Source organism: Nelumbo lutea, chromosome 1 (assembly GCF_056320005.1).
Source record: "Nelumbo lutea isolate HS-2025 chromosome 1, American lotus-T2T, whole genome shotgun sequence".
NCBI classification, from domain to species: domain Eukaryota; kingdom Viridiplantae; phylum Streptophyta; class Magnoliopsida; order Proteales; family Nelumbonaceae; genus Nelumbo; species Nelumbo lutea.
In genome coordinates, this window is record NC_142684.1 from 218,636,005 (window position 1) to 218,708,093 (window position 72,089).

The 72,089-nt window shown below is 38.7% G+C and overlaps 4 protein-coding genes and 1 pseudogene across 9 annotated transcripts in view; 2 read left to right on the forward strand and 3 right to left on the reverse strand.

The window, feature by feature from the left end:
* Positions 1-5,965: 5,965 nt before the first annotated feature.
* Positions 5,966-7,371, forward strand: LOC148881081 (DUF538 family protein (Protein of unknown function, DUF538)). The gene is given in 3 exon segments (XM_088968194.1): positions 5,966-6,853; positions 6,856-7,072; positions 7,075-7,371. Coding segments are annotated over 3 exon segments (507 nt in total). The 5' UTR covers positions 5,966-6,757; the 3' UTR covers positions 7,269-7,371.
* A 1,265-nt stretch (positions 7,372-8,636) lies between these two features.
* Positions 8,637-15,267, reverse strand: LOC148881082 (sulfite exporter TauE/SafE family protein 3-like). 3 transcript variants are annotated; one of them, XM_088963343.1, is made up of 6 exons: positions 13,989-15,267; positions 12,733-12,887; positions 10,528-10,589; positions 10,345-10,431; positions 10,176-10,226; positions 8,637-9,478 (listed from the first exon to the last, which is right to left on the reverse strand). In XM_088963343.1, exons 2-6 carry the CDS (start codon positions 12,749-12,751, stop codon positions 9,434-9,436), a joined length of 264 nt encoding a protein of 87 aa, XP_088819469.1. In that variant the 5' UTR covers positions 12,752-12,887; positions 13,989-15,267; the 3' UTR covers positions 8,637-9,433. The 3 variants fall into 3 exon arrangements, with proteins under 3 accessions (XP_088819469.1, XP_088819470.1, XP_088819471.1); XM_088963344.1 differs by having other exon boundaries at positions 13,963-15,187; XM_088963345.1 differs by lacking the exons at positions 12,733-12,887; positions 13,989-15,267 and adding an exon at positions 12,019-12,099.
* A 4,370-nt stretch (positions 15,268-19,637) lies between these two features.
* On the reverse strand, positions 19,638-36,704 carry LOC148881083 (glycerophosphodiester phosphodiesterase GDPD1, chloroplastic-like; annotated as a pseudogene). Its single transcript, XR_016104739.1, has 6 exons — positions 36,385-36,704; positions 31,554-31,673; positions 29,667-30,540; positions 21,174-21,488; positions 20,791-20,947; positions 19,638-20,520 (listed from the first exon to the last, which is right to left on the reverse strand). The product of XR_016104739.1 is annotated as a glycerophosphodiester phosphodiesterase GDPD1, chloroplastic-like (transcript).
* Positions 36,705-36,840: 136 nt separating this feature from the next.
* LOC148881084 (putative 6-phosphogluconolactonase 4, chloroplastic) lies at positions 36,841-38,864 on the reverse strand. The gene is made up of 3 exons (XM_088963342.1): positions 37,843-38,864; positions 37,590-37,725; positions 36,841-37,501 (listed from the first exon to the last, which is right to left on the reverse strand). The coding sequence occupies exons 1-3, from the start codon at positions 38,205-38,207 to the stop codon at positions 37,037-37,039; spliced, it is 966 nt and encodes a 321-aa protein (XP_088819468.1). The 5' UTR covers positions 38,208-38,864; the 3' UTR covers positions 36,841-37,036.
* A 17,735-nt stretch (positions 38,865-56,599) lies between these two features.
* LOC148881085 (esterase/lipase/thioesterase family protein) overlaps positions 56,600-72,089 on the forward strand; it is a 17,482-nt gene continuing 1,992 nt past the window's right edge. The window contains exons 1-7 of one of the 3 annotated variants that reach the window (XM_088963346.1): positions 56,600-57,343; positions 57,484-57,612; positions 58,215-58,346; positions 59,062-59,204; positions 59,310-59,407; positions 59,487-59,581; positions 71,719-71,772. In XM_088963346.1, the coding sequence (XP_088819472.1) occupies positions 56,900-57,343; positions 57,484-57,612; positions 58,215-58,346; positions 59,062-59,204; positions 59,310-59,407; positions 59,487-59,581; positions 71,719-71,772 (1,095 nt within the window). In that variant the 5' untranslated portion in view covers positions 56,600-56,899. The remainder of the gene's footprint in view (positions 57,344-57,483; positions 57,613-58,214; positions 58,347-59,061; positions 59,205-59,309; positions 59,408-59,486; positions 59,582-71,718; positions 71,773-72,089) is intronic. The other 2 variants (XM_088963348.1, XM_088963347.1) reach the window with 2 other exon arrangements.

Below are 72,089 nucleotides of genomic sequence, written 5' to 3' on the forward strand. Positions count from 1 at the left end.
ACAAATGACACCAATTGTTGCAACCAAGGATGGGGCCAAGGGAAACAAGGTAAATCTTCTTCTTTAGCCGAGGCCAATGTGTCCAACCTGAGAGTAAGAGAGTACATCAGAGGCCCCATGTGTTATCCCAGGGGCGGAGACTCCAACGATCAAGTTAGTCAAACGCTTTAGAGGGGTTGGACCAGGCTTGAGACGAGGTCATTCAAGAGCAAGAGAGCTAGAGAGCAAGAGTTTGCAAGATGGCCTTACCTAGATAGGGGCACCCCTATTTATACTTGACCTTGCCTTGGGAGTAGTTGGAGGTGGTTAGCACTGGGTGGCCAGGATTGCATCCAGCCGATGACACATGGTGCCATCCTAGGCCTTGCCACATGCGCTTATATCACCAATTTAGTTATTTATATTATTTTAAATGAAGAATAGTTTAAAATAGTTTCAGAATTAAAAAAAAAAAATCATAATTGAAGCAAATAAAGATGCAAATTAATTTGAGCATGACCAATAAAATTGGAAGATATCTTAATCGAATGGTGGGCTAATTTTTGAAACCAAACCAGAGTTATTAGTTTTTGAAAAACTGGTAACCAAAACCGAACCGAAGTCGATCGGTTAACCGATTGATTGTTTTTTTATTATAGAAAAATACATAAGTATATAATAAAATACTAAAAATATATATAAATATTATATTTTAAATAATAAATAATATATTATATATTATATATATTTATATATAATACATATTTATTAATTTATAAATATATATATATACCGGTCAGCTTGATTAACAACCAATTTTTTATTTTGATTAACCAAAATCGAATCAATACGTTCGATTTTTCTTAAATATTGAACCGAAACCAAATTGACTGATTTAATTAACTAAAATTTCGATTTGATTTCGATCGATTCGGTTTTTCGATTTTTTTTCTCTCCCGTAATTAGAACGATTTATAGAAGCCAAGATAGAGGAGATTTATGTATGTAATTAGTGATAAATTGACACACGCCAAACAAAAATGGAGAGAGAGAAATTAACGTCCCTGCCGACTATTCGTACAAAATTGAAAATCGAGACAGATCCGGCCCCAAAACCGCCGTCCAAAGGGCGAATGTCTCTCCATCCCTATCTCCTCTTTGCTTTATCTTAAATATTTCCTCCTTTGCCTTGGACACTTGGAAAAAGGGTAAATGCATGTCTTACTTTTTTACGCGAAACACGCATTTGAGTCAACTAAATGAGATGGGGCGGGTGAAAAAGGGTAAATGCATGTACATGATGATGATGCACATCAATGAAATTTATATATAATAATTAGGAATGGGCCGACCTGGCCTTTGTATATATGTCAATAAAAATACATTTAGTTCAAGTCGAAGCTCGGCCTGACCATTAAGCATAGGTCTTGAGTTTGAACCCGGCTCTCATATCAAGTCTAAATCCCAAGCTCGAGTTTGAGTTTAGTTATAACTTTTTTTATTTTTTATTTAATAAAAAATGTTTTATTATATTAAAATTCTTCAAAATTCAAAAATAATAAATATCTCACTATTACTTAAAAAAAAGAAAAAGAATAAAGAAAAATATTGTATATTATTTTTATTATTTAATATATAGTCTCAAATCAGGTTTGAGATCGAACTCGGACTGAGCTATTTTGAAAAAATTCAAAATTAGCTTAAAAAAAAATTAGGCCCAATACTTTAGACCCGATCCCAAACCTGCAGGCCTAAAATTATGACCAAGTCTTATTTATAACAGATCGGGCCCCAGTCCATTGGACCATCCGGTCAACGAACAAGTCTGCATGGATAATAGGAGAGACGCTGCACCTTTTCCGTCTTGTCGTCTTGTTTAACATCTTTCTGTAGGTTTCCTTATTTACATTTCTCATGCTCTTAAACTTGTCCATCTTTTATATACCTATAAGGCTATAATTAGTTAATTATCATTACACTTCCAGATTATCTGAAAAAAAGCCAAAACTCATCATGCTACAAAAATCGCAATAAAACAGTATGGCTGATTAAGTAATAAGTGTAGGACAGAAATGATATTTGGAAGGAGGAAATTGTGGCGGGGTATATATATATATATATATATATATATATATATAATTCTTTAGTCAGTACTTTATAACATTTAAAACTTAATAGGATTTAAAATATGATTAACCATTAAATTAGAGGAGCGGCCCCTCGAAGAATTGTAACATTGTTATTTGCTAATGGTTTTTTAATAAGAAACTTGTAATTATAAGTATTCAAATTTTGAAATTCATATAAAGATTTAAAAGAGATCATCATGTGCTTGTTTTTAAATATTGATTTAGAAAAGCATTTTATATAAAAGAACACGATCATACAGTGATAGTTTTGAGTTTTACTTCATAGTTGTCCTTTGTTTCACATTGAGAATTCTTAGTTGACCTGGATGATAGGACCATTTGGCCCAGGAACCGTCCAGGCAACTGGTTCTGTTTTATTCCAAACCTGGTCCCTGACCAAAAATTGTTGAATCAATCAACGACCAGTTGACCCGAGTGGTCGAACTGTCAAGCCGTTCAACGGTTTTTGGCCTTTTTTATTTTTAATTATTTTTAATTTTTGTTGTTAGAACAGGCCATTCGTTCGAACCAGACGGTCGTAGGAAGGGTGGACATTGCAATCCAAAATCTTGAAAGATAAATCCAAAGTGACCTTAAACACAAAAAAAAATGGCGGTAAATCCACCAAGCTAGAAAAACCAAGGAAAAAAATCAGAAAATCGAGTCTAAAGTTTCACTTTGAGATGGATCTAAACATGCATGCAATCAAAGAAAGAAACAAAGCAGATTGTCTTGTAAGAAAAAAAAACATTGCACAAGAAAATCCAAAGAAAAAACAAAAGGGAAAAAATAAAATAGTGATAAACCGTAGACCATTTTGGAGGATCTTGAAGAAGAAGACCAAATACCAAAAAAAAAACAGAAAATGAAAAAAAAGGAACATATCGTACACACTCAAATAAAGGCCACATTAGAAAAACCTTTGAATAATAAAAATCCAAAAGCATAAAAAACCATGGTTTTCGGACCACCGTTGACCCGGACAGACGAACATTTCGGCCCAGGAACCGTCCAGGCAACTGGTTCCGTTTTACCCCAATCCCGGTCCCTGGCCTAAACCATTGAATTGGTCAATGACCCATTGACCCGGGCGGGCAAACCGTCGACCCGTTGACCCATTCAATGTTTTTTGGCCATTTTTTATTTTTTTAATTGAGAACTATCCAGGCAACCAATTTTGTTTTATCCCAATCCCGATCCCTAGCCAAAAATCATTGAATCGGTCAATGACCCATTAACCCAAGCAGTCAACCATCAACCTGTTCACCCGTTCAATGGTTTTTGGCCATTTTTTTATTTTTGTTGTCAAAACAGGCTGTCCGTTTGAACCGAACAGACGAACCACCATTTTTTTATTTTTTTAATTGGGAACCGTCAAGGAAACCAGTTTTATTTTACCCCAATCCCAGTCCTTGGCCAAAAACCGTTGAATCAATCAACAACCCATTGACCCGTTTAATGGCTTTTGGCCTCTTTTTTTTTTTATTTTGTCATATGACTTATACGCTCGAATGACATAACGCGTATGATATTGCTTAATGGACCTCACTCAATTTTTTGCCTGTAATTTTTGTTGCTAGAACAAGCCGTCTGTTCAAATTGGATAATCAAACCGTCGACCCAAGAGAGGTGATCGGAGTGTTCGAATTGCTTTACCCAGGGCAGTCACTTCGATGCTTAAGTTAGTGAGCTAAGTTTGTAAGCTTGAAAGTGTGAGAGCTAGAGTGCTTAGAGAGCTAAATTGCGCATGTACCTCTTCTAAGAAAGGGGATGCCTTTATATAGGTAAGATACCATGAGGCTCACGAAGCACATCCAAGGTGGGTGGGGTAGTTTTATGCCTAGACGTGGATTCCACGTAAGCAAGTAATGTTTATCCAATTGGGCCTAAAGCGAGCAGGGTGATAACTAGTTCTTCCGACGTGGCATCGTGATCTCAAGAAAGTCGAAGGTGATAGTCCGCTTAAGGAGGAGGTCGCCCAACACGTCACGTAGATCACTAACTGAAGTCGGGTTAGGTCAACATAGGCAGATCTCCCCTTACGCCAACCTAATGTCTTGCCAGGTTGTTTGCAATTCAACCTACCGAAGTGATGCTGAAGTCATCAAAGCAATCGCGAGTAATTCACAATCTGCACCCCATAATGCCCACAACACATCTCCACCTTGTATTGGGAATATCTCCCGATAACAAGTATGATAAATGATCCCGAGGTCATTGTGGGGCGCCCCCTTGTGAGATGCAGATATAAACCCAGTTGCAAAATGTCCGAAGTACTCCCGAGGTTTGCCTAGATAATGCTGAGATATCGGATGGCTGCTACGAAATACCACGTGTAATTACGGGAGGACTACATCGCCCCTCATCACAACTTAAAAAGAAAATTGTTATAAATTCTTCGAACTGTTGTAAATTCTAAGTGCAAAGTTATACAAGAGAAGAAGAAACATAGCTTTGGGTTTTAAATTATTACAACAAAACCAAAAGAATATTAGGCAAGGTGGTCTAAAAATTACTTGAATGTATATATGAAGCTAATAATAAAAATAAAAAGAGAAAAGGACAAGAGGCTAAGAAAGGGAGGGAAGATAAGTAGGTAAGAGTGAGAGAAATGGATTTCATTTGGCCCACAGGTAACATGAATCTATTACATATGCATATATTATCAATTCTCATATTTGAAAAGTTGGAATGCCGTGAGAACTGTGAAGCCATAACAAATTAAAATTATTTATTTATTATTGTTTAGGGTGGTTTCGTTTGGGTTAACGTCAGAATGAGAGAAAAAGCAAGTTGACCTTGCGAGTTGGGACAAGATAAAAAGGATGGCTTGAGAGATTGGGGTTTGGTAGGAGTAGGAACCGCGTCAGAGTAGCGAGGTTAGTAATTATACGACTAGGAAGTGGGCAAAACTGACAGACGCTCGAGATATCTCGGGGCAAGATACTTTTTCTTTTTTTCTTTTCTTTTTTTTGTTTAAGTCGGAGTACATACTATATGCCCTTGTTTTGCTTGGCACATTACCTTATTATATATGCATTAATTACTTTTTCTCTTATTTTTTCTTTCTTTCTAAATAAAAAAAAAAAAAACAAACTTTTCCGTCAGGCCATCAGCAATTTTGTTTGCAAATGATGAGAGATTGCGCAATTGACTGTTAGACTGTTAGTGTTAAACCTCTTTCTATGAGGGCCAAAATTGGTATCTGCTCTTCATACAGTGCGCCTCACAACAATTTCACAGTCACATACTATCACGGGAACATCTCTCTTAAATAATAATATATAAATATGGAAGATGTTTTTAATTAATGCACATGCACAATGTGATGTGCTTGTTAGGTCCGTGTGAGGCGTTATGTATTAGGAACGGATCCAATCCCCCCTTTTGGCATGTCTGATATTGAGATCGGCTTCCATCAGGACAGAGATCAAATCAATCTCCTACAAGATTATCTTCCATAATGGCCTACAGTACATTTCCACCACGGAAATATTGCCCAATGATAATATCATCATTTCTGATATATCATCAGAAGATGTTCCCAATACATGGCAGGGATGTATTGTAAAACATTGTGGGGAGACTGATTTGACAAACTTGTGTCCATCCATCTCCCAATAAAATAAATTACATACGCAATTAGATATTATTAATGCAATATTGTAAAACACCCCTTGATTTGTTTGTATTTTGCATCCCAAATATCTAATAGTATATTAGGTAATTCCAAATATCCAAGATTTTAACAACTGGCATTGGGATTTGGTGTTCCTATATGTAACTTTTATATACACGTGTTCATACTGTCATCATAAGCCTCAACTCAAGCTCAAATTTAGGTCAGCAGGCAGGTACTCAGGTTCAAGTTCAGTTTGGTAATTAAGGTGCTGCCAATGCCATGCCTGAATCAGGCTTTAGTCCTTCTCCCTTCTCCGTTTAGAGAGATGTTCCTTCTTCGGTCATACGCTTTGGTAATTAATAATCAAAACTGAAAATCTATGGTCAGGAAAAGAAGCCACGTACATTGACATTGGTGCACTTTTGGTTATCTTCAGCCTTGCTAAAAACGAGACCGGATCTTCAGCCTTACTAAGAAATTTCCACTTCCACCCGTAGGCCGTAGTATATCAGAGAACCATAATCCAGCAATGGATGAGTCCCACCTAACAGATGAGAGAGCTTAAACTGTAAACCTCCCTGATCACGGATGTTTCTTTAATTAAGCATCTGGTTGCGTTGTTTGTTAAGGCCATGCATTTCAATGATCTCTTTCTTCTTTCTACGTACCTTGATTAACATGATCAGTTGAATAGATTATAGATAGATGAGATGCATTTTTTGTTTTTTTATTTATTATAATAAGATATAGATGGATCGTAGATGAGATACATTAAGGATCCACCATGTATGATGTATCGACCTCGACCGGACCGTTCGTTAGGTAATAGGTAAACCACCACCTTAACTTGCTTGGAACTTTGAAAATTGGAACCGTTGTGGTTCAACTTCCTGCTACCAAGTTACCAAACTTCCAAACCGATCGATCTCCTTCGATTCCTTTTCCTCCCTCTCCCACCCTTCAAATATTATTTATATTTGAACCCCTCACCCATTAAGGCCGAAGCTTTCAGAAATAAAGAAAAGAGATGGATCTGAAGATGGCTAGCGACATCATCAAATCGAAGGAGGAGAAACGTGCAGGTGCCGAAATTGTGTATTCAGCCTGCTATCGCCATTCCATCGAGAGCTTCTGGAAGAGCTGGGCTTTCCCCTTCAACATCTCCAAAAGTGTGGAAGAGTCCAAGAGACGGGTTTCGTGTGGATGAAACAGAAGGCTCCCTATGAGCACTTCTTTGTGGGAACCAACACCTGTGTCAAATATGCCACCGAAGTGACTGGTTATATAGAAAAGTTCAAGATGAAGAAGATGACTGGCATCAAGAGCAAACAGATGTTTCTGTGGGTCCCATCACGGAGATGAGCATCGAGGAACCAACGAGCCAGAAGATATATTTCAAGACGTCTGTGGGGATCGGCAAGTCCTTTCCATTCACCGCATTTATGACTGAAGAAGAGAAGCATAAGTACCTCCGATCCAGGAAGCCATTGCCTGAAAATTACCCTAATACTTATTACTCTTCATACAATCTTCCATAGGTGCGTGGGTCATGGATTATCACAGATTACATCATTTTCCATCCTCCTAGTTGTTATTGTGTTTTCAATTTATTATAAACATTTTGTTTCAAATGTTTCTCAAGTAGGCCTTATCTAATAATCATCGGTCAATATTCTTTCCCTCAAATTCGAATCTATCACGTTAACAACTGGGGTCCTGATTCATCAGTTTTACCCACCATCGAAATTATGATGGTATTTGGTTGGATTGCCGTTTATCTAAAACGCAACACCAACTCAGCACCACATAGCCTGGGTGTTTTCCTCCATGAATTTTGAATTAAATATTGTTTAACTAAACTGTTTATGGGAGAAAGACCCCAACACTTCGCATTTTTATGCTATTCCGTTTGTGTGGCACCTTGATGTTAAAAAACGTTTTTCAACCACTTTTTAAGGAAGATGTGGTATAAAACGTTTATTTAATAAACGCCAATGAAACTTATCAATCGCTGTATTGATTGTAGATTGACTCCTTGACCCACCATTAATATTCTGATGACAAGCAACTTTATTTAACCGACTATTGGAAAGACAAGCAACAGGGGATACAGGGGATGGGCTACCCCTGTTGTGTAGCCCCATGAAGCAAAAAAATACAATCATCTAACTTAGTTGTGTGTAGAGGTGTCAATTGGACTGAGTCCATTTACAAATGGGCTGAATTTATTCCAGCTCAAATCTAATACAAACCAAATCTAATCCAATTCATTAAAATATAAATGGATCAGATTAGATCTAATCCAAACCGAATGAAATATCAGAAATTATATAAAAAATAGAACATATAAAAAATTACAAAAATATATTAAAATGAAAAAAATCTGAAAATTACAATATATATATATATATATATATATATATATCTTTTTGGCATTGAAAATTCACTTTCGTAAAAGTGTCTTCATAAATTTTTTTTTTAAATACTTTTATAAAAATATTCCAATTCTCATGATAGAACACGATGAGAACAACATCAGGACCCTAATATAGATTTTGTGTTTGCACTCCCTTTCAAAATACTGTATGTATGAATAGTTCAATATTTTGAACCTTGACGTAGTCTTATTTATGGCTAAGCCGGCAAATAGTTAACCGTCGGCTTAGAGCTATGTTTTTTTTACATGGAAGGTTAATTTCAATACTTTTTTTACACCTTCAAAAATAATACCTCGTTGAGAGTAAAGAACACTCCCTTGTTTATAAAGTTTGTATTCTCTCTCTTTTTTATTTTTTTAAATAAAAAAATAAAATTGATATTTAAGACCAAAAAACAGATTTTTTTTGGCAAAAATTAAGTGGGGAAAGATGCATTCAACCCCTTGCACCACAAAGGTTGCAAAAAGATATCCAAAATCCCAACATGGTTTAATCTCATGAGTATAGCCTAAACTTCCATCTCTATATACAGTAAAATATCTCATTTCAATGTAAAAAATTATTAAATAAAAACAATATGATAACAACATAATACACATTTACAAGCCAAATTTCTTTGGTCGACAAAATCCTGGCATCGACACCCGTTGTTGTTGCCTCACCCTCCTCTCCTCCTTGGCTTTGGTTTCTCTCTCCACCTCTGCCTGTAATTTCCTCAAGTTTTCCATTACTGTCTTCTCTTCCTTTTGCTGCTTCCAGTGTTCCAGCACCGATGTCTCTGACTAAGTCAGCCAACCATTGAGAAAAACATGGCATGGCATCCCGTTCCTACAATTAACATATTCCCCCACACCCTTCAACCTTGCTGCATTGTTGAAATATGCCGAACAAATGACTTTCCTCACAACATCCCAGTCAGGCCCACATGTGGTAAGTGGAATTTTAAGGTTTTGAGTATGTCCAACAATTGAGACCTGACCTCCCTTGCCTTCCTCAACCCTTTGGAATGCAAGAAATGCTCATTACACCAGTCTCCCCAATACTGGTTTGCTTTCCACAGTTGGTACACATTGAGTAATGTCAGGTGATCTGATATTGGGACAAAGAACTTCTCCCTTGCTGCATCACTCTCCTCTGCCCTATCTTTAGGCTGGAAGAACACTGATGGCACTGACAAAATCGAAACAATTGCCAGCACCTCATTCACACATCCTAATTGTTCCCCCATGAGGAGCATCTTAGCAAGTGATGGATCCAGTGGGAACTCAACCATCTTTCAGGGTCTCACACAGTACTCCATCTGTCATGTACTGTACAAATTAAAATGCCAGGGTTTAGCTAACAAAATAAAAGAAAAACGAAAATATGAATGGACTACATAATCAATTGGTTAAGCTATTCTATGGAACAAGAAAAACATCATCGTGGAACTTGATAATTTTTTTATTCCATTGGTTAACCGACTATTGGAATGATTCTGACTGAACAAACACAACCATCTAGCCTAGGTTGTGTGTAGAGGTGTCAATTGGACTCGATTTGGTCCAACCCAATCCAGTCCAATATGAGTCCACTTACAAATGGGCTGGACCCAATCCAGCCCAAATCTAATACAAACCAAATCCAATTCAATCCATTAAAATGTAAATGGATCGGATTGGATCCAATCCAAACCAAATGAAATATCAGAAATTATATAAAAAACAGAACATATAAAAAATTACAAAGATATATTAAAATGAAGAAAATCTGAAAATTACAAAAAAAAATATACCTTTTTGGCATTGAAAAAGCACTTTTGTAAAAATGTTTTGATAAAAGTACCTTCATAAAAGTGCTTTTCTAAAAGTGCTTCCGTAAATGTATTTTTATAAAAGTGCTTTAATAGAAGTGTTCCATTGGTTAAGCCAAGTGAAAACATTACTTCTGGTATAAGATCTGCTACTTGCTAATTTTTTGGTTCCATTTTATGTTTGTGAATGATCATTTTCAGCTCAGAGGCCTCACCTGCATTAAGTTTAGAAGCCAGTACTCAAAAGAGCAAATTTTCGCACAAGTCTACACAGACATTCAGCCAGAGGATAAATGTTATGTCCATGTCACTAGACAGCAGTGCAATGCATTCAAGACTCAGTGGATTTCTTAGTACATCACATCCATGAGCAAAGCAACTAACCTTAACTATCTGCACAGTAAGAATGGCCACCCATACAGAGACAAGCAGAGTAAGTTCTTTCCAGTAAATGTTGTCCATCACGGGAACCTGGACATTGATGACAACAATAATAAAGTCTAACTTGAGAGTTTTCATGATCAAATCTGCAAATAACTTTCATATACGTACACTTAGCAGAATTACCTGGTCATCCAGCGATGAAGATGGACCACCGGGTAGTGGTTTGTAATCCAGCCCAGGACCATCTGAAGTTCAAAACATAAGTTAGTAAGTTACTGATCTAAGATGTTTATCCTTATCCTTGAAACTCATTAGGGTTGTCAATGTGTTGCAGATCAAAACCAATATGAACCCGTTATATATGGTATAGGTCAGCATTATGTGTCCCAATTATAAATGGGTCAGGATTGGTTTTGGTTGTGCTGAACAAAAATCGGATCTTATCAGGCAAGACTTGATGGCCCCGATTACAGACCCCATTTGGTCTGGTTTAGAACTGATCTGTGCGTGTATTTGATCAATCCCCCCAACTAAGGATGAAGTTTTGCTGTTTTATTCATTATCTGGTATTTTCAGGAGACCTAATTCTTGTAAGAAGCAAGAAGTGCTTGTTTCACAATGTTTTGTTTTTCTATTTGTAGGCCTATGTTGATCTAGTCTTGCTATATTTGAACATTTGGAACAACTTGAATGCTCCTTTACAATTAGCATGGATGCATGCATTCGACTCTCAAATACTTCATGAGCTAAGCCTGATGCAGCCTGAGTTCCCCACCAAATGTAGGTGAAAAGAACACTAAAGTGGAAAGAGGAGTAAAACACAAATAGAAATGAGAGGCATAAGGGAGAGATGGAAAGACGTTTTCACAGAAACTGAAATCCACTCAAATAAGTCATGTATACAAACCCCCTTCCACAGATATTTATACATAGTTAACACCCCCTTTTCCTCACCCTTACTAATGGTAATTCAGTAGCTAACAAACCTATCTATATTTGCTTAATAGTCAAGGGACCTAGAAGTTTAAGTACTCCTCTTTCTTTTCCTTGTGATTCTACCTTGATTATAATTAGTCACCCTTAGAGGTGCTCCTGCATCAAATCCCATGCTCTTAATCTAATGGATACAAGGCAGCACCAGTGAATTAGGAAAATATGGAAATCACCATTCACCTATTCCAATAATGCAATATCATTTACTCCATGATGTGAATGCTCAAGCACCCAGTAAACCTGATTGTATTGTGGCCCATAATTTACATTGATATAAACTATCTTATCAATTATCATCTAGGATTAGAACAAACAGGTCATAAAATAGGGGTAAATAAACTCAGATGATTTGGCATGCGCATAAGAGAGAACTCATTGCAGCAGTAGGAAGGAGCAATCCAATGCAAAGAAGAAATTGGTTGAGGTATTCAGAAAAGATCTAGGGATTCACTATATGAAAGATGAAATGAGTGAATGTAGGAACAGGATTTGCACAGCAGGCCCCATATGATTTAAATGAGAATTTGTTAATTTACGCACCGTCTTTTTATTGGTATAAATACAAAACTACCTTCTATTATAGCAGTAACAAAGTTGTGCTACCTGTCTGTCCTACTGTGTCACTCAAATGACAATGACAACTATGCAAACAAAAGATAGAGCTTCAAGTCTCAGTAGTACCCCATGATGATTGCATATTCTTCTACCCTTAAATGTATAGAGGTTGGATATCCACTTCGTGCCGCCAGAACAGCTAGTCATCACGTATCACATTGATAACACTGCTTACTGTCCAAACCAATGCATATCAAGTTCAACTTTTCCCTATGGGAAATTAATACTTTAAATTAGATGACACTTGCATTGGAAGAGGGCAACAAGAAACAATCATTCTCATTGTCAAATGTCAATTTTTCTTGGTACATTCAAGGAATTCAGATCCAGGATTTGGGTTACCATCTGGTAACTGTTAAAGAATGATCTGAGTAGATGGTCTTAACTATCTAGTTAATTATATTCTTTTAAATGGTTAAAAAATGAAAAAGAAAAGCTTTAGAGAAATGTTATATCATACTGAATCCTTATGCCTCCTATGGGACCTTGGTGTTAAATGCGATGTTGTGGGCTTAGGTTGCCCTGTTTTATTATGATGGATGTAGAAAAAATAGCTTCTTCCAATAACCTGCTCCCAAACTAATGCTGGTAGCATACAAAAGAGTCTAGCTAATGAAACATATGAGAAAAGGAAAAGATAGCAAGACCGGAAAAACAGTATTTAATGCAAGGGAGTTAAAAACCTTTGTTGTCATTTTCCATATATTACGAAGTTGCAACAAAGTGAACAGACATTTATAGGCATAAACTGCATCTCTTACCGCAATGATGGGTACCCACCTTGTGGATGACAGTGCATCTAGACCATTTGATGATGAATATGAAGAAGGAAGCTCAATTCCAACATCTAAAGCAGCATCCCAATTTCCAGTCTCTTCAAAAGATCGAATCAACCTTGTAGCTTGGAGGCCATCCATTGCTGGCATGCAGACATCCTGCATGCAAGTAAAGTTGAGTATCTTGGTTGTTCTGGTTTTCCACACTGGAAAGCTCTACTTTGGTAAATAATAACAATATCAACAACTACATTTTTCACATATGGAAATTTTATGCATTATGGAATACTAAGGAAAGAAAATTGGGAAGGTGTGTTTTGCACTCGTTTCAAAATGTTTATTTCTCACTGATGTCTTCAGTAGCTCAATGTCTACTTCCTAATTGGCAGCATTGTGTTCTAAAATATCTTGGTATTTATAACTGCCACCTAAATGCCAAAATCATTATTAACCAGTCCTTTATATTGCCTAACACAGAGAATATACCATTTCCTTCCACGCATAATACATTTAATAACTGATGAATGATTATCTGCAATTGCAGTTAAATGCAGCCAATAGCCCTCTTAAAAAATATTCTTTCATATTGCACTGCAGTTTTAACTTCAAGGGGAAGAACTTAACCACCTTGTGTATGATGAAAAACAATATAAATGAATGATTCTGACACTGTTTAGCATCTTCACAGTCCTTCAAATGAATAATTCTGTAATAGTGTAACTCCCCTCTGTCCAAGGTTATTTCTTCTCGAAGTTGAAAAATTCTTTGACCCCATTTTTTAAAGGAGTAAGTCAACTCATTCCCGAATTTGAGCTGCTATCTCTAGACATAAAACCACATCTGATCTGAGGTATCATAAAATTGCATAATCAGGACATTGTGATCATATTCTCCTGTTCTGACCTCAATGTGGATCATCCTCAACACAAAATTTGCAAAATAATGGAAAATTTCATCACTCACTGAGATGAGTAGCACTTAATACCAAACACTATTAAATAATCAAAATTTCAACTAAATAAAGATGACTAAAATAATCAAGACATTAAAATATGAGTCTCCAAGTTGTAGAATAAGTTGTATCCACTGCTTTATGAACAGAGACAAACTAATATGACAAAGAAAGGCACAGTAGAAATAACACTCGGTACGAAAAATATTATCGTATGGCAAGTATTTATGGCATTGAACAGCACACACAGCAATTTCAAGGGCCAGGATTTCCAATTAATACCATTTGGAGCAGGGAGAAGAGGCTACCCTGCTATTACATTTGGCGCAGCAAGCATTGAATTTGATATAGCTCAACGTCTCCACTCCTTTGATTGGGAACTTCCCCTAGTATCAATACCAAAGATTTGGACATGACCAGGGTATTTGGTATATCAATGCACAAGATATGAGACCTGATTGTTGTTTCTAAACCACACTTTGTCACAATACTCAAGTTAAGAGATTAGATTACACAGGATGCCTCATAGTGAGTAGCATTTGACAGCAACTCAGAAGTTGGATCCATAGGACGAACGAAATGGGGGAGCCGCCTGAGCATTCTCGAGGTGCTCCATCCTTTGTTTCGGTGGTTGCTTCCTCTGCGAATCCTTTTCCTACGATTCTTGACCCATCGGCGGTAGATATTCCATTAAAGGTCCCTTGCATCAAGTGGGGAGAACCTGCTGTTCTGTTCTGAGAGGAAGATATCGAGAAATCTCTCTCCCCTCTTCAGTTTTACTTGGTTGGAAAATGTTCTTCTCATCATCCTTCCTTGTACAAATTTCTGGTAGGTACGTTCAGGCTTCAAGTCTTGTTGTCACTACCTTGAATACCCTAGGGTTTGGCTTGCGAGCGGTGGTTTTTGTCCAGCTTTGGAGTTAGGGTGGGAACCTTTGTGCCATTTTAGATATCCTTGCCAAAGCTACCGATCAATCTGTACAATGACAGGTACTTATGCTCGATTGCGCAAGTAGCAGGGCGAGTTTTGAAGGTGGATCTATTGAAGGAAAACCCTAGTCGTCTTTGGGTTGGGCTCGGGATTTTGGCAGAGAATAATTTATGAGAACCTACTCAAGTATTCACTTTCTGCTTTAAACATGGCCATGGTGAAGGGGATTGCAAACCAAAAATCAAAAGATCATCAAAAGCATGGAGAAGTCGCCAAGACTAATGCTACTTCAGTTTCAAAGCCAGCGGAACAAGCACCAGCTCCCAGAAGAAAACAGACTGTGAAGCAGATCTATCAAGAAGTGCGAAGAGCACCTGTAGTTACCACAGAGATAGAATTGACAAAAACCCCAAATACGGAGGAGGTATAGGTTCCATGACCTACAGTTACTAAGACGGTGGAGATCCTTGCTAATGGGGTGCGAAAATCCTTTGCATCCAAAGATGATATTGGTGTGAAGCCTGTTTGGCCATATCTGCTAGAGATCGCCAATCCACTCTCTTCTAGAAAGCCAGATAGGCTATGGACTTTGGAGGATCTGAGAAATTCCAAATTGGAATTGGATGAAAGATTTAGTCACTAGGGACACAGCAAGGCCAACAAATCTAATGCTGAGTTGCTCAACAAAATTAATGAAAGAATGGAAGGTTCCTCTTGTGCGCTTTCTGAGAACGAAGATGGTTTAGATGTGGAGGCGAACTAGACACAGGTGGTTCGCAAGAAAAGGCCTCGGAAGAAATACGTGCAGAGTGAGAACAAGTCAGTAACTAAATCGTAGACATGCCAAGGTAAGCCTACTTCTAGTTGTTCTCAATGAATGGTCTTTTCTGGAATATCCGAGGGATTGCAAATGATCCCTCTATTACTCACTTGAAAAAACTCTACAAGTTGCATAAATTAGGTGTGGTGGTTGTGGTTGAACCCATGACTAGGGATGATACTCTCATTGATTACTAGGAGACTTAACATGACTGGTTTACTTATTAATATTAGTAGCAAAATTGTTTTGTTTTGGAATAGTTTTTTCTCTGTATAATTGATAGAGGACTACGATCAGATTTTAACTGTGAGAATGACTACTTCTGCCAATGAGGTTTTTATTCTTTCTGTGGTTTATGCCAAATGTGACCAGTTGGAAAGAACATTTCTCTGGGACAGAATTCAGAATTTAGCTTCTTGGATCTCGGAACCTTGGCTGATAGCTGGTGATTTCAATGTGGTCTCGTGTAGAGAGAAAAAGGTTGGAGGGAGAAGTCCTAATGTCTCTACAATGGAGGATTTTGTAGATATGATTAATACAATGGGTTTGGTGGACTTGGGTTACTCTGGAAGCAGATTCACCTAGTACAATAATAGGAAAGGTTTGGATTGTGTTTGGGCTCGACTTGATTGGGTTTTGGTAAACTCTAACTAGGCTCAATCTTTTCCCTTGAAACCGGTAAGCCATCTTAATTGTACTTGTTCAGATCACTGTCCCTTGGTTTTCTTTGATGAGGAGGAAAGGCAGACGGGTCCTAAGCCGTTCAGATTTCAGCAAATGTGGCTATCTCACCATACCTTTCATAATGTAGTTAGGGATTGCTGGAATGAAGATGTGCATGCTACTTCGTTCATGAGTTTATTTCTCAAATTACATAAATTAAGGAGTAAACTCAAACAATGGAACTGGGAGATTTTTGGGAATATTTATTGGGCAGTGAAAGAGGTAGAAGATAGAGTTCAAGGTGTAGAAATGAACCATTTACAGGTGAATACAACTGCTAGTCTCACTGAGCTCAGGGAGGAGCGGAAGAAGCTTCATGAGATACACAAATTGGAGGAAATTTTCTGGAGACAAATTTAGATTCAAGTGGTTGAAAGATGATGGTAGAAACTCCACATTTTTCCATCTATCTGTAAAACTAAATAGAATGAGAAGCAGAATTTGCAAAATCAAAAACCTGACAGGAGACTAGATCACAAACCTAGAGGAAATGAAACAGAATGCAGTGAACTACTTTTGCAGTGTTATGTCAGGGGAAGGGGTGGATTGCAATGATGATTTGCTAGAGGTTATTCCATGTGTGGTTAATCAGGAAGATAATGATATCTTATTGACTGTTCCTTTAGAGACTAAAATCCATGAGGTGGTCCACGCCATGGATAGAGATAGTGCTCCAGGTCCGGATGGCTTTACGGGACATTTCTTTGTCTCGTGTTGGGACATTGTTGGGGCTGACTTGATAGGGGCTATCCAATACTTTTTTAATGGTGGCCAACTCCCGGTGAGTTACACTTCCTCTTTTATTACTCTCATTCCTAAATGTAAAGTTCTTGAAAGTTTTACAAACTTTCGCCCCATAAGCCTATGTAATTTTTGCTACAAAATTATTACAAAAGTTGTTACTAAGAGGTTAGCAAATATTTTACCTAAGCTGATTTCACAAGAACATGATGCTTTCATACAGGGAAAAAATATCATGGATAATGTGGCATTGGCATAGGAAATGATTAATGATATTGAAAGAAAGGCGGTGGAGAGGAATGTTGTGTTGAAGCTAAATATGGCCAAAGCCTATGATCGGCTGAACTAGGCCTTTCTCTTTGTTGTTTTGAGAAGGTTCAGTTTCAGTGAGGCTTGGATTGAGCTAGTTAAAAAAATGGTTGATAATTGTTGGTTTTCAATTCTGTGGAATGGAGGAGTTGTAGGATACTTTCAGTCCACAAGAGGGTTGCGTCAAGGGGACCCTCTGTCGCTTTACCTGTTTATCATTACAGAGGAAGTGCTAAGCAGAAATTTATCTAAGTTGGGTGAGGATCATCCTGTAGGTGTTTATGTTACTCACAGGGGCTATCCGGTTATCACTCAGTCTTTATGCCGATGACACCATTATTTTCAGTAGGGGATTCAAGCAAGTGCTAGCGAAAGTCATGGAAGTCATCCGAAGACATGAGAAGTGTTCGGGTCAACTGGTGAATAAGACAAAGAGTTGTTTCTCCACTTCAGCAAAAGCATTTCATAGCAGAATCCATATTATCACCTTAGCGACAGATTATCTGCATAAGAAACATCCTTTTATTTATCTTGGTATTCCAATTGGTAAGGGTCGAGTGAAAGCAGAAGTCTTTGATGGTGTAGTGTAGAAAGTGGTGGCCAAAATCTCTAGTTGGAAAGGGAAATTGATTTCAGCAGAAGATAAGGTTGTTTTAATCAAACATGTCCTAAACAGTATCCCTATATATTTGATGTCGGCAGTGGCAACACTAAAAAGTGTTATTAGGCGTCTAGAACAATTGATGAAAGGCTTCTTATGGACTAATTCTGATTTAGCCAATCAGCACCATTGGGTTGCTTAGAAAAAAACCGTGAGACCTCTCTCTGAAAGAGGCCTCCAAATTAAGAGTTTATATAATGTGCATAAAGCTCTTTAGATGAAATTTCTGTGGTGGGTGCTCTTTCACAATTCTTTATGGGCTGATTCCTTTCGAGCTAAGGTATTAAAACATTGTCACTTTTATACAGCCATCCCTCCTTGCTACACTTCACATACTTGGAATGTTAACATGGAAATAAGAGGTGAATTAGTTCATTTTTCGATGTGGATGGTGGGGAGGGGAGAAATCAGCTTTTGGTTGGATAAGTGGGATACAGATGGCCCCTTAATTAATAAAACCCTTCAACATGAAGGGGCTAAATTTACAGTTGAGGGTTTGTAATGTCCTGGATGAAGAAGGAGTTTGGCGCCTAGATCAGGTTTGTGGTTTTCTAGAAGAGAATGTTTTAAATAGCATTCAGGGATCTTGTATGAGGCTCTCTAACTACCACGACAAAATAGTTTGGCTAGCTAAGGCGAAGGGAGATTTTTCTGTGAAATCAGCTTGGTCATTTTATAAGACTGCTCATCCTTCTATGAACTAGTCCAAGGTGGTTTGGAATGCTCTACGCCAACCAAAATAAGTTTCTTTGTCTGGAAACTTATGGTTGGGAAGGTCGAAGTGGATGCTGATATTAAGGAGTTGGGAGTTCCTTTGGTTTCCAGATGTGTGTGTTGTCGTGACCCTTTAAAAGAAGACATCAATCATTTGTTGGTGCATGGTTGTTTAGCTCGAAAAGTGTGATCCTTCTTCAGCAGAATTTTAGGGTTGTCTTTCAAGGGGAATGAGAGTATTAAGGAGATTCTTTCTAATTAATTTTTAGCAGCATCGGCTAAGAATCAATGGGCTGTTGTGGTAGGGTTAATTGCTTGCTTTGCAGTTTAGGAGATTTGGAAAGAGAGAAATAGGCACAAAATAGAAAATAATTTTAGATGCTCCAAGTTGGTGATTTGGGTGGTAATGCAATGGCTCCATGAGGTTTCTTCTTCTTTAACTTTGACCCGTAAGGTGAACTACAACCAACAGCTATCCTTCGTGGTTTGGGGTTGTGGATCCAATCGATCAAAGGTAGGAACATTAAAGTGGTGCATTCAATGGTGGTCTTAGATGGTTTTTTGAAAATTAATGTTGATGGCACTTCAAGAGGAAACACAGGCCCTTCGTGGTGGAAAGGGTATTATTAGAAATGGAAGAAACTGTTTTGTTTGTGCTTTCTCTAACACTTATGACAGTAAAACTAATCTAGTTGCAGAGACTAGCTTTGTTAGATGGTTTAAACCTTGTCGTTGTTTCGGATTTAAATAAAATTATGGTGGAATCAGACTCCAAAATCTTGATTGATATTCTTAACGGAAAGTATACAGCACCATGGAAGCTTTGGTTTTGGTTGTCCCAAGTACAAGAGCTTAGGAGTAGATTGGATTTCTTTTGTGTACATATTTATAGAAAAGCTAACCAACCGGCAGATGCTTTTGCAAAGCTTCGTTGCTTATCTTCTCAAAAAATTGTTTATGACTGCACAGAAACTCTTCCTTTCCATGTCTAGAATTTGGTTATCACAGATGGTCTAGGTCTTCATTTTCTGCACATTCGTTAATTATAAGTTTCTCAGATTCTTACGTCCCCCCCCCTCCAAGGTTTTTATGCATATCAATAAATTTGTAATAGCCACCCCTCAACCGGGAGTAAATTTTGTGGCCAAAAAAAAACAGCACACACAGCTTCAACCATTATTCACAACATCTATGTTGTGTCCCAACTGCTTCATCATTGACTGTGTCACCATTACATTAATCTTGTTGTCTTCTACGAGTAGAATTTTGGACTTAAATGTTGGATTGGGAAGTTTTGTTTTGCCACTAGACGTGCTGTGGAGGCTTATCATTGATTTCTCATGCTTCAGCCTCTCAAATGCATTTGCAGGCTTGTTTGACTTTGCCACTTCACCAACTTCAGTGCATGTTCTTTCCAAGTGATAGGTCTCCATTTTAGAATCCTTAATTTGTCCATTTGAATGAACTTGGCATTGTTTGCCTCTACCAGTGGAATTTTCATTATCAGAGTCTAGATTCTGCTTTGATGAACTTTCAGGTTCAGATGATGTCTCTCCACCATCAGCCACTGAACAAGCATCCTCAAGTGAAGCCTTCTCTCTTGATGTGCAGTTATTAGAAGGGAATGAATAGGATTCCTCTGACAAACCATTGAGCTTATTGGGAAAACCATATCTAATATTGTTTGTTGGTGCTTTTTGTGTCCTTGTAGATCCAGCAGGTGAGGAGAACCTAAGGTGGCTGGTTGAAAATAAAAGATGCCAGAATCTGCATCATCAGTATTGGCATCAAATACACCTTCATGTTCATCCATGTACGAGAGTTAATCAGGATCATCAGAATGCTCCTCTTTGGGTGAAATTTTGTAAGGTAGAACAAATGTAATTGTAGAACCAGAGTTCAGGCGGCTGGTCACATTAAGATAACATCCCAACAACTCAAACTGCATCCCATGCATCCAGGTTGTTAATCAACGAAAGAAACCTAGGGAGAAGATGCTTAAGAAGACTGAAATTTTGCATGATTAAGCTACAAAATTAGATATAAGATTGACAATCAGTTCATTCTACAATAAGCCGCTTGCTTCAGCTAGAGTTACCTAGATCAAAAATGGAGGAAGAGGATAGAGGTAATGGGACTTAAAGTTGTATGAACTCATAAGCTTCAGTAGAAATGACAGTTCATGCTGAGAGAATTTGGGCCTTGTCATCACCTGAATCTGGCCATCCCCTTCAGTACAGCTCTCCTCCTCCCGCTCTACTGCAGGCTTGATGAAGTCAAAAACCGCAGTTGTAATCTCTTGAACCAGATCCACAATCACCCCATCGATACCCATTAGATATTGCATGTATACCGCTTCAGTCACATTACTGAGACACAAGAATAAGCATCAATACAGCTGAAATGGAACCTAATCACAAGAAATCTGTTCTGCAGTCAAGAAATCTACAGATATACATAGACCGAGTTTAGCACAAACAACTCAGTGAGTCCTCAAGCATTTATATATCCAGCAATAGGCCAAACTGGCTATTGAAACCTGTCAACCAAATAGAAGAAATCCAAGTTTCACTGTTTGAAGAAAAGGAAACTTACTTCAATGGACCGTAGGTTAGGAGGGTAAGATTTTTATCCTGTTTATAGCTCCTGGGTTTCTGAATATAGCCTTGACTTGGGATACGATCCCTTGCAAGCCGTTTGCCAGGCACAAATTTATGGCTTCATCTAAGGAGTTCCTTCTGACATCAGGGTATATTTCGGTCCCTCCATTTGTGAGCAAGTATACGTGGTTTTGATCAAGGACAATTTTAAATAACATTTGCTTCAAAAAGAAAGGGAAAGAAAGATAATTAACAGGAAAACAGGGTGTTCTTACAGGGTAATTGCTCTGCAAATTTCTCACAAGCCATGCTGCATCCAGATGAAAAGTTGAGAAGATGATGAGCTTCATCCAATTGAATGTCAACACAGAACTGAAGCTTCTTCCACAGGCAACACTTAAAAGTGGAACACAGAAAAGAGGAGAATTCGTCTTATCCAAAACCATCATTCTGTTTTTGGATTTGACACAGAAAGTGAAACATGTGAGCTATCTCAATGGCCTTGCCACTTTGGATTTCTCAGATGAGTCATCAACTGGGTATGAACTATATATTAAGTGGTGACTACCTTTCACTTGTAAAGCATTCTATGATCATCATACAGTTCTTGATTGTACAAGCTTTTGGTTCTAGAATTGTGGCTTTCAGTATCTAAATGGAGCACAACAGACATGTAAATAAAGCAATGGACCAACTAACCCTAGGACTTAAGCTTAAGGGACAGTTGAGATAATGTACAACATTTAACACCTCTAAGCAATAAGCACTCAAGTAGTTTCAAGCTTTCAGTCAGCTTTAACATTGGGCAATTGATGTCCTGATTGCTCCTCTGTAAATGGATTGGTTTACCAATCAATGGAATCATCTTTGGAAGTTGATGAGCATAAATTGGAAATCTTAAAAGTTCATTGAACAATGCATGTAGGTTGGAACAATGGTAGTCATTTGAAGCAAAAGGGTATGTTCTCTACTCTACTTTGGGTTGAGTTCTCTAGTTTAAAGGAATTCATGACTGAGTGCAACCAATTGGGTCATTTTGTTGCTGGAATTTGTGGTGTGTCTGGATTTGCATCGACCAGAATAAATACTGTTGGGCACTACTGGTACTGCACTCCAGTACTGATTTTTGAGACGTGTCATCTTTCCATTGGATATTGAGTAAGTAGTCCAGAGAATCAGGACTGTGGAAGCTAAGAACATCATATCGATTGGGGGTACCAACTTAACATGCATGGGCAGGAATATTCTTATGTTTTGTTTTTGAATATGAAGTGTTTTATTAATAATATCTCAATGCATGGTAGCAAATATGCCCTACCTCAATCATAATAATTTGTTCCTTATTCATTATATGACCCCTCAATGCTCTCAAATCTAAAGGAAAAAAGATCTCTTAGTGATTAGGGTTTTTACAAAAACATGTACACAGTTGGCAAGGTTGCCCCCTGATTCAGACAATATATAAATATACAAAACAAAAATAATCCACCATATATAGCAACTTGCAGGAGCATTGTCTGTGTATCTAATGGCAGTTATTAATTCATTACTCAGCACACATAACACAGAATTAACATTATTGTAAAGCCATCTACTGTTAATTATACAGCACATGGATTCCTGACAGAATATAAGCTAGGGTTATGGTTCAAGATTCTTTCTGGGTCTTTTTCTTTTTGGTTATCTTGGCTGGATTAAAGTGAACCAATTCAATCCCTCTGTGGATAGTATTAAGTTGGTGGGTCAATCCCCATTCACTTGGATACTGCCAGAAGAACCCCAATTTTGGACCTCACTGAGATGAGCCAGACCAGATCCAGCAGATGAAAAATAAAGATTCTCTGGGGGCTGGGGGGCTTTGTGCTTGCTTAGTAAAGCAGAGGTCTCAGAAGACTGGAAAAAAGAAGCTAAAGCATTAAACACATCCTAAGACCTTAAATTCCTCCTGTCCCAAAACATATTTGATCTCTTTTATGGGCATCAATAGTATGAAACTCCACCAAAATGTTTAAGGGCTTCAAGTAGATTGTTCTCATTCTAGAATCATTCAAAGTTGAGTAAAGTTCTGGTTTGAAATTGAATCTTCTCATTTTTTTTTATTTCCTTTCTTTCTATGCTTACATGTAGAGGGGTTTACTTCTTTGTAGTATGGGTCCTCTGTCCATGTAACTTGAATCCTCTATATATTCCAATTGGTTTGATTGGTCCGCACCCAATAGGCCTGATTAATAATAGGGTTGGTTCTGGTTCTGTATGTAACAAACTCTATAGGGTCTGAGTCGGGGCCGGATCTCTATATTTCCTAATTGGTTCAGGACTGATCTACCATGACCAGCCCAGACCTGATGCATTGATGGCACTCTTTCATATCTGGGCATCATAACTTCTGTAGTAAAAGGCAGGATGAGATAAAAATGATTGACTATTTCATGGCCATATAAGAAAGAGATGCAGACATGACGGAGGATTTTACCAATTCAAGAAAATGGTATTCTTATCATGCAAATAAATAGTCCAACCATGCAAAGAGGAAGGAAAAACATGTATTCAGATAATTGATGACCTCGTGATAATGATCAAACATTGAAGGAGTCCACAATCAGATGTGAGTTATTCTCCATTTCATGATAGTGATCAAACATTGACAGAGTCCCTCATTATCTACTTCATACATCACATTGACTATGTGAATAGATAGTTTGCTGTTCAGTTTTGCCTATATGGTGATGATGAGACTATGAATTGGACATTGGAAACCTTTCTGATAAGCTGTCTTTGTGCACAGACTAAAAATATTAGGCAGTATGACCTTGAATCAAATTTTCTCCCTAGAAATGTGGGATATTTGAAGCTATCGCAAGAAAGTTGACGTGAACTGTCTCATATATATCATGGGGAAAAGTGATTCAAGCCCAATAGTTACCCAAATTCATCAATGTTTGACAGATACAAGCATGTTTCCCTCTAGTCATGGCCTCAATCTATCTGGCCCTATTTATATCGAAAGAACCTTTCAAGTTTTCAACTAGACTCATTGAGAACAAAAGTTTTATCTCTGTCATGTCGGTGAAGTGAGACAAAAATTCAATTGAAGGAAAACTAATCAAATAAAAAGAGTTGCTATCTGAAAGGAGCTAGGGATATAGGTTTTGATATAAATAAAGAGACTTAAAAGCCCCTATATATAGCTCATTTGTTAGACGTACTAACTACCCTTTAGAGCATAAGGACCAGCTGCTTGTAAGGTTCAACATATATAATAGAGATGTTAGGAAATTTATTTTCAACAAGAGTCTTCTGAGACTTGTTTGAGAATACCTTTCTTTGTTTGATATCTTTTGATGGAATACACAACAGGGTGTAACCCATCCCCTAACCCCCCCCCAACCCAGGTGCAGGTGGGATTCGATCCTAAGTCTCTGCTGCGACCAGCAGGAGACCTTAATTACCAATCAGCTGGTTGGCACCTTGCGTTTGAGAATACCTCTCATAGTCCCCAATATCAACCCAATGAATCACCAACCATGGCACCAATTCGATTCATTTTTGGATGATCAATCAAAAGAACCATAAATCTAAGGACGTACAGGGGACAGTCCAAGTTCGAAGGTCAACAAGGAAAAACAAGGGTTATCACCCTGCTATACTTCTTAAAATTTTTGTTGTTTTTGGTTTAATTTTTTGGATGGTTCTTGATGTACCTTTTGAGGATCAGGTCACCTGCCACCTGGTTATTCTTTTGCAATAATAAAGCTTTCTTCCTTAAGAAATATCCAAAGTAGTAGAGTCTATCCAACTTGGGTATCATCCATCAGTTATGTTAATGGAAGGATTTGGGTGCCATAATTATCTGGAATGTAGAACAACATCCCTATAAACGAGGCTTTTACATCTAAGGGTCTAAACTTGAACAGTTGATAATATGTGATTATGTAACATATACAACATTTTTGCCCTTAACTCACATCCCCTTTGCCCACAGAATTAGGAAAAGGTCCTACTCAAATATGCCACTAACTCTCTCTCTCTCTCTCTCTCTCTCTCTCTCTCTCTCTCTCTCTCTCTCTCTCTCCCCTATCTCCATTAGAAGGATATAGGGACCTTTTTAATTATGAGGTTTAGCATAGTTAGGGGCCAAAAGAGAGTAATTTTGGGTGGTCATGCTGGTCAATATAGCAGCAAAATGTTCCCCAGTACGTCATGTTTATGGTCCATGGTCCATGTACTTGGTCATTGTCAATTGTCATCCCTTACAGAAAGCAGAAATATTAGTCTTATAGGAGTAAAATATTTTTTTACATAAATTTGAGAGTTACATATATTTATTATTCTTTGTTTATCAATAAATTGCCTAAAACCATTGAAATATTAGTACACTTGGGTATACTTGGGTCTTTTACATAATGGGATGATTAGATTGTGGCATTTACTTAGAAAGCCCCCAATGAGTATACTTGGGTTTCCAAGCTTGATAACAAACTAAGATTCAATTTCAGGGTACTGTTATGCTGAAAAAAAGGTCATCCATCCATCCTGAAACAATATCCTCTGAGGCACTAAAAATTCAATAACTTAATCTGCATACTAATCATTACCAGAAAACATGATATGCATCAGAAAACACAAAATACCATTATGATTTCAGAACTGTGTAACTTCACCTGATTTGTTATTGTTGTAACCACAAGCTTTTGTGATTCTTTATCCACGCCATAGTTGTCAAGGCGACACCTAGGTGGGCGCCTAGGCAACTAGGCGCTTTCCAAAGAGCGCCTCGCCCAAACGCCATATGTTTTGCGCCCTAGGCGCCCACCCAGAGACTTAAGGGGGCGCCTACATTCACCTAAAAAATTTTTTTTTTTTTAATTTATTAATTTAATATTTCATTAGTTGTTGTATTCTTTTAAAATAAACCTATTACATTGTATCATTTTAGTATTAAGAGAACTATACATTGTATCATTTTCTTCTTCTTCTTCCACCCCATGAGTTCAACTGTTCTCAGTCAGTCACTCTCACTCTCTCTCTCAGTCGTCAGTCCGCCCCATGAGTCCATTTTTTTATTTTTTGTTTTTTTTTTTAAAGGGGCTCCGCCCGACTCAATCAGTATTTCAGTCATGATTCACACTTGAGTCATCTCAGTTTTTAACAGCCTAAGCTGCCGAACCTACTCTTCTCTTCTTCAATTGTTCTCTAATCTCTTCTTTAATTCTTCTTCTTCTCATTCAAATTTTCTTATATCATTAATATATATGATTATATGGCTAATTTTTTTTATATGGATGAACTACATGGCTGAAACTTGATTCAGTGATTGTATGGCTGAATTGGATTCTCTTCTTCAAATTTTTTTTATGGCTGAATTACATGTCTGAAACTTGATTCATTGATAATATTTTATATTTTTAGCTTTTTATATGAAATTTATACTCATTTTAATGATTTATAGTGTTAATAGTTAGTGTACATGATTGCTAGTTAGCACACAAAACCAATAAAATGACTTAGAAAAGCATATATAAAGTAAAAACTCAATAAAACAAACATTTTAAAATTCCACAGCCTAGATGCCTTGAAAACTATGATCCACGCCTAGCCACTGCCGAGTTTAAAACATGAGAATGAAGAAAAAACAAGAGAGATAATTAACAGGTTGATATTTGAACCACCCAGTCAAAATCTCAAAGATAAGAAATAAAATGAAATGAAACAACAGAACTTTAAAATGGAGCAAAACATACCACCCAACCAGTCAAAGTCTCAAAAATAAGAAAAGCTTACTGGTTACTCCATTTGGTGTAGAATTAATATTACTCACTATCATACTGACCACTTGAACAAACATACAATTAAGTTCTTGAAGATTAATCAGTTTTTATTTTACCACATTGTTGATTGTAGGAGATTTTAGATAAAAGGCCCACAGGTTATATCTCAAAATGTTTCAACAAATTATCTTGAGTGTCGGCTTCAGAATAGTCATAATAATTCTTCAGATTGTAGTATGCATCAACTCAATTAGAATATGCATTGTATCCCTACACTATTGGTGATGCCAATGGATAAGGTTTGCTTCAGGTCTTCCGAACATGGTGCAGGTCAAGTTAGCTTGACCTGAGCCAACCTGACACCTTATTGAGGCTGAGTAAACCCCAGATCCAAAAGGGTTAAGGCTGGTTTACCATTTAACCGAACCCATTGACAACCATATAGATTGTTTCAAAAATACTTTTGCCCAACTTGAAACAGTATAACTTACCAGCCAACCAGATTCATTCAATGAAGAGGGAGATGAATAGAAAGGAAAAACAAAACATACAAAAAACATGCATCAATTGAAGTTGGACATTCTGTACAGATACCTGCAAGCCAATATTGACCTTATAGATTAGTGAAGTCACTACTATAAGGAAAATTATTTAAAAACTACTCGTGTTGTATAACAATTGTCTAGATAATTGTTATGTCAATTGTCTAGACAACACTGTTACAATTTTGAAATTCCATTTTTGTGCATGAAAAACTGTCTTAGGATGAGGTATGTTGGATAAAGAAAGCTGGAAGCTTGTTCATGAGAAAGTTGAAGAAAGTGAATGTAGCATTAATGGGATGGCGGTTTGGGAGATTCAGCAAGCAGAATGGGGAGTTGTGGAAGAAAGTAATTCAAGCCAAATACAGTATGAGGATATCAGGATGAGAGCCAGGGGAAGCCAATCACACTTTTGGATGTTCTACATGGAAGGGGATTGAAAACAACCACAGAGAGTTATTGATCAAAAAAAACAACCACAGAGAGTTCAGTAGAGGGGTAAGGTATGCAGTAGGGAACGGACAAAGAGTAATGCTTTAACGACTGTTGGTGTGGAAACTGACCTTTGAAATATGACTTCCCATCCTTGTATGATCTAGAAACAAAGATAGGGGCATAGGTAGTTGAGGACTTATCAGAAAACAATGGAATCGGGGCATGGACACCACAGTTCAGGAGGCAATTAAATGATTGGGAAGTTGAACCTCTGATGGGCCTAATGCATTTTTTGTGCAATGTCCAGATGGACATGGGTAGAGAAGATAGGAAGGTGGGGACCTGAGAGAATTCTGGTCAATTTTCAGTGAAGTCCTTTTATAACCATTTAATATCACGAGAGGATAATGGCTTTCCATCTCATGCTGTGTGGATCATGTGTGGGCCCTCAAAGGAGTCTTTGTGTGTTTGGACAGCCTATATGAATAAGATTTTAACAAGGGACAATCTGTTGAAGAGAGGAATGATGGTGGACAGAGAAACTTGTTAGTTGTGTGAAGAGTATGACTAATCGGTTAAGCACATGTTCATTCACTGCAGTTTTTGCAACGAAATTTGGTCATTATTGTTATTACTTTATTGACCAGTGATTCTCTTATTCATCTCAATTTACTACTGATTGGGAGTATGACAATGTGGATATCAGGGGCTCACTTGCTATGCTATCTTGGAACTTTTAACATGACCACTGGTCCCTTGCATTGGGAATTGTTACATTAGACCAGTCTTCTCACTTTCCACCATAAGAATTACTGTCAGAAGATAAAGCTTGTCTTCATCATTCTTGAAATCTTCATGATCAATTTGTCTTTCATATTTTGAGTAGTCTATGACAGTTTCCACAACCATCATGTTTGCTTCATTTCTAGGTTCTAAACCATTGAAAATATACCTCAGGATTGCTGTGTCTCAAAGCTAAAGATCTCTGAGGCATACTAAGATGTCCTAGATGATGGTAGTAGCTAAATGTTGGCCAACCTACTTGGTATTTACCCTTTATTGTTTTATCTTTTTCTATGTAATTAATTAGATTATTTCAATAATTCGTATCTAGTTTTTTGTAGTGAAGTAGAGAAAAATTATTACCACTTTCAATTTTCTTGTGTTTTCACCTATGTAGTCTATAAATTTGAATCATTGCCACATGATGCAACCACAGTTTCCTCCATATAAAGGCAAAGAAGAGAAACAAATTAATAAGCCATATGGACTTCTTAAGAACCTATATAGAGCTACTTCGTTTGGTTGGTCATGATTGAACCCCTGATCTTCCATGTGCTTTTTTGGAAATAAAAATACAAAATTTGTTAAAATTAAAAGAAAAAAGGTAAATACAAGGGTGAAGATCGCAACTAAACGAAAACACATCACCACCCTCTGGGATCCAAACTACACAGAAAACCACCATGACACCCATAGAGGACTATACTAAGAAACAGCTGACCTACTATTAATTCTAAGGTTAATGAACCTAGGTCTCCTCGGCCAAGGAGAGAGATGTCAACATTGTTGTTAAAGCCCTAAAGCCAAATTGTCAATAGCAAAAAAATCATAAATTAATAAAATCTTGCAGGAAAATGTCTAGATTCAACTTCAAGGTGGGTTTCAGCAATGGGCAGTGATGTAACCGTTTCTAGTCACATACCAATTTTTTCGTGATGTATCAATTTTTTGGCTAAGTACCTTGTCCTTTGACCTACTCCCAGGTGGCCTGTGACTTAGAGGATGATGGAGCTCCCTAGTGGCAAACTGCCTGGTGATGAGCTACTTGGTGGCGAACTCCCTGGTGGTGAGCTACTTGACGAGCTCCCTAGTAGTGAGCCACCTTGATGAGTTGCTGAGTGCACTGCCTTGGTGGCGAGCTCCCTGGTGTAGTGCAACCCGACTGCCCTCTGCATGAGATGATCTGCTCCGCTTTGTAGACGGCGGGAGCCGAGGAACCTGCAAGAACTGAACCAGAGGACCCGGGAGTGTTTACCTGGTGAGGCCACTCCGATGCCTAAGTCAGCACTCTGCTAGTAGAGAGCTTGAAGATGATATTAGAGAAATGAGAGAGCTAGAGAGAAGGGGTTACCTCCATTTTTCATCCCCCTTCCCCTCTGGGGGGTTGGAGCTCTTATATAGCGGTGTTCTAACAGATCTGGAGTAACCGCCTCTGATTCTCGGTCGCAGCCGTTACTTGCCAAGGCTGAGCTGGTGGGCGCAGGTAACCGTTGCAAAGTACGGCCCTGCCAGACAAGGGACACCTCTCAGCTTTGGAAGGCATGACGCCACCTGGCAAGAGACGTGGGTGCAGGTCTCCAGATTTGGCAGGTACGGTTGTCACGTAGGAAATCTTCCTGTGATACGCCGAACTGCTCTGCAATGAACTACCTTGCACCGAGTTACTTTTCACCGAGCTGTTGGTAATGTGCCAAGGTGCTTCTACCCGAGGCAAGTCTTCGAGGTGGCCTACTAGGGGCGAGTTGTTCATAAGGCGCCAGGCTACCTGTGGAGTGGCCAATTGCCTGTGGCGAGCTGCTTGTAAGTGACAAGCTGCCTGTACGTGGCGAGCTACCTGTAAGAGGCTTACTTTCCATAATTTTTATAGTGAGGGAACCTCTATTTGTACTAAATTTAATGCTTTCATGGCCTTCAGATTTTCTTATCTCACAACATTTTAGAAATAGTGGTTTAGAATGATAATCAATGCATGTTTGATATATTCCTTGAGAAAATCCCACACCCTTGGCATCTAGCAATATATCTTTCAAAAAATAAAGAAAACAAGTGTTGGCATGAGCCTTTCCTTTTCTTAAACATTAAAACAAGGCAACAAATGTGCCAACTTCATTGTTAATAAGGGTATCAATGAAGAAGACTTCTATGATTATAATACCATCGATGAGTTTCCAAGCATGGGAATGTTGCTACATGCTTAAAGAATACTTTGGTATTCCGTCTCTTTGCGTAGGCCAATGGTCTTATTGGTTTTAAACCTTGTATTGGGTTAGGATGAGAGAGTTAGGTTGTATGCTCTATTTTTGGGTGAGGTGCTTATTACTCTGATTGCCTCATCTGGACTGACTCTCTACAGAATTCTATTGCCCTGGTTATTGAAGCTGAAGGCTGATAAATATAATCAATCAGCTGTAATCGAGATTTTCTACCAATCAGAAAATTAAAATTAGGGGTGCAACTTGAGTGGGGATCAAAAACACTTTACAAATTGGATCCTAATGAATCCTAATGAATCCTGTGAGTTGATAGTAGTGACAGTATCCATTAGTGAAGTAGAGAAAAAATTTATCTAGTTTTTTGTAGTGAAGTAGAGAAATTTTATTACCACTTTCAATATTTATTGTGTTTTCACCTATAGTTTCCCCACCAAATAGGGCTTTGCTTACAAGATGATGATAGCAAGGGAAATCTCTTGAGTCGAGAAAATAGTGGATAACCAGTAAAGAAGAAACCTCAATAAAATGTTAAGTAAAAAACTCTTTAGGAAACCTAAATTCTCCATCTCCAATATTTGAACATGAAGGCAGATATTCTTTATTCCACAAATGATTTCTTTATGGTTTGACATACCTACATTTGAATTTGGCTTGACCTGCTGCTGTGTTTATGCTTCAAGAATCCAATAGGTCTCTTCTATTTAGGGCTTCACAAAAGATTGGGGTAGCAACCAGGGGCCGATGGATGAAATCCCTGCATATGAGGGGAAAGTGAGGTGAATATAAATAAAGAAATCTGATAATAAAAAAATATAAAATCAGAAAGGAAAGAAGATGAATATCATTCGCACAAGCAGGAATGGAGTACCAGGAACAAATCTTCTGGCTTCAACTCAAACCCTCTAGTTTCAAATCTTCAAATCTTTATTCACAAGTTCGTGGCTTCAAATCATTCTCTCTGAATTGAGCAGATATTCACAACCGATCCACAGTTCTCTTGATATGGAGGAACAAAGATATGGCATTGAGATTCAAGGAAAGGATGATTTTCAGCGAGAGATATTCGTCATCATGTTTAACGAATCCCTCCTTTGGCTCAACATAGCTGTTTTGGCGGGACCCCTATTTCATTGGTCGATTGGTTATTATTTTCTTTTTTTTCAAAATAATAAACCATCGGGAGTCTCGAAACTCATCATGTGGTCACGTTACCCCTACTCAAAACGTGAGTGGGCAAATTTGTTGATTGATGTTGCTGGGATTTGCTAGCATTGCACGAGACCGCTGGATACAAACCGCCGGCTAATAGGAAATTTCTTGTAGTGATAGAATGAGAATTTGTTATCTATCATATAAACTTCCCTTTGGACCTGATTGATTCATGTCAATCACACAATTCTTTTTCATGCATCCTGCTCTAATCCTAATGGCGAAATCTTCTTCAATACCCCCTCATTGCTAATTATTGAACTAAGATATCAGGAAAGGTCACTTAAAAAAAGTAATTTTATTAAGCTAAAAACAAACAATTACAACAGATTACAACACAAGGCAGGCACAAACAGATACCTCCCCTAGGGGACAAAGAAATAATTCAACCATTAGACAGCCTAATGGGAGAGTTCCTAAGTAGCAGCGGCCCAGGAACCAAGCCTACAAACTGGCAATAAAGGAGAGATCCTCAGACTTTTATTTGTTCTTGAAAACTCTGTAATTCCTCTCACTCCATAAAATCCACATAACAGCATCTGGTGCCAAAACCAAAATCATCTTTCCGTGTCCCCAAAATATGCCAACCTGCTAGTAGATCACTAACAATCCGATGAGTAACCCAACAGAGTTTTACATCTCTGATGAAATGCAGCCAAATTCCAAGAGCCACAGGGAGATGGATAAACAGATGGTCCATCTGTTCAGGATCTTGACCACACATCACACAGGCTTGGTCATGGATCTGGAGGCCTCTTTTCATCAGGCTATCTGTTGTTTTCCAAATAGGCTTATAGGAGAAGTTGCTTTGCCATGAAGGTCTAAATTTCCTAGAAAAGGATCTGACAGAGAACAGCCAACTGCTGTCCCATTTCCAACACCACTGTCCTGCTGCCACTCACTAATGACCTGCCCATTCAAGACCTGAAGCATATCCACCCCCCTCCCCCCTCCCCAAGCTCCCAATCATGGCCATGTCTTCTAAAACTAGAAGTCCAAACCAGTTAGAGAGCTGCATGAACATCTGCTCAAAGGGCCTCTCTGTGCACCAATTATCATGCCAAAAACTTGGCCAGATCCTATCCATTTTGTTAGTACCTTTCCAAACAGAGATACCATAAAATGGGGGGAGGGGATCATTTGATGTCCAATCTCCGGTTTAAACCGTTGCTATTATCTTCCTCCACCTTCTTTTTCAACACCAAACCTCCAAATCAACTTCCCAAGTAAAGTCACATTTAAAATCCTTAATTTTTTTGATAGGTTAAAATTCTTAAAATTTTGTTGATACCAAAACCAATGTTTTAAAAGTGCACAAAGGCCATTTGGCACCAAAGGCACAAGATGCAAGGCGAGGCATGCTCCTTTTTGAAGCAAGGCACAGAATTTACAAAAAAAATCAAAATAAAATCAAAACAAAATAAGAAAATATTAAAAATAGTATTAATTAAAAATTAAAATTTAATTTTAAACTAAATATTTTAAAAAGCCCATTAGCTTAAATTTAAATACATAAAAATAAACATATAAAACATATTCAACCATGTTGAACTTTCAATTTTTTTTATTTCTTTCCAGTCGCATTATTTCAAATACCAATATGATGTTAAACATCTTTCATTCCTAATTCTACAAGTGGCCTCTGAAGTAATCTTTTAAAACATAGAGGTGTGAAACAAGGCATTTCATTGCCCAAAGATGCGAGACGTAGTTCATAAAGAGAGATGCATAAACCTCCTTGAAGGAAAGGAGATGGAGAGGAAGGAGAGAAAGGAGGATCTCATCTTTTTTTTTTCTTTTTTTTATGAAAGATGTCTTGTATTAAGAAGAACGAAGATGCATAACACTAGCTAAAAATGGGTCTTGTCGAGAGTGGAGGTAAGTGAAGCAAGGAAGTTGGAACGGTGAGTCTTTTATTTGACGAATTGAAAATCTTAACAGTGAGTCTTTTATTCAAAGTAGGAAATTAAATTAAAAGGTTGGTCATCATTTGCAATGGGTCCGACACCATTTGAAGTGAGTACGTTTTTAGGAACTAGAGATAACTAAACTTTTCTCTTTCTTTCTTTCTTTTTTTTTTTTTTTGAGTGTGAGGTAACCACGTATTGGATACTTCTTTCTGCAAGAAAGGGCAGCTATGTGTCTGATATATATAGGGTAAATCTATGAGCTACACCAAGGGGAAAGGAGATTGTGGACATCCAAAGCTCATATATCCCTAATGGAAGATGGATAAGAAAATCGATGCCATCAATGAGCTATATACCCTGTAACTGTTCAAGAATTAATGATATTGACACTCACCTTATATTGTCAATTGCTTTGGAAGATTTGGGATACAGGCTATCACCAACTTGGCAGTTTCCCATTGTACAATTGATGCTTCATGTAAAACTTGCTTCCTTTATTTAATTTAGGCTTAACACCCATTAACTTTTTAAATACATAAGCTTCTTCAAATAACTAGAGGACCTCCTGTTTTGGTTATAATTAGAAAATTTGCTTATCATACATCTAACTATGTACTACTATGCTGCTGCTACTACAAAATACAAAAACATCACACCTTCATAAGTTTGACTCTGGGCCAGGTACTCCTCCCCCCCCGGGCAAAACAAATAAATAAATCCTCCCTTGCAAGTTACACCTAAACTGGAATTACAGTTCAACACCAAATAACTTCCTACCCTAGGAATGCACCTGAACTGAAATTACAGTTCAACTTTGCTGATAGAGATATTGTTTCTTTAATGATAGGACCAAGGGTCCAAGGACCATCTTCTGTTAAGGAGAGACGACTCACAACTTGGCAGTCATTTTCCACAATCAAACCAGACCAATCCAATGAGAATATTAGCTTTAGACCCTAAAGAAGAGCTAGTAATTCATCTTTCAGGGGTATTCCTACTCATTTTAATAAAGTTTTCCATTGATAGATGAGGCACTCACGAAGATTTTCTTGGGCTAGGAATGTCCTAGAAGACATATTATTACTTGTCTCTGCTTTCCAGAACCAAACTCCCAAATCTACTTCCGTAGCCATACTTGTTCATTACAATAAATCAGGTCGTAGGAGATACTTAAAATTGAATATGAAAAAGCAAAATCACCAAACTTACATGCATTTTTCATTGCACTGAAGTCCACAATCTACACTCTTTCCATTCTTGTTCAAGAAAGGCCTCTAGAATTTCTACTGATCCATCAAATAACAAAGAGCCTATATCAAACAGATCAAAACTATCATCAACCTCCTCCAATGCTATATTAATCTTGCAACTGCCCCAATCCCTAGAGAGAAGAAAGCCAGATCATCATCACCTTATGATAGCCCGATGCCATCCCAACAGATTGAACTCCGGTTGACAACAAAAATACTTCCATCTCCATCTCTAGGTTCTTCTGAATATGATATTCCTAGAAACCTCCATACTTCCATCTCCAGAGCATCCAGTGAAATACAATCCTGGGCCCATAGTTGTCAAGGCGACGCCTAGGCGACAAGGTGCCCTTTCGCCTAATCACAATTTCTTTTTATTGTTTTCTTATTTATTAGGGTTTAATCAACACAAACATTGCTAAATGCTGTATTGAACCCTCAAAGACTTCAAAACCTAATAAATAAGAAGTTAAAATTTTATCTAGTTAGCACATTTTATTCTTCCATATCTTCTCTTCTTCTATGAATAATTATTAAGGAAATATGGTTATGGTACCTAGGGAACTACCCTAGGATCTATGTTTTCAACATAAAAAAATCCATCGCGCCTAGGCCAAATCTGATGGAAAATTTTACGGGACGCCATAACACACCGATGTTCAGTTTTCTTATTAAGATGATTTTGAAACGAAAGAGATGAAGTTACTTAAAGGAGGACAATGGTAATAACAACCAAAAGGATTAATGAATTACTTAAAAGGAGAAAAAAATGAAAGTGTGCAAGAGGACAGCTATCCAATTAAACTTCCAAGATTAGCAACAAACCATTAACTATCAATCAGATCAACTCAAATGAAAACTTACCAGAGAGAATCTGCTAAGCCCTTTCCTTTTCTTACCTCTTCCCAGTAAATTTATATGGAAAATCAACTCAATCCAACTAAGCCTTGTCCCAATCATATTGAGTCAGGTAAATTACATGAAATGCCTATGATAAATCCTATAGTGGCATGGAGGTGCTCATTCTACACAGAACTCCTGATCAACAGTAAACAAAATTTAACTACTTGGATGGTAATATCAACAAATTCAGTACCTGATAATAAGCTATATCTTCATTCAAACAATTGTTATCCCATTACCCTTAAGTGGGTTATCTGAGGTTATTGATATTACAACAAATGCACCTCATGCAACTTGAGCTTCACCAGCCGGTCTGTGCAGAAAAAGGCAAGAATCAATCTTTCATATTGCTAGTTACTCAATCTTTCATGAGCTAAGGCCCTCTCCTCTGTCTTTCAGAGTATATGTTGTTGTTTTTCCAATACCTCCTCAAGGCTTTCAAGCATTCTCCCCTCCCTTTAGGGAGTAGCTCAAAAATGGTCATTGGATTGGAAAACTTACAATTACAAAGGAAGTTCAATTTAAAAATGAACCAAGAGAAAGTGGGAGAACTTGTATCCTACCACAATTTTGCATATAGATGACAAATTAAATAGAAAAGAAGTGGAAATAGGACTTGGGAACAGTTAGCTACACCCTATGCACATAATGAATCCAGTAAACCAAAACCTTCTTCACTGCACTCGTGACTAAATTAAGTCCGCAATATTCATAAGTTACAAAGAAAACATCTTATTACCACATAATCTCTAAACAAATCCATCCAGTTCAAGATGGATATGGCATATGAGAGATAATTTATTGAATATCTTACCAAACCCACACTACTATTAACATGAATGTTCCTACAGTTTAGAAGCTGCAGGCTTGTCCAGGAACCAGGTTAGCTTCCCTTCAGGTGAAACAATTTGAACAGGCAGCAAATCAGAATTTTCCTGATTCCCAAGCGCTCTATGCACAGCATCAGCTTTACCAGATCCACATACAACAAGGGCGATGCTTGCAGACGAGTTGATTACTGGAAAAGTATAAGTTATTCTCTCTGGAGGTGGCTTTGGAGAGTCCTTGATGAAGGTTACCCATCGTTTATTCTCATTGACGAGAGGATGCCCGGGGAATAGAGACGCCACATGACCATCTGGACCCATGCCCAAAAGCATGAGATCAAATTTAGGAAAGCCACTAGCTGCTGACAGATCAACTACCTTGTTATTGACTAACTGCTTAAGACAGGCCTCGTAATCATCAGCAGCACCCTCAGCAGTGAGTGTATCATTGATAGCATAGATATTACCAGGAGGAATGGGGACCTGCGATATAGAAGTACAAAAAATGTAATTTCTAATGCAGTGCAAAGCAGAAACTCTTGCATTCTCTTTTTTCCTTTTTTTTATGTACCTTTGATAGAAAACCGTCATAGGCGAGCTTATAGTTACTGTCTTCATGATTCTTGGGCACGACCCTCTCATCCACCCAAGAAACATGCCACTTCGTCCAATCGACAGACTCAAGATAAGGAGATTCCAGCAATATCCTAATGTTTCAATTTCATGTAATTACAACATTAGAAAAAGGAAAAGAAAAAGTGCAGTAATCAGGCTTAAACAAGCGAGAGGCAGCAAACAGACGGAAAACGTATATGCGTATTCACCTGAGAGATTGAATCAAGGAACCTCCGGATAAAACCACAGTAAAAGCCCCTCTTTCTCGGATGAACTTTTCTGATAAATCAGCGGTATATTTAGCTAGAGAAACTGACAAATCTTCCTCACTTTCGAACACCTGCAAGTCCCCTTTCCCTTTCTCGGTCGTCGCCGTTCCTGCCATGGCAGACCTGAATCTGATCGGATCTCTGGCTGATAAGGAAACTGCTTTCGTTCTTAGCCAGCAAATAGGGGTTTTGAGCCTTTTGGCGAGAACCAACGACTGGACGAGCGGAATGCAGGAAGAACGATGCACATGTGTGAGTCCAAAGGATGATGCACGCGAAGAAACGGAAATTGACAAAGAACCCATTCGTATTCCACACCCTTAAATAGCAATCAGTGACCGCAAATCCTTTTGGTCTTTTTCATACCTTACGCCGCCGGTCGAAAAGCCTCTATCAAGTATTAACGAAGCATTTGGCAATATTCCAACCAGATAATTGGTTGTAAGGTCTGTAGTGGAGGCTTGGGATCGAGTCACGGGGGAATCCATCAAAAGAAAAAAGAAATAGAAAAAAAAAAAAGCGAAACGTTTGATTTTTGAGAAGGGGACTTTTTGCGAAAAAAAAAAAAAAGTAGCGGGGATTCGTGATCTGTTAAGGATAAACAAATATAAAACATTTAAAATTATACAATTGTTTTATATAATAATTAATAATTATTTATATTTTATATATTATTTTTAATAATTTTTTATAATACAAAAATAATAATAATTAATTTTAGATGAGACCGTTTATAAAATTTAGGGTTTATAAAATTTAGGGATGGCAATTTTCTCTATTTCCCCTGTTTTTCAAGAGGAATTTGTCGTGAATGGGGTGGCGATGGGGATGGTTTTCCCTCATGGGGATGAAGACGGGGAAATTTTCATCCCTGTTAGCAAGGACGATGCTGGGACAGAGAGAGGACTCCCTGCCCTATAGGGAAATTTTCATCCCCGCCCGCTCTGTTGCTATTCTGAATCAAACTAATGAAATTGACCAACCAAATTTCTAGTATTTCTAGTCGGCTTTGGTTCAAAAGAAAAAAGAAATAAAAAAAAAAAAGCAAAGCATTTGATTTTTGATAAGGAGATTTAAAAAAAAAAAGTAGTGGGGATTTGTGATTTGTTAAGTTAACGATAAACAATATAAAACATTTAAGATTATACAATTTATTTTATTTAATAATTAATAATTATTTATATTTTATATATTATTTTAATAATTTGTTTATAATACAAAAATAACAATAATTAATTTTAGATAAAATTGTTTATCAAATTTAGGGATGGCAATTTTTTCCATTCCCCTATTCTCATGGGAACTTGTCCCGAATGGGGCGGAGATGGGGATGATTTTCCCTCATGGGGATGAAGATGGGGAAATTTTCATCCCTGTTAGCAATAACGATGTAGGGATGGGATTTTCGCGGGGACCGGAATGGGGAGAGGCTCTTCATCCCCACCCACCCCGTTGCTATTCTGAATCAAACTAATGAAATTGACCAACCAAATTTCTAGTATTTCCATTCGGCTTTGGTTCAAAAGCTCCCAACCTGACTAGGTCGGATCAATTTCGCTTTGTCCATTTGTAGGCCTATCATCGGATCAGATTCATTTAAATCTGAGTTCAATTTGACATTTATAAATTTATTTTTAAATAATTTCATTATATTTTTTTTTAAATTTAAACTTAATTTTTAAATTTAATTTTTTAAGCTTAAATCTTTTGAACTGATCAAACCAAAACAATAAAACCTAAGTGACCAACCCCCCAACCTTACTGTGTCAATTTGGTTGGCCAAACAACCTAAAACTGGACTGGACCAACCTCTGAACAATAGTTTAATCTTCAATAACTATTAAAAATTTATAGTGAAAACACACAATAAAGTAATTTTAAAAGCTAAATAACAGTAATTTAAACTCCAATAATTTTTGAAAAATTTCTATTAAATAACAAAACAAAATTAGATTATACATAATTATTAAAAATAAATTTATCACAAAAACAATAAATAATTAATAAAATACAAAAAAAATATTAATTTTAGTATAGATAAATATATAATATATGAAAATTAAGTTTTTAAAATTATTACTAATAAACAATAATTTTTTGAAAGTTATTTTCTAGAATTATTAATTGGTATAAATGAAATTAGTTATTTACAATATTATTTATTTATTGAAATAATACCATTATTTAAATTATAAAATATTAATTACTTGTTGAATTTAATAATCCATAAAATTATAGTCTATTAATACATTATTTTGTTATTTTAACTATATAGTTATGTTAAACATTTCGTTATTTAAACTATTTAGTTATTTAACTAAATATTTAAAATCTTAATCTACTTATAATAATTGAAAGTTATTTAGTAACTATTTAAATTAAATTATTAATTTTAATACTTTGTTATTTAAGATATTTAGTTATTGAAATATTTAAATAATATTTCATTTTTAATGTTAGATTTTTATTATTTGAATAACATTTAGATTGAATAATCCAGAAAATCATACTTTATATTGTTTGTAGATAATTTCATGATTATTTTTGTAAAAATATATAATTATTAATGATATGAATATTATTAAATCAATTATAATTCTTTTTATATTTTTAATAAATATTTTAAAGTTATTATATAATTTTGTTAGAATATTTAAATAGTTCTTAAATTTTTTAATTCAAACTTTCTTTAGATAGATGTAGATAAAAAGTGCGGGAGAAGATAACATAAGAATTAGAGATAATTTAGGAGAGAAACTCTCTACTAAATTAGAGATAACTTAGGAGAAAGTTAGGGACGGTGGGGTAGGTTGTTTAGGAGAAATTTTAGGATATTAGATTGTTTAGAGGGAAATTGTCAAAAACTCACCATGAGTTTTTAGCATTTCTCTTAAATTCACCACAACATTTTAAAATGTCTAAAACTCAACGTGTCATTATTGATGTTAAAGAGACTAACGGTTGTTAATATATTACAATTTTAACCTTCATAGAAAAATATAAAATATATACATATATTTTAATATTTAAACATAAAAAAAAAAGAAAAAAGTTTAAAAAAATATTTTCTAATATAAAATACATAAAAACACAAAAATTACAAAAAATAAAAAAAAATTATAGAAATTGCACACAAAATAAAAATTATTTTGAAATTATAGAAACTATAGAAATTGAAAAACAAAATCAGAAAAATAAAAATTGTAGAAAAACATAGAAATTGCAAATAAATAACAAAATTATAGGAAATTTTATAGATGGTAGAAAATAGAAAAATGTAAAAAACATAAATTATAACAAAATATTAGAAATTATAACAAAATACTAAAGATGTAAAAAAAAAAGAAATTTGAAAAATGAAAAAGACCCTTTTCCTCTAACTTGCCATTTAAGGGTGATTTGGTCATAAAAATTGTTATTTATGCTGACATGGACACCTCTGTTAAGAAACATTAACGGTGCACTAACGGAAGGTGAGTTTTGGAAAATAAAAACTTACTGACATGGTGAGTTTTAGACGTTTTGAAAAGTTGTGGTGAGTTTAAGAGAAATGCTGAAAACTCATGGTGAGTTTTTGACAATTTTCCTTATTTAGATTATTAGAACGTGTGGGAGAGATAGAGAGATTTTAGGAAGATTTTTTTTGGAAAAGTAGAGTTTCTAATTGATAGTTTCAAAAAATGACATGGATTAAAAAATTTTAAAATTTTAAAAAATGAGAAATTTTCTAGACTTCCTTGTTTATATATATATATATATATATATAAAGTTTGATGAATTGGCAAAATCAGATATGCTTTCAAAAATATTGCAAAACCATTGAACAAGACAAAAATTAACTTTTTTGGACCAACTTGTCCTTTCTCAACTTCACCTTCTTCATGCCACTCCACTGTTATTCGTCTCCCTCCATTCAATATCTCTCTAAACAATATTCATCTTCTACCTCTCGATGATAGCAACCCCCTCCACAACTCTCTCTCTCTCTCTCTTCCCTCTTTTCTATCGATTCCTCTCATTCAGTCATTCTCTCATTCCCTCTCTCCCTTCCCATGTTTTTCATGGCCACTTTGGTTAACTAACCGTTGTCGTTGCAACTTTTGGCAATGGCAATCTTCTTCAAAACCTTTCTTTCAATCTCTCTCTCTCTCTCTCTCTCTCTGAAGAATAAGTAAAGGAGAATCACTATAATAGAAATCCAGATATAAAACTGACTGAATGACTATCATTGATTTCTCGTGTTGTAGCGATGAAACGACAAAGAAGATTCTCTACTTTGGCCTCCCTACTCCTAATTTTCATGTCTCCAACTGAGTAGCGCCTGATCATCATTTTGTTCGAAGACAGACAACTTGTGATAAAATTTCATCTAAAACCCCTGTTTATCAATCATTTTCAAGCCAAAATTTAGGGGTGCAAATGGATCAAATCATAACCCGATCCAATATGAGATCTGTTCCTGATGAGGACAAATTTGGCCCTCTAGTGAAATTGTGACACGTGGCACCTCGTGACAACTAGAAAAACACCCAGCCAACAAACTTAGAAAGTTGGTGATCCACCCGGGAACCAGTCTGGCCGGCCTGGCGCGACCTGCGCGCGACACATGCAACCTGCGCGAACTGCGCTCAGCCTAGCGCGCCTCCTGCGCGAACTGCACACGGCCTGCGTGAGCTGCGCGACCTGGCCGACCTGGACCAGCCTAGCGCATGATCCGGCCAAGGCGCCCACCGACAAACCTGGCCTAGACACTGACCCGCCGACTGACACAGGCGCCGACTTGACGACCTGGCCTAGACATTGACCCGCCGACTGACGCAGGCACCCCTCTGACAACCCGGCCCAAGCGCCGACCTGGCCGCCTAACACAAGCGCCAGCCTGACGACCTCGAGGAGTTCACCACCGTACCCCGGTTCTGACAGGATGCGACGAGTCTTACCGTTTGGAGGCTTTTCACCCACCTAACCCGCGAGGACTCCGGTATATAAAGACCTCACCCCCCAAAGGGGAGGGGGATGAAAAAGGGGAAGTAACCCCTGCTCTCTAGCTCTCTCATATTATCTTCAAAGCTCTCTACAATAAGAGTGCTAACTTAAGCGTCGGAGAGCCCCCACCGAGAAAATACCCCCAGGACCTCTGATTCAGTTCTCGCAGGTCCTTCAGCTCCTGCCGCCTATAAAGAGGAGGAAAAGATGGAGTTCTCGCAGGTCTCTCAGCTCCCACCACCTACAAAGAGGAGGAAAAGATGAAGTTCTCGCAGGTCCCTCAACTCCCGCAGCCTACAAAGGAAAGAAGACCACCTCATGCTGAGGGCAGTCGGATTGCGCCGCACCAAGGAGCTCCAGCATTCTCTAAGTCATCGGCCGCCTAGTAGGCAGTCCCCACCAGGCAGTTCACCCCCAGGCAGTTCGCCACCGAGCAGTTCGCCACCAGGCAGTTCGCCACCAGGCAATTCGCCACCGAGCAGCTCGCCATCGGGCAGTTCACCACCAGGCAATTCGCCATCGAGCGGATCACCACCGGGCAGTTCGCCACCATGTCACAGGTGACTCCTTCGTCGCGCCATCAAGCACCTACAGTGAGCCATCCGAGTGCCAACCGCGTGCCTTCATGGTGTCAACATGTGTGTCATGGGTGGGCTTTGCTTGTATTTTGTAAGGGGGACCGCTAATGGTGTTATTGTAATTACTTAGTATGCTTTTCCATCATTATGATGTTTCCTATTGTCACTCCCCCAAAAGCTTAACATACTCTTTGAGGGGAGGTAGGTAGTCGAGTGTGCTCATAAGCGTGTAAAGGTTAAGCACGAGATCCCCTCGACACTGTACTGTGTGCTTGTGTTTACCACTGATTAATGCAATACAAATAGCCTTTTGCTAATTCGTGTGCCATCTTGTTGCCTTTGTGTGTGTGTTTGCTTTGTTTCGTAGGCTTACTCGCCCATTTCGAGTGCTGCACGGGGCCCCAACCATTACCCCCCGTGACAGTTGGTATCAGAGCGGGAGCTCCTACAAACACTCTGGACCTTGTCTTCGTCCCTACATCAACGCAATGAAGAGCAATCGGGGCATTTCCGATGACACACCACATGGGCGGATTCAAGCCCAAGACACTGATGAAGCTCCACTTGACGAACCTACCAAGACATAAGCCCCAAAGGGGCATACAACTAAAGCTAGCAAGCACGACAAATCAGTCAACCAACTAGCTACCGTGGACATGCGCCTCCTACGTTGCGAGGTGACAGTGGGAGAAACCCGAGATCGGGTTGATGAACTCCACCTCAACCTAGAGATGGTTGAGAATGCAGTGGTGGAACTAGAAGGACGTTTCAATGGCGCCTTCAGAGACATGCACACCACCATACAGAATTCGGGAGCTGGGCCTTCCCAAAGCAGCCTACAGGGCTTGCTAGACAGATTCCAAGCGCAATTGGATGAGATGAGAGATGAGATGACTCTCCTAAAGAGGGCAGTGGTACACACCAAGCACTCCCTCCACCCTAGCTTCCATGAACATCAAGATCCGAGAGCCAACACCTTACTCGGGTGCTCGGGATGCTAGGGAGATTGACAACTTCTTGTGGCAATTGGAGCAATATTTCTCTACCACTGGCATCATTGACAACCAAACTCAGGTACGTACAACTGCTATGTATTTGACTGATATCGCAATGTTATGGTGGCGTAGGTGTTGCCAAGACATTGAATGTGGAACCCGTACCATCGACACTTGGGTTGGATTCAAGCATGAGATCAAGCGGCAGTTCTACCCAGAAAATGTGGAGTACTTGGCGCGCCGAAGAATGAAGAATCTCAGACATCAAGAATCACTACATGACTATGTCAAGGAGTTTTCGGCCTTGAAGCTGGAGATCACTGACATGTCAGACAAGGATCTTCTGTTCAATTTTATGGACGGTCTCACGCCATGGGCTGAGCTCGAACTCCAGCGACGTGGGGTTGAGGACCTCGCCACCGCCATGGCCATAGCTGAACAGCTTGTTGATCTAAGAACACCTAAGGAAGATGTGCAAAGACCATCCAGCCCAGGTACCATGAGTCTGAGTGGGGGAGATCCACAATCAACCCCTACAAAGGAGGAGCCAGTGCCCGCGGACAAGCCCTACAATTACCAACAAGGGAAGAAGCCACAAGGAGGCCCAAGCTATCGGGGCCACCAATCCACTAGGAGACCTCCTGCGCCTTGTTACCTTTGCAACGAGAAGCATTGGACGAGTGACTATCCAACCCGAAAGAAAATAACTGCCCTCATCGCCAAACTCAGCGATAGTGAAGAGAGCGATGAGGAGAAACCCACAACGGCGCCAAGAGTAGGCGCCCTCCAACTCATCAATGCCATGGTCAAGAAAGAGGCCACATCAAAGCGGCCCACCAAAGCCCACAAAGGGCTGAGTTATGTAGACATCACCCTCGGCGGGAGGCCAACCCAAGCCTTGGTGGACATTGGGGCCACCCACAACTTCATTTCGCTTGCAGAGGCAAAGCGACTCGGCTTGACCACCACCAAACAAACTGGGTGGGTCAAGGCTGTCAACTCTTGGGCCAAAGCAGTAGAGGACACGACCCGTGGAGTAGAACTCCGAGTTGGACCATGGAAAGGACCCATCAATCTATCTGTGGTTCCCTTGGATGATTTTCAGGTGGTTCTTGGAGTGGAGTTCCTCAAACAGGCGGAAGCAGCACTCATGCCACACATCAACAGTTTGCTTATTCTGGATGAACACTCCCCTTGCATGGTTCCAGTCTCATCAGCCTTGCAGATACTTGGGAAGCAGCTTTCAGCCTTGCAGTTGTACCAAGAAACTATCAACCATGAAGACAACTCTGCATCAACAAGGAAGAACCCCTATCAAGTACCTCACATCGACACTGGAACTGGTTGGGAAGTCGTCACCAGGAAGAAGTCACCCCCAAGACAGTTCCATTTCCAGCTTCAACACCAACCACATCAGCAGAAGTCGACTTCGCAACAGAAGCCGCAAGTGCCTGCAATTAGTGGGCCCAACAGAAGAAGACCCAAGGCCGTGTCAAACCTTGCCCACATCTACTACCACAACCACCGGGGAGAGCGAGTGCCACCCAAGCCATCTAGGGACCACATTCACATCATCCCTAAGGCTAGTTCCCGTAGTAGCCCTGTGAGTTACCCTCGAGGAAAAATGCATGGGAATCCACACCTTAATAATCCAAAACACCATTTTGATCCTTACCTGGTCCAAACCTACCCCTTAGCCAAACAGAACTAGCCACTAACATACCTTGAGGCTGCCAGGAAAGGACTTAGCCATAGGAAACCCCAACAGAATGAGCCGACCCAACCATGCCACCAAAATATACACCTTAGCCTTGGACGACAACCGGTTCGGGGAGCAGCAGAAGAACCCTCCTTCCGCAACAGTGACTCTAAGGGACCAGCCAAAGCCGATCTCCGAGGACGTAGATCGAATTGAGTGGGGGAGAATGTCACAGGTGACTCCTTCGTCGCACCATCAAGCACCTACAGTGAGCCATCCGAGTGCCAACCGCGTGCCTTCATGGTGTCAACATGTGTGTCATGGGTGGGCTTTGCTTGTATTTTGTAAGGGGGACCGCCAATGGCGTTATTGTAATTACTTAGTACGCTTTTCCATCATTCTGATGTTTCCTATTGTCACTCCCCCAAAAGCTTAACGTAATCTTTGAGGGGAGGTAGGTAGTCGAGTGTGCTCATAAGCGTGTAAAGGTTAAGCATGAGATCCCCTCGACACTATACTGTGTGCTTGTGCTTACCACTAATTAATGCAATACAAATAGCCTTTTGCTAATTCGTGTGTACTGTGTGCTTGTGCTTACCACTAATTAATGCAATACAAATAGCCTTTTGCTAATTCGTGTGCCATCTTGTTGCCTTTGTGTGTGTGTTTGCTTTGTTTCGTAGGCTTACTCTCCCATTTCGAGTGCCGCACGGGGCCCCAACCATTACCCCCCCGTGACAACCAGGCAGTTTGCCACCAAGCAGTTCGCCACCAGGCAGCTCGCCACCAGGCAGCTCGCCACTAGGCAGTTCGCCACTAGGCGGTTCGCCACCAGGCAGTTCACCCCCAGGCAGTTCCCCACCGAGCAGTTCGCTAGTAGGCAGTTCACTACCAAGTAGCTCATCACTAAGGCACGCCACCACCGGGTCAAATAACGAGGTACTTAGCCAAAAAATTTTACATCACAAAACATTGGTACGTGGCCGAAAACGGTTACATCAATTGGTGCCGTTTGTGGGAACACGCTACAAAAAGCTAAGTTCTCATCCTACAAAAGCTAAGTTCTCATCTTGCCAAAACTAAGTCCTCACTTTTTAGAAATTGAAGCTATCGTTTTATAGTTTACATTTTTTATGAACTCAGAGACTATGCAGGGAGCTAACGGACTAAGTAGCTCTACCAACCTTACTTTCAATTCAGATAATGCCACATCAGTCCTCTCCGCAAGGTCCCCCCTACAAAGATGAGCTCTTCGTGGCTTCCGCGGGAGTTGGCGGCCAACTGACTACATAGACGCCCTTACTGGTCGAGCCTTCCAAGGCTCCCGTGTGAGCTGGCAACCTAAAGTTAGTAGTGCTGCCCCCGAAGGTCGAGCCCCTAGTAGCTTCTTATAGGAGTAGGTGACCAGCATTACGAAGCTGATGCAGGCCAAGCCTACGGGCCACATTACTACTTAAGACCCGGTCACCTCTCCGACATGGGCGAAGTTAGAAAAGAGTAGACTACGAGTCACTCCCAAAAGCCTACGGGCCACATTACTACTTAAGACCCGGTCACCTCTCCGGCACGGGCAAAGTTAGAAAAGAGTAGACCACTGGTCACTCCCAAAGCCTACGGGCCACATTACCACTAAAGACCCGGTCGCCTCTCCGGCACGGGCAAAAGTCAAAGAAGAGTAGACTACGAGTTGCTCCCAAAGCCTATGGGCCACACTAGTACTTGGATCAGCCCTTACTAGCTCATCGACTTACGGGCCAAAAGAAATCTACTCCCTTCATTGAGTTACTATCAGCTCGGGAGTGAGGGGCTATTGATGAGGGCAGATTTGGCCCTCCAGTGAAATTGTGACACGTGGCACCTCGTGACAACTAGGAAAACACCCAGCCAACAAACTTACGAAGTCGGTGACCCACCCGGGCACTAGTTTGGCCGGCTTGCTGCGACCTGCATGCGACCTGACGCGCGCCTGCGCGACCTGCCCACGGCACGCGCGACCTACGCGGCGCGCGCGGCCTGCGCGAACTGCACTCGGCCTAGCGTGCCTCCTGCGCGAACTGCGCACGGCCTGCACGAGCTACGCGACCTGGCCGACCTGGACCAGCCTAGCGCATGATCCGGCCAAGGTGCCCACCGACAAACCTGGCCTAGACACTGACCCGTCGACTGACACAGACGCCGACCTGATGACCTGGCCTAGACATTGACCCGCCGACTGACGCAGGCACCCCTTTGACAACCTCGCCCAGGCACCGACCTGGCCGTCTGACACAAGCGCCAGCCTGACGACCTCGAGGAGTTCACTGCCGTTCCCCAGTTCTGACAGGATGCGACGAGTCTTACCGTTTGGAGGCTTTTCACCCACCTAACCCGCGAGGACTCCGGTATATAAAGACCTCACCCCCCAAAGGGGAGGGGGATGAAAAAAGGGAAGTAACCCCTGCTCTCTAGCTCTCTCATATTATCTTCAAAGCTCTCTACAATAAGAGTGCTAACTTAAGCGTCGGAAAGCCCCCATCGGGAAAATACCCCCGGGACCTCTGATTCAGTTCTCGCAGGTCCTTCAGCTCCCGCCGCCTACAAGGAGGAGGAAAAGATGGAGTTCTTGCAGGTCTCTTAGCTCCCGCCACCTACAAAGAGGAGGAAAAGATGAAGTTCTCGCAGGTCCCTCAGCTCCCGCAGCGTACAAAGGAAAGAAGACCACCTCATGCTGAGGGCAGTCGGATTGCACCGCACCAGGGAGCTCCAGCATTCTCTAAGTCATCGGCCGCCTAGTAGACAGTCCGCCACCAGGCAGTTCACCCCCAGGCAGTTCGCCACCAGGCAGTTCGCCACTGAGCAGCTCGCCACCGGGCAGTTCGCCACCAGGCAATTCGCCACCGAGCGGATCGCCACCGGGCAGTTTGCCACTAAGCAGTTCGCCTCTAGGCAGCTCGCCACCAGGCAGTTCGCCACCAGGTAGTTCACCCCCAGGCAGTTCCCCATCGAGCAATTCGCCAGTAGGTAGTTCACTACCAAGTAGCTCATCACTAAGGCACGCCACCACCGGGTCAAATAACGAGGTACTTAGCCAAAAAATTTTACATCACCAAACATTGGTACGTGGCCGAAAATGGTTACATCATATCCTATTTGGTCGAATTTGGATCACCCCTATCTGATCCGAGAAGATTCGACCCGATGTGTTATATATTTATAAATATAAATATAAATATAAATATATATACAGATATGTTATTTATTTATTTATAAATATATTATTTATATTGTATTTTCATAAATTTATTATATTATTTATTTTTTTATAAAAATGCGTATATATGATGAAAATAATTAAAAAATACATGTACTTTTGTTTTTTCTTTATTTAAATTGGTGTATTTTATTTTATTTTTTTAATAATTTATTAATTTTTTAAGAAAACAAGTTGGACCAAATCAGATCCAAAGATCTGATAAGATTTGAATTCGAGTCAAATCATATCAAATTCGATCGGATCTTTACGTCGGATCGGATCGAATTCAAATATACCCTAATTCTAATTCGATCTTATCCAATTGCATCCCTACCAAATTTGAATTAGAGTTCATTGTAGCGTTCATTAGAGTTTACATCCTTCGGCAACCAGTGAGATTTGTCTGAGCTCGTTTTGTTTCTACCAATCTCCTACTAGTATTCTGCTAAAGTTGTTGCTACTTGAAAGCTACTAACCCAAAAATCAAAAGCATATAAAACCTCCCCTACAACCTCAATCATAGATATTTCTTATAGGTAACTGTAATCTAAGCTATTTTACTATTTTTCTAGTTTCTTTTCTTCCATTTTTACATGTATCTTCTTCTATTTAATTTTTGTCTTAAAATGATTGAGATTTAAGGGAAAAAGAGAGAATTGACAAAGCTAGTTCATCCCCTACTGATGCTCAAGTGCATTTTAATTTTTAAGCTTCATTTCTTTCTCTTCTTCAACGCCAAATAACACAATTTACTACTTATGAGATGCAGACCCAAGCCGTTCTTCGTCCTTCTCTCTCCATTTCGGATGGTAGCTTATGAGATGCAAATCCAAGCCGTTCTTCATCCCTTTTCCCCGTTTCTGATGGTATTTAGTCTAAAAAAAAGGAAAACCTCTCCCGCTCACTCTTTTGGTTTTTTTCTTTTTAAACGCATCTGATTTTGTTAAATGGTTATACTTCACCATTTTTTATGTAAAAAGCCATAGAGAAGGTTGGTTGTTTTCAATTATAAATCAGCATGTGGCTCTGCAACCAACTCTCCCGGGACTCAAGAAAAGTTGCATCCGGTTCTGGATTAGTCTTAGAAGAGATTTTTATTCCATTTCAAATGTGCCTAAATGGTCGGATAGGGCCCCCGTGGAGTATGAGGAACATCATCGAGGATTGCAAAGATATGAAGACTAGGCTAGATTGTGGAGTTCAATACAAGTACATGTGCTAAGAGGCTAATAAAGTTGCGGGCTCTTCCCCACAGGCTTCCTATGGGTTTGGATCTATCATCACCATGTCAAGGCATAACCGAAATGTCCTAAACTTAATTAGAATCCAATATAACTGAGCGGTCCAAAACTCAATGCTCATGAAGCGAGTGATTGTCAGTGTTCATGGAAGCTGAAAGTTGAACACAAGAGGATTAAAAGAGCCCCTTCATTCGAGAATTTGATTTTTACTTTACAGAGTCAAAGATGTCAATTAAAGAGAATTAATAAAATATTATAAAGGGAAAATTTCTGATTACTACCCTATATTTTGAGTCTAGTGTCACTTTGGTCCCTGAACTTTAAAACGCGGCAATTCAGTAACTTGATAGAAATTAGAGATGTGATAATTACTTTCTTTAAAAATCTTCACACAACAAATAGAAGTTGGAGTCCATCTTTGAGAGAATGAACTGGGTTGGCTCTCTTATATCAAAGTAGAAGTTGGCTAGAAAGAAGCTTTAGTGAAGAAGAGATAAAGGAAGTTGTATTCTCCTTGTATGAGGGTTTTTCCTTGGGCTTCTTTCAAGAATGTTGGGAACTGGTTAAAAATGATTTGTTAGAAGTGTTTGAAGATTTCTACAAGATGGCAAAAGGTTAACAAAGGTAATAACTATACCTTCTTTCATCAAGTTGGTTCTGAAAAAAGGAGCATTGGAGATCAAGGACTATGAACTAATTAGCCTTTAGGGGGAGCATGTATGGAAGTAATTAGAGAAGTGGTGGCAAAGACTCAACCTAATACAAGATCTCTTAAAAATCTAAGAAGAATTCTAAAGTGTTTCAAGGCGGTTACGGGTCTTAAATGTAACATAGTTAAAAGCATCATCATGGGAATTAATCTCTTTTTGTAGGATTATCCACTAACTTCTCTTGTAATTCTTCAGTTTCATTTAAAATCTCTTTTTTTCTTCCCAATATATTGTCAAATACATTTTTGTTCCATAACCTAATTTCTTTTATAGCTCTATCTTTTTCTTTTTAATTGTTGACCCTTGGATCCTATATCTCTTTGATTCCATGATCTTTCAATTATTTTTGACATATGCTTTGAGGTCCTATCTAGGATGTTTTGTAAGAAAAATCAGCAAGGTAAGGAGATTTTGGGCTTTAAAGTTGCTAGGGGTGGTCCCACTCCTGTAGTTAGCGGATGATTGTTTAATTTTTGTAAAGCTAACATAGATAATGTCCTATGAATTGGAGATATTATAGAAAAATATGCTGGAGCTTCAAGCCAAAAGCTGAATTTTAACAAATCAACTTTATTTTTCTCAAAAAATATTCATACGAGGTTGCAAAAAGTACTTTCAAGAATACCAAAAAATTCCTATAGAAAAGAAAAAAAAATTACTTTGGGTCTCCAATAGTTGGGGAAGAGACACAAAAGAGACCTTTAAGAAGGTTGAAGAGAATGTCATAAGCAAACTTGGATGGAAAAGAACTCTATCCCTAGCAGGTAGAGTCACTCTGTTGAAAACATATATATTAATGATGCCCCAATTCATAATGAGAGTTTTTAAACTCCCTAAAATTGTGGTGGATAACTTCGAAAAAATGCAAAGAAAATTCCTTTGGAATAAAAATGAGAAAAAAAATTCAATCTAGTGAACTGAGATACGATCTATAAGCACAAAAACAAGGGAGGATGCGGCCTAAGGAAACTTCAATGGCTTAATACGGTAAATCTTGCCAAATTGGGGTGGAAAATCCTTACTCAATCAGAAAATCTATGGGTGAGGATAATAAAAAATAAATATATAAAAAATGATAATTTCTAGCAAAATTACCCCAAAGAAGAACTGCTTTTGGGCATGGAGGAGCATTCTAGAGGCGAGAGAACTAAACTATATATAAAAGTGCATATGTAGAGTGAAAGTTTTTTTTTTTTTTTTTTTTTTTGGAATAAAATTACCCTCTTTCTTTGTTTGAAAAAATGGTATAAAAGTCATTTTATTACAACTTTAATGCCAACCTTAATGGCTACTAAAATGCCCATATTTGTCTATTAAGTTTGTTTCTAATTGTAAGGGTTGAAAATATAGTGTCAATTATTACTATCTACATCATTTAATCCCCTCTCATTAAGTCTTATATTTAAGGTATTAACTTCCATATTCTCTTATTAAATCCTATATTTAATTTATTTTTTACTAATGAGTGCTACTAATTAAATCTATGTTAATATTTTTAACAATATAAATCCATATATTTTAAAACTGACTCAAAACAAAACCATTTTTTTTTATCTAAGTGGTGGCTAAGCAATTAAACCATCCAATCAAATTAATCAACTTATGAAGTCATACTTAGGTAATAAAAATTTTAAAATATAAATAAATATAGAAAATTACGATGTTAACATTTAATGTCATAAATAAATAATAAAAATTAATAAAATATAAACATTTAGAAATGAAAAAAATACATAAATTTTGCAAAAAAATTCAAGCACATGTATATTATATAATTATTATATTAAACAGAAAGTAAGTGTGACATATCAAAATTATTTTTACACATAGAAATATAAAAATATTATAGAAAAAGTTGAACACATCTATAATTTTATATTTACACTAATATTAAAAATATGAATAAGATGGTGAAGCTTTCTTTTAACTAAAATACTCATTTTTTAATTTAGTCCCTATTTAATTGTGAAGTTTAAATCGTAAATTGAATTACTACTTTTCACCTCATTCAATTCCTTCTATTTAAATCTTACATTTCTTTGATAAATGAATAAAAAAAAGATATACTAAAAAGATACAACATTACAAAAGAAGAATCTAGCCAAGTAGGTAAGCCTATCAATGATACTTGAAATTTTACAACTCAATCCCATTATCATATATTTAGATGATGTGTTTATGCAATCAGATTTGGATTTTACAATTTGCATCCGTTTAATAATAAAAAATAAAAAATGTTGATACATTATTACTATTATTATAATCATTTAGAATTATCACACGTAAAGCACGTGCATGCTTATATCCTAAAAAGAGGATTGGATGAAAAATTGGTAAATGGGAAATCTATTTGTTTTTAGAATGATATTTGGATAGAAAATTCGCCCTATGGAATCTACCCACTTGACAAATGCAAATCTAAACCACATGATTAATGATTTTGGAAGCTATTCCCAATAATATATGGGAAAAAAATCAAAACTATAAGATAGTATGAAACCAGACCCAAAAGACATCTTTTCCCTATAAAGTGAAGGAAGAGGATGAGGGAGGTTCAAACTACAGAAAGAAGAATGAATAATAAATGCTTTATATGTCTCCCTTATTCTAGCAAAAAAAAAGGCTTCTAACGGATAGGGGCAACTTTTTGCCTCAAATATCAATAAAAATAATACTTTTTATATAATCACTAAAATAAAATAACTTTTTAAAAAAATTTCAAATAAGAGTAATAGCACTATTGCTCGTCTTCTTCCTCTACCTCTACCTCTGTATTCATGCGAACTGAAGCTGAAGAGGCTGACGTTTTCGTGTTTTAATGGGGTCGCAAGGAAAAATTAATGCTTGTAAACAACAGCTGATGCAACTCTTATTAGGAGGGATCCATGTTTCCAACTTTGTCTTTTAGCTTGTTGTATGGTTTGCAATATTTGATGTGTACCCGCATTTTTTCTTTTTCCTGAGTGAGGACATCAATAGTTGGTTGGACTTGGCTAAAATCCACCCATTACATGTTTGCCAAATTGACAAACGGCACAATTGATGAAGAGATAAGTTGTTATGCGAAGATCGAGAGTCGAGACTTACTGGAGCTGCTGTCTCTGGCGCTGGAGGGAGTAGAGGCGGTCACTGCCAATGCAGAACTAGCAACATCTGAAGCAAGACGAGCCATCTCGGCTGACCCATCGGACAATGTGGGATTTTCCACCTTTATCCGAAATGCTATCAATGCGTCCATCTGTTTATTATTCAACATGTTCGCTTCCTTCGTTACCTCCTCCACCTTATCCCTGTAGAAGATATTCACCTTGTTAAATTGTCATCGAAGTAGACGAGCAACAGTGGGAGTTCGTCACCTTGTTAAATTGTCATCCCTTATCCCTGTAGAAGATACTCAAGTAGAGCACTACAAATTAGATCATTAAAATTCTTCTTTGCAGAGGGAATTGTTTCTTTGTTAGCGGAGGAAGACGAGCAAAAGTGTGAAATACCCTTATTTGATATTTAAAAAAAAAGTTATTCTATTTTAGTTATTATATAAAAATTGTTATTTTTACTGATATTAAGGGCAAAAAGTTGCCCTTATCGACAAACCAAAAAAAAAAAAAAACAGAAAATGATTAATATACTTGATGTAACCGTTTCTGGTCACATATCATTTTTTGGCTAAGTACCTCGTCATCCCGTTTGCTCCCAGGTGGCCGATGACTCAGGGGCTGAAGCGGAGTTCCCTAGCGTAGTGCAATCCGGCTGCTCCCGAGTTAGAAATGATCTACATCTTTGTAGACGACGGGAACTAGTTGCCTGCAAGAACTGGGTCAGAGGACCTAGGGGTGTTTACACAGCGGAGACACTCCAATGGCTAAGTTAGCACACAATAGTGAGCTGAAAATGATATTAGAGAATGAGAGAGCTAGAGAGCTAGAGAGCTAGAGAGCATCCTTTTCTTTTTCCTCCTCTCTCCTCATTTTTCTCATTTTTTTCATCATCCTTTTTACTCCCTTCGCCCTTGGGGGGTGAGGTCATTATATCTTGGAGTCCTCGCGGGTTTGGTGGAGCAGTTCCTGGATTTCCGCTGTGATGGGACCTGTTTTCGTGTTGGGTGGGGATAATGCCACTAATTGGTGAGGTTGCCCATTCCCGCCTGAATCGGGGAGTGGGTGAGCTAATACAACCGTTACAAGTCATAATCCAGTGAGATGTGGGGTAGGGTGGTGAGCTCCTCAGGGTTGTCATGTGGTGGTTAGTTTCTCTAGGAAGCGAGCTGCCTGTAAGTGCTGCATGGTGGCGAGCTGCATGTAAAGTGTCGGGCTACATGATGGCGAGCTGCTTGTAAATGCCAGGTTGTCTGTAAGTTCCAGGTGTCACGATATTATTGGAGGGCCAAATCCGCCCTCATCATTTAAAATGATGCGATGCAATCCGACTGCTCCTAGCTGGAGATGACTTGGCTTACAGTAGACGACGGAGTTGGCTAATCTGCACAGAGAGAATCAGAGAACCCGGGGGTGCTTACCCAACGAGGTCGCTTCGATGCTTAAGTCAGTAATTTGTGAGCTGATGGTAGCTTGGAAAGCAAGAGAGCTAGTGAGCAGAGATTACGCGTACCTTTGCCCTTGGAGGGTTGGGGCCTTTATATATTGGAGTCCTCGCGGGTTTTTTGGAGTCGTTCCGGGATTCTTGCTACGATGAGCTCGTTTTCGCATTAACAGGAGATAACGTTGCTAGTCGATAAGGCTTATCGCTTCCGCCCGAATCGGTCGGGGAGATAAGGCTAGCGATTACGAGGCGTGATCCCGTAAAGCATGGAATCTGGTGGCGAGATCTTCGGGGTTGTTATGTAGAGGTCGGTCAATATTACCCGAGCTAGTGTCCTTTGGATTCGACCTGGTTCGAATGCCAAAGTGTCTTAGAACCAAGGTGGTCCTGATGCGATCGTTTCCCGAGGTGAACTTGTCCCGAGGTGGACTTACCCTGAGGTGGTTCGGTTATTTGAGCTGGTCAATTTGTAGACTTGATGTATCGAAGTGAGCTGTCATCCTATCAATTAAATCTACCCACGTGTCTCCCTATTAATAGTTCAGGCCAAATTACCTACATCAATACTAAAATATAATAAAATAATAAAAGAGGTTATTAAATAATTCTGAATTCCCAAGATCCACATTATCCACGTTTAAATGGTGATGCTCTACCGTTCTACTGACGGCTGGGCGTGGGCCTACTAAGGTAGAGTAGAACAATAAACCAAAACACAGTATAAATAGTGGAAGGAGGTAGTTTGTAGTTAGGCTTAGGCAGGTGGCATCTTGGGGCTTGGTTACCGGAACCGGGAACCCGTCCGAGACGAGACGAGACCGGTGTCGGAGCCTGCTACTGCTAGCCTGGGTTAACCGGGTAAGGCTTGGAGTTCGGATTTGCTTCTACTTTCTACCAGGCTGCAGTCGTTACAGAATATCCCTTCTCTTTCCTACAGTCACCCTTGGCCTTGAGTTGACCCTACTTCTAACTCAACCCAAATCCATTTTAAAACCAACAGGCAACAGAAACCAACCAATGGCGATGGCCCTATCCGCCTCTGCCCATCTCACAACGGGCTTTCACCACCACCTCCGGCGCGTCGAATTCCCATTCATTTCGCATCTTACTACAGCGAAAGCACCTAGGCGGATTGGACTTTCCTTCACCGTCTACGTCAGCAGCACCAAAACCATGCCAGGTGGCCAACACAGCAGCGATTCGTCGCTCGAGATAATCGGAGGGGCTCGCGACTCCCTTCTCCCCGTCTTCGAATCTTTGCAGCACCCGTACCATCCTTTCCCGTTGATTGGATGGAATCGGCACGTCGAGACAATCTTTGCTGCGTTCTTCCGTTCCCTCCCTGACGTCAGGTTGCGTCGGGAGTGTCTAAGAATGAAAGACAATGGCACTGTCGCCCTCGATTGGGTATCAGGCGATGACTGTCAGCTTCCAGCCGAATCTCCTGTTCTCATTCTACTGGTTTGTATTCATTAGTACACCATCGCAATTCGTTATGCCCTTTACTTATTTGTTCCCCTCGAGTTCCTGATCTAACTGCTTCTTGGCACTCTAATGTGTACTCTTCAGAGTTATGGACTATTTGGCATTGGTTGTTGCAGCCAGGTCTAACGGGAGGGAGCGGTGATACTTACGTTCGGCACATGCTCGTTCGAGCGAGGAATAAAGGGTGGCGTGTTGTGGTGTTTAATAGCCGTGGTTGTGGAGATAGCCCAGTCACCACACGTCAGGTATTAGGAAGTGGAAATTGTGGTGTTTGCAGATGTAATTGTTCTTCTTTTATTCTTTTATTCTTTATTCTTTTTTTTTTCTAATGTTATGAGTACTTCAAATTTGTATTATGTTTCATTAGCGCTCAATTGAATGTAGATGCCCTAATTAATTTCAGTTTGATAATTAGAAGTCTCTCTTTTGCTGATCAAAAATGAAAAATCATGTCTATTTTTTTTTTTATTAATTGTAATTATTTTAATTTTAATAATAGTTCTGACTTCCGAGCTTATTTACATTTATTGAGAGTTCAATTCAATCCCTATACACCGGTCAGTCTTTGTTTTATAGGACTGTAGGAGAATTCAATCCCTCTTATCAAAATTGCTCAAGTTGAAATTTAGTGCGAAAAAAAGAAAATTTCAAAACCAAACATGTCTGGACTTGTGCCTGGAGCTCCACTGGTTGACTTTGTGCACTGCATTAATGCAGTCTCAGTTTCCATTTCGGTGCACCCTCCAAAAATAACTCTTGAAAAATTATTCATTATACCCCATAGTAACAATGCTTTGTGTATCAAGTGTTTCTGCTTACAGCTTATGATTACTTAACTGGTATGCAGTTTTATTCAGCATCATTCACAGAAGATCTGCGTGAAGTGGTTAAACATGTAGGAACTCGTTACAGGAAAGCCAATTTATATGCAGCTGGTTGGTCTCTTGGAGCAAATATCCTTGTTCGATATTTGGGACAGGTAAGATCTTGCATTAATGCAGCACATCTATCAGAAGATGTTGGTTTACTTGCATCCTCCCTAGGCTTAGGGTTGCTACTATTTGGATATTTGGATGGGCACTTGGAGTTCATTTAAAGTAAATTTTGTTGGTGGCCCTCAGAGGAATATATGTCCTCTTAGCTTAATATAGACTTCCTGGCAGTTTAATATGAAACCTTGTTCCTTCCCCCCCGTTATGGTTTTTACATGAATTGCATTGAAAGTTATGAAAAGGCTTATGATATTTTTTACATTGGTGTGTAACTAGAGTCTAATCTTATTGGCACTACATGCATTATTGGTGTAATATCATCAAATGACATAAATTTACATGGAATTTCATAGGTTTAAATAATTTTGTTTGCAAAATTTTCTGTCCTGCTGAAATTATGCAAGTAGTTACTCTCAATTCTATGGTATTGTTAACATAACAAGTTACTGAAATTCTTTTGGGAAACAGAAACCAAAAATTTTTGACAGGATATTATCATGTATTTCATAACTTGTTTCTAAAACCAAGGAGTCAAGGACTTCCCCGGAGATGTGTCAATAGGTTGAACCTAAGTTTAATAAGATGGAATTCCCTTTAAAATTTCTGTTCAGTTCTAAGCAGCTAAGTTTAATGGAGCAACACTTCTTGGCTATTGTTTTTTTTTTTTTTTTTTTTTAATTTTCATTTTTTTTTTCCTTTCAGGAATCCCATACTTGTGCTTTATCTGGAGCAGTGTCCTTGTGTAATCCTTTCAATTTGGTCATTGCTGATGAGGATTTTCGCAAGGGCTTCAACATTGTTTATGACAAAGCACTAGCAAGATCTCTCCGCAAAATATTTGAGAAGTAAAGCAGTGAGGATTTGATATTGTTGTAACTTGTTTCAACATATAATTGATGGGCTCTCTTTTAAATATTATCTTAAGAATGCTTTTTATTTCTGTGTCTTAGGCATTCTCTCCTTTTCGAAGATATGGACAGTGAATATAATATCCAATTGGCTGCTAATGCTAAATCTGTCAAGGAGTTTGATGAGGGGTTAACACGAGGTTAGCATATCTGTTTCTAAGTAAATTTTATCTTGCTAAATGGCATCTCATCTAGGTTACCTTTTTGCATGTTTTGCAGTTTCATTTGGTTTCATGTCAGCTGATGACTATTACTGTAATTCAAGCAGTTCAGATTCAATAAAGCATGTACAGACTCCCCTGTTATGCATCCAGGTAATCTTTATTGCATTGGTATATAATAGATATCTAAAATACAAATACTTTCTTATGAATATATTCACGCTTCTTCATTTTCCCTAATTTTGAGAATTTATTAATATTGTTAGTGTTGTTGCTTTTGTTGTTATTAGGAAAAAAACGTTTGCTAATTGGGGCAAAGTAGGGAGTGTCACTACCTTGCTACTTAGAAGACAATACAGACCATCCATCAGATAGGGGACCCTTTGGATTGGGCATGTAGTCACTCCATCAGTACTGACCTTGCATTACTGTTTCCCAAAGTTATACAAGGCCACCTGATGTTTTACTTTTTATTTTAATCATGACCCAAGGTCTTATCTTGTTGAAGCAGCAAGGGTGTTGAATCTAGACATTGCCAAATGAAATGAGTATGGGAAAAGGAACATATGGTACCCTTTTGGGATGCAAACTAGATTGACACTTGGAAGTTTCTTGGGTTGTTTAGCCTTTATCACTAATAGCTCAACTAGTAGAGTCACTCCTTTATTTATTATTTCAGGTGGGTTGGGATTATTTTGGAGGTAGATTGTTGATTTCAATTCTTCTAAGTTCTATGTTTCTTTTCTGTTGTACCTATTTCCAGTTTTATTGGCATAAATAATCCTTCTTGCACAACCTGTCTCATACCCTGCATGAGTTGCCATGAATTGCCTAGCCAAAGATTGTTGTTGAAAGCCTTATAAAACCAACACTTCGTGGACCTCTCTATTATAACTTGATGCTATATATCCAAATGATAGTAGTTTTGGTGAAGGGCTAGAATTAGAAAAAAGAGAAAAAGAAGATATTTGCAATTTAGATCACTTCTTGGGAGTATGGATGATTTTTCCTTGGCATGGGAACCACTGGCCCTCTCATTTTACCAATTTTCATTCATTATATTAGTAAACTTATGGACTTAAATTTAAGAATTATAGAGAAGCAGCATAACCGCCAAATTTTTATCGTAGTAAACCATAAAAGCCTGCAATCTTTAAATAACTTTTGGAAGTTCTTGGCAACAAAAGGACATGCATAAACCATTCCTTCCCATTAATTTCCACTTTCCTGTACCAGTTGGAGTGGAGCTTTTCCTTGTTCTACTTGCCATTATATATCACCTTGAGGGTTAGTTCTCCCAATGTTTTGAAACACACCAAACTGGATGATTGAACCAATACTAGTGGGCTTTCCACTTCTTGAATATGAAATGATTAGGCTATAAAAAACTGTGGTTGAACTATGAGTTGAACCTTTTTTACCTAGTTCCCTATGTTTTCCTATGTATCTTATTTGTTGATTCTTTTTTTGATTTGTTTATGATTTCATAGTTAACAAGTTGAATCACCATTGGAAACAAAATTTTGGGGCCTTAGTAGTTCAATGGCCAGTCTGGTTTTCAAAACATTGAATTATCCAAATTACCAGTGTTGTTTTTCTGACCAATTTCACTTGTGATCTTGTAAGCATGATTGTCAAGAGGGCACCTAGTTCTTGGCTGGGCGCCTCACCTGAATGCCATGGATTATATGAAAAAGTCAATCATCTAGATGACTAGGCACCCACCTAGGCAAGAAAAAAAATTACAAGTTGAGTGCCTTATTGTAATATTATTGCTATGGCTACATCTTATGACTGTGTGTGTTAATACATCCTATGATATATTATGTATATTACTTATAATTTGTTTAAGGGTTTTACCATTAAAACATAAAAGATCCAAGGTTTTTAAGAAGAGGTCAAAGTGGGTTTTTTAATACTCTTATGTTAAATAGAACAAGTTTCTTTTTTTTTTTCTTCTTTATTGCTTCACCTTCAATTTTTCCTTCTATTACTGGGCTACTAGGTGACTAGGCACTCCATTGTTGCCTAGAATTGCCTAGGCACCCTGACAACCATGTTGATTAGTTGTGTCGAGTCTATAGATATCCATTGTTTCCAGATATGTGGAAGTATTATTTAAAAGAAGGAAAAATTACCCAGGGATACCTGATTTCAAAGTTCATTGCGCTAACTCAAAGTTTCAAAATGATCATGACCATGTTGATAAGTTGTATTGAGTCTGTAGATATCATTGTTTCTAGATATTTGGCAGTATTATTTAAAAGAAGGGAACATTACCAAGGGATGCCTGGTTTCAATGTTCCATTATGCTGCCTCAAAGTTTCAAAATGATCATGACCATTGTCCATTTTGAATTTCAAATCAAAACATGACAAAGTACCCTTGTTTTCCTTTGTCACATTGGCAATACTGATTTAAGAACAATCAATTTATTGATTATTTTCTTAATTAACAAGGATAACCCTCTTTTAGTATAGAAGTTATTAAATGTGATCACTTATCCTACAAAATTTCCATCTTTTTAAATTTTTTACTTAACTTCTTCCCCATTCATGAGAAGGCTACTGATTTCCTCACCTAGGTTTTCCATTTGGATTACAATGTGCATAGATACTTCGTTAGACCAACCGAGTAGCTCCACCTAGAAACAACTAAGATGTATGCTTCCTACATGAGACCAATAAAGCTTCTAGGAGATTTAAGGAGGAGATTAGTTTGAGGCAAAACTCAAGGGTAAAATGGATTCAAGAGGGTGATAGGAACACAAGATTTTTTCATATTATGGCCAATGTTAGAAGAAGGGAAGAATTTTATTTCCAAGTTGGAGATAGGAGGTGAAGTCATTACTCAACTGGGAAAGATTACACAGGCCTTTGTGATTGGAATTCTGTGGACTGATGGTTTGTATTGGCCTAGTTTAATGAGAGACCAGAGGGTTTGGTTGGAAAGACCTTTTGAGGAGGAGGAGGTTATGAAGGTGGTGTTTACCATGGATCAAGCCAAAGCTCTAGGGCGAGATGGTTACCATGGCTTTTTACCAAGACTTTTGGGATGTCTTGAAAGATGACTTGTTGGCGGTCTTTAGTAAACTCTTTGAAAGGAGTGTGATTAATCCAGGATTGAGCTCCACCTTCATTGCCCTGATCCCTAAAAAGAGTGGAGCTGACTATCCCAAAGACTTCAAACCTATTAGCTCCCCTCTTTGGTGACTTCCAATCAAGGGGCTTTTGTGAAGTTGGCAAATCGCGAATCAGATCCTAATTGGCTAATTGCTAAAGAATGAATTAAGGATTTTAAGTGAATCAAATATAATATGCAAATTAGACTTGGAAAAAACCTATGATTTGGTTGATTGGACTTTTGTAATTGTGGCCTTGCGATATTGTGGGTTTGGTGAGAGATGGTGCAAATAGATATGGGGGTGTCTGAATACTTGTCATATTTAGTCTTAGTTAATGGTACAATGGTTGATTTCTTTCTAGCCAAACGAGGAATTAGACAAGGAGATCCCCTTTTTCCACTTTTTTTTTTCACACTTATAGTAGATGTTTTGAGTAGAATTATTTTGAGGGTAGATTTGAGAGGGTTAGTACCAGGGTGGAGAGTGGGGAGAGAAGGTGTTCCTATTATCCATTTACAATTTTTAGATGATACAATATTGTTTTGTAAAGGAGGTGTTTTGGATTGGATTAATAATCTATAGCTTTCGGTGCAACTTTTTGAAAGAATGTCAAATTTAAAAATAAATTTTGAAGAAAACTGTTTAGTTGAAGGAGAACGAGTGGTATTTCTTCAGCCATAAGGATAAGAAATATCCAATGGGGACCAAGACTAACAGGGGCCACCATGGTCGGGTTCTGGAAGGTTGCCGGGAGAAACAAGGTAGTCTACGACAAGATGTGACATATTGGCATGAGGAAAACCCTAGTCTTTTGTAATCAAAATGGAGCAAGGGGGATTTGACAAAGTTTGCGGATATTTTAGATTGCAGTGTTGTGTCTTAGCCTTTAACCTCTCGGTTTACCACTAGGAGCAAACCCAAAGGAAGTAGGTTTTTGGAACCCAGTAATAGAGAAATTTTCTAGGAAGCTAGCTACCTGGAAGAAAGGATATTTCTCTCTTGGTGGTAGGATTACCTTGATCAGATCAACATTGGCTAACTTACCTGTTTATTACGTGTTAGTCTTTAAGATTCTAGCAACTGTTTGTAAGAAGATAGAGATTTCCTGAGGGAGCCAGGGGAGGAAAAGAGAGATCGTAGGATAAGTTGGGAGGTAGTGTGTAAGGATAAAAAAGCAGGGGGATTGGGTTTAGGGAATCTATAGAGAAGGAACATAGCATTGTTAGGGAAGTGACTTTGGAGATTGCCCCAAGATAGGGATAAGCTGTGGACCAAGGCAATAGTTAGCATTCATGGGCTCTTAGACAATGGATGGGATGCCAATGTACTGTTTAGGGCAAATAGAGCCTCTTCTTGGAAGGTTATCAATGCAATTTTACCTTTGTTTCTTCCTTTCATTAGGTATAATCTTTGTAATGGTAATACCATCAAATTCTGGGAACATATCTGGTTGGAGGCCACCCCTCTAAAGGACCAATTTCTCTCTTTTTACGTTATCAAACCTTAGAAATAAGTCAATAACCCAATTTCCAAATTCCTTGTTTAATCTTCATCTTCAAACAATGGGGTCAGTTGGGACTAGGGTTTCCAGAGGGGTACCAGAGATTCAGAAATCCAGTGTGTGCTTAACCTTTTACAATTGTTGGAGGGAGTATTCCTTGAACCGTCTAGCTTTGATAGCCGAATTTGGAATTGTACCTCTTTTTGGTTCTTTCTCTTGTGCATCCTTTTTGCTGCTTTTTGTTGGGAAGTTGCACATGGAAAGATTTATACCCTTGATTTGCTTCAAAGAAAGCGGCCAAGTTGGTGTTTATCCCCTTAGTGGTGTGTGTTATGCAAGGTTGATGGTGAGGTTAGTGGTGTGGACCTTATATTAATACAGTCATACTTTACCTTCTCTCTCTCAAAAAAAAAAAAGAGGTTAGTGGTGTGGACCTCCGGTGGATGTGCAAAGCGTGTTTGCTACAACTACCTTTGGTTGGCCAAAGAAGAGAGGGAGGTTAATGTGGAGATGTATAAGGGCTGTTATTCTTTGGACAGCTTGGGAGGAGAGAAACAAAAGGATATTCTCAGTAAAAGAAAGAAGCAGAGATGGCATTGACATGATAAAGATAAGAATGGTGCATTGGCTGAAGTCTTTGGAAAGTTTCTCTTGTGTTTAAGCAATTGATCTACTAAGGAACTAGAAGGAAGTGGCAGACTCTTCTGCTTATAACTGGATAGATAGTTTGTTAAGCTTAATTTTGATGGTAGTAGCTTGGAAAACCTAGGATGTTCAGGTATAGGAGGTGTAGTTAGAGATGAGGAGGCTAAAATCATTGCTTTGTATTCCGGGCCAGTTGGGGAGGGAGATTCATTGAGAGCAGAGGTGCTGGCTGTGGTATAAGGCATAATAAAGGCAAGGATGATGGGCATTAATAAATTATTTGTGGAGGGAGACTCAAAAAGCTGGTTACAAGAAGAGAATGTGGCTCTTCAACAATGAAAGGAAAAGAATTAGGTGACTAACCAGAGACATGGAAGTAAGATTTGGATGGGTTAAGACTTAAAGGAGATGCTAATTCTGTAGCTGATACCTTAGCTAAACATGGGGTGGTGAGAGATACTCTACTTTGGCACAATTGTCAGGGAGTTGGGATTGGTTGGGGAGAGAGAAGAGGTTTTATCTCTCACAGTCTTTGTTCCGTACCTCCATGTACTGTACTTATTACTTATTGCCTTAATTAATGAAATCTTTGAGTTATTGATAAAATAGAATTCTGTGCCTCTCCCTTCAACACCCTGTGCACAAGTAACAACAGTAATGTACCTTAGAAAGGGATGAAAAGGATAAATCTCTCTCTCTCTATCTCTCTCTCTCTATATATATTGTGACATACTGAACCATAGAAGGGGATAGAATATTAGTTACTAAATTAATGAACACTTAATGCACCTTATTTCAAATTCCATAGGCCCAAATATTTGAGGATGAGAGGTATCCATTTCAATCAAGTAATTGAAAATAAAAAACAGAACACCTACCAATTGTTGGTCCACCAGCTTTTATGGTGGAATCATAACAAACCATGTGATAGAGTGGGGAACTTTTTACTTGTGGCAGTGTCTATGCTAATGGTTGTATTAGAATTATTAACTCATGCACTAGATATCTCTATCTACCTCGTTAAATCTACCAATTTCTCCTAAAGGGTGGCTCATGATTTTATGGGGATTGAGTTCAGCAACCCTACCCAATTTGAATAATTGGCAATTAGCTGCATTGTTCAAGTACAGCAATCCATTGGATGGTTATGATCTTAGGCGAATATGATGTGACATTGGGCCAGATAATGCTGTATATGCACTTTGCAAATAGACAAATATTTAGGCCTTTGCTGATTGAGCCAGATAGTGCATGCAAACTATTTGCATTTAGCAAAATGCACAACTAAGCATCATGGTTTAGTTGCAGTAGATGCAAGTCAGTCCTCAAATATTAGGTGTAAATTTGAAGATTAGAAGAAAAATGAAGAAGAGAAGTAAGAGCAGCAATACAAGAGAAGAAGATGGCGAAAAGAGAAGGAAGAAGAAGAAGAAATTGAATCATCTCTCCTTTCTCCTCTAACCCTTTTTTTATTAAGAATTAAAGTTAGAGTAATGACAAGTATGCCCTTAAGTGGGCGGCCAGATAGGTAGTAACATTAAGAGATTAAACAAAAAGAAATAACAGGGCCATTAAGAGAAGTCCATTAGTCAACAATAAAAGAAAGGATATTACAAGAGAAGATACTAGGGCCCATTCGGCCCAGCCTCTTTACACTCCCCCTCAAGTTGAGCATAGATGTCAATCATGCCCAACTTGCTTATATAGTGTCATTTTCCCTCTTGGAACTCCCTTGGTCAAGATATCAGCCAATTGCTCATCTGATGTGATGAATGACAAACAAACTTCTCCTGAGGAGACTCTTTCCCTTATAAAATGTCTATCAACCTCAATGTGCTTAGTTCTGTCATGTTGAACAGGATTATGTACAATGTTGATAGCTGCTTGGTTGTCACAGTAGAGCATCATTGGCTTCTCGTAGTCAACCTCCAATTCTTCTAGAAGGGATCGTAGCCACAGTAATTCTGACACACCATGTGCCATTGCCCTGTATTCTGCTTAAGCTGATGATCTAGCAACTATAGACTTTTCTTACTCCTCCATGACACAATGTTCCTAGCGACCATAGCACAATAACCTGAGGTGGATCTCCTATCATCAATACATCCTGCCCAATCAGCATCAGTGAAAGCTTCCAGCTTCATGTGTCCATGTTTAGAAAATAGAATACCTTTCTCTGGATTACCTTTCAAGTAATACAGAACCCTTTCTGTAGCAGCTAAATGAGTATCTCTGGGAGAATGCATAAATTGACTAATAACACTTACTGCATAGGAAATATCTGGCTGAGTCATGCAAAGATATAACAACTTCCTAAGTAGTCTCTGAAACACCCCCTTATCAGATAAAAGCTCACCATCTGTAGCAGAAAGCTTATGATTAGGATCAATAGGAGTGGAGATTGGTTTAGCTCCAAGTTTACCAGCCGCAGCAAGGAGGTCAAGGACATATTTACGCTGAGAAATGAAGATACCATCCTTAGATCTAGCAACTTCAATGCCCAAAAAATACCGAAGATCTCCCAAATCCTTGATCTCAAATTCAGAGTTGAGAAATCCTTTTAGTTTATTGATCTCTTCAGTGTCATTACCCGTGACCACAATATTGTCAACATAAACTATCAAGAAGGTCACCAGAGAGCCATTTCTCTTCAAGAACAGAGTATGATCAGATTGAGTTTGTGTGTAGCCAAAGGAGACGTGCAGCCCTAAACCTTTCAAACCAAGTCCGAGGAGACTATTTGAGACCATAAATAGATTTCTGCAGTTTACACACCTTGCCTTGCATTTCCTTCCCATACACCCCTGGAGGCAGAGACATATAGACCTCTTCATGCAGGTCTCCATTCAAGAGGGCATTTTTAACATCAAACTGGTATAGGGGCTAGTCAAAAGTAGCGGCTAGAGATAACAAAACCCTGACTGAGGTCTTCTTAGCTACAGGAGCAAATGTCTCAAGATAGTCAATACCATACATTTGAATGTAGCCCTTAGCAACCAACCTAGCCTTGAACCTCTCAATAGAGTCATCAGAGTGATATTTAATGGTAAACACCCATTTACAACCCACTGGTTCCTTCCCTTCAGGCAAGTCAACAATATCCCAGGTATGGTTCTTATGCAAAGCATCCAGTTCAGCTTGAGATAAGGCTTCCGGTACGGACCTGGGTATCACATGGGAAGAAACAGATGCAAGAAAAGAGTAGTAGGAAGGAGAGAGAAGGCTGTAAGACAGGTGTTTGGAGATACAATGGGCTGTACACTTCCGCTTGCCCTTGTGGAGAGCAATAGGAAGGTCAAGGTTTGGGAAAGCTGTAGATGGGTTAGAAGAAGGCTGACCTGTTACCTCAGGAATGATGGGAGGAGCAAGAGGCTCTTCTGAAGGAGTGGAAACAACCTGTTCATGTCTGAATCTCTGCCTTTGGTACCACCTTTGGAAAATAGGAGGAGGAGGAATTATAGGAGAATGAGGTGGAGGAGGAGGAGGAGGAATAGGAATATCGGAGGTAGGTCCGGTGGTAGAAGTGGAGACCTCATGATAGGACTCAAGAGGAATGGGAAGAGGAACAACTGGAGACATAGCAAAGGGCTCTTCAGATTTCTCCCCCTCAGGAGGAATGCTAAAGAAAGGAGTCAACTCAGCAAAGGTGACATCCCGAGATACAAAACGGGTGCCACGAACTGGATCAAAGCAACAATATCCCTTTTGTGTGGAAGCATATCCCAGAAAAACACATTTATGAGCCTTAGGTTCAAACTTGTGCCTTTGATGACTGTGAATATGCACATAGCAAGTGCACCCAAAAACACGGAGAGGAAGAGAAAAGATATCCTCATCCGGGAAGAGAAGGCTAAAGGGGGTTTTAAAGTCAAGGACCCGAGAGGGCATATGGTTGATAAAAAAAGTAGCAGTAAGAACAACATCTCCCCAAAATTTTATAGGAACATGGGATGCAAACAAGAGGGATTTGGCAACTTCAATCACATGTCTGTTCTTCCTTTCCGCCACCCCATTTTATTGTGGAGTGTAGGAACAAGAACTTTGATGAATAACCCCAAAAGTTTCAAGATAGGTGGAGAGGGTTCTCTCAAAATACTCCTTAGCATTATCAGAACGAAATATTTTGATACGAGTGTTAAGCTGGGTGAGGATGAGTTCATGAAATTTTTGCACAATAGCTGGTACTTCATCCCTGGATTTCATGAGATAAATCCAAGTGTAACGCGAATAGTCATCAATAAAAAGGATAAAATACCTATAACCCCTCATAGTTGGCAAATGATATGGCCCCCACACGTCAGAGTGAACAATATGGAAAGGAGAAAGAGATCTTTTATTGCTTATTGAATAGGAATGTCTACAATGCTTTGCCAGTTCACACGACTCACAATGAAGACTCGATAAAGACATTCCCTTAAACATATCTGGAAACAAATGACTCGATGAAGAAAATGACAAATGACCAAATCGAAAGTGACATAACAAAATTTTGTTAACAGATTCTTACAAAACTGACTCTAAGGCAACTCCATGAGGTGGTCCCAAAGCTCGATCCGGTGTGCTAAAGTGTATTCCGTTCGCCTCATGGCCACTCCCAATCATCCTCTGAGATTGTAGGTCCTGAAAAACACAATGAGTGGGAAAGAAGGTTATGCTGCAATTCATGGATTTAGTTAAGCTGCTAACAGATAAAAGGTTTGTGTTAAGTTTAGGGACATGAAGGGCAGAGGATAAATAAAGGATGTCAGAGGTCTTTATATCTCCTTTACCAGAGATGGGAGCAAGAGACCCATTAGCAAGGGATATTTTCTCTTTGCCAGAGAGAAGGTGGTATGAGTAGAAGAGATTAGGCAGGCTGGTCATATGGTCTGATGCACTGGAATCAATAATCTAAGGGATTTTATGATTACCTGAAACTGAAAAATGATTTGCAGAAGCACAGATACCTGAGTGAGCAAATGTTGATGAAGATGATGTGTTGTTGGAAGGGTGAGATGAAGAAACCGTAGCTTCCAAGTGATTTAGGAGCCTCCCATACTTTTCAAAATCCGCCTTCATTGTTTGCCAACTGCTCAATGGTTGATTTCTCTTCACTCTCCTTATTTCCTCCTTCAGGTATTGTAGCAACATTAGCTGTCTTAGGCTTTCCTACCTAACTGCCCTTCTTGTAGCTATTGTTATTCTTAAACCTATCAGGGAGAAGCTCAGGATGAAGCTTCCAGCAAGTGTCCTTTGTATGCCTCGATTTCTTGCAATATTCACATATTTGCTCCTTTTTCTCAGTAGGACCATTTGGCTTTATTCCAGCATGTGCAAAGTGTTCTGTAGGTGGACCCTGCAACTAAACTTGCCGCCTACTCTCCTCACTACTTATCATAGCATATGCCTGTGAAAGAGTAACCTCATCTCTGGCCAGGATATTTTGCCTAATGATGTCAAACTCAGGGTTGAGTCTAGTGAGAAATTCAAACACCCTATTTCTCTCCACCAACTTCCTATACATTTCAGCATCATTCTTACTCTCCCATACAACTGTCTCCATAACATCAATTTCTTTCCATAGCGATTTCAGTATAGAGTAGTAAATTGCTATACTCTTCTCCCCCTGTCTTAGGTTCTTCACATCACTTTTCAACTTATATACTCTGGCTACATTCAATTTCTGTGAATAGGTCTCAGTAACACTATCCCATATCTCCTTAGCCGAAGACATCCAGAGATGGTGCTGACTTATATGAGGTTTCATAGAATTGACCAACCATCCTATGACAGTATAGTTCTCTTGCATCCATTTTTCAAATTCAGGGTCTGTCTCTTCGGTTTTCACTTTACTACCTGTGAGATACCTGAGTTCTCCTCTACTACAGACAAATTCTTATAGACTGTGCCCAAGCAAGATAATTTGTCCCATCTAGCTTGATTGTGGTTACACCAGTCAAAACGGAATCTACCGAGCCAAGGCCTGATACCAGCACTTGCTTGAACTCACTTCCGTATGGCTCCATTAATCAAACGAAAATCAAAGAACCTGAAATTTTGTCTGTATAAACTTACTTGAAGTCAAACCAGAACCCAGATGCTTGAAAACTAGGGTTTTACTTCGTCCAACTGTTGGGGAGGAAGAGAGAAGATGCAGCAGCTCCTACCAGACCTTCCCAATCTCTTCCAAACCTGAACCGCCCTCCTTTAGGAGTCACAAGACACCTCCCAAGCACAGAGCGCCGCACCCAAGCTTCACCTTTAACTGTACCTTCGAAAATCTCTAATCGGCTAGGGTTTTGGGCAGCAACAGAACAACAACGCTTCTTGGCAATATCCAGCCAGATTTAAATGCTCCAAACCCTCTACCAACTAGGCCAGAGATCCTCTGTACTATAGAGAACCTATCTCTCCATACACTCTCTTAACCTAAGGGTGTATGGGAAAAGAAGAAAAGAAAAAAAAAGGAAGAAATAGACATGCTCTGATACCAAGATGCAAATCAGTCCTCAAATATTAGGTGTAAATTTGAAGATTAGAAGAAAAAGGAAGAAGAGAAGTAAGAGCAGCAATACAAGAGAAGAAGATGGCGAAAAGAGAAGGAAGAAGAAGAAGAAATCGAATCATCTCTCCTTTCTCCTCTAACCCTTTTCTTATTAAGAATTAAAGTTAGAGTAATGACAAGTATGCCCTTAAGTGGGCGGCCAGCTAGGCGGTAACATAAACAGATTAAACAAAAAGAAATAACAAGCCCATTAGCCAACAATAAAAGAAAAGATATTACAAGAGAAGATACTAGGGCCTATTCGGCCCAGTCTCTTTACAGCAGTGTCACTTGATAACTTCCATGTTTAGAAAAGGTTATGTGGCAGCCCCCGGTACTTTTCCCAAAAAATAGACATGTTATAGATAATATTTAGATATTGACATCCATATCCACTATGAGGCTTTTAAAAGGAGGAAATGAAAAGAATGTTTTTAGGTAAGATTAATTATTGTCATTACATAAATTTTGATTTCATGCACTTGCATGATTTGTAGGCTGCTAATGATCCAATTGCACCATCTCGTGGAATTCCTCGTGAAGATATCAAGGTATGTATGGTGTTGGTAAAGCCAGTCTACTCTTTTTCTTTTATTCTGGCTCACCAAAATGTTATTGTTTTATCGACTTCATATGCAATCTCAGTATGGTACTCCTTTGCTTTTTCATGGTTGATCATTACTCTATAGTTTCAACAAGGTAATTACTAATTAGTCTTACAGTCAGGTATTACCCTACTTTTCTTACCAAAATGTTGTGACAGCATTTATTTATAGATATATAATGGCATGCCATATTGCAAACTTGGTCATCCATTCTGTCTTGGTTTTGTTAGCCTTTTTCTCATGTTCCTACTTCATTAATGGGT

What these genes read in the sequence shown, in the direction of transcription:
- LOC148881082 (XM_088963343.1), bottom strand. An exon ending in CTTCATCGCTGGATGACCAG is followed by an intron (nt 10,432 to 10,527) that starts GTAATTCTGCTA and finishes ATCAATGTCCAG; the next exon opens with GTTCCCGTGATGGACAACAT. An exon ending in TTACTGTGCAGATAGTTAAG is followed by an intron (nt 10,227 to 10,344) that starts GTTAGTTGCTTT and finishes ATGTCTGTGTAG; the next exon opens with ACTTGTGCGAAAATTTGCTC.
- LOC148881084 (XM_088963342.1), bottom strand. Translation starts at nt 38,207, where the DNA reads ATGGGTTCTTTGTCAATTTCCGTTTCTTCGCGTGCATCATCCTTTGGA. An exon ending in TCCTTGATTCAATCTCTCAG is followed by an intron (nt 37,726 to 37,842) that starts GTGAATACGCAT and finishes TTGAAACATTAG; the next exon opens with GATATTGCTGGAATCTCCTT. An exon ending in ATGACGGTTTTCTATCAAAG is followed by an intron (nt 37,502 to 37,589) that starts GTACATAAAAAA and finishes TCTATATCGCAG; the next exon opens with GTCCCCATTCCTCCTGGTAA.